General features: G+C 36.1%; 3 protein-coding genes across 3 annotated transcripts; 2 read left to right on the top strand and 1 right to left on the bottom strand.

Moving 5' to 3' along the window:
• Window positions 1-18,634: 18,634 nt before the first annotated feature.
• On the top strand, window positions 18,635-19,322 carry LOC110888432 (the record flags this gene model as incomplete). Its single annotated transcript, XM_022135957.2, has 2 exons — window positions 18,635-18,729; window positions 19,004-19,322. Coding segments are annotated over 2 exons (252 nt in total), but the record flags the coding sequence as incomplete, so codon positions are not given.
• A 7,749-nt stretch (window positions 19,323-27,071) lies between these two features.
• On the bottom strand, window positions 27,072-31,405 carry LOC110890529 (CAAX prenyl protease 2). The gene is made up of 9 exons (XM_022138152.2): window positions 31,087-31,405; window positions 28,925-28,984; window positions 28,612-28,794; window positions 28,411-28,522; window positions 28,125-28,196; window positions 27,863-27,925; window positions 27,571-27,648; window positions 27,324-27,483; window positions 27,072-27,236 (listed from the first exon to the last, which is right to left on the bottom strand). The coding sequence occupies exons 1-8, from the start codon at window positions 31,300-31,302 to the stop codon at window positions 27,359-27,361; spliced, it is 909 nt and encodes a 302-aa protein (XP_021993844.1). The 5' UTR covers window positions 31,303-31,405; the 3' UTR covers window positions 27,072-27,236; window positions 27,324-27,358.
• Window positions 31,406-32,033: 628 nt separating this feature from the next.
• On the top strand, window positions 32,034-34,717 carry LOC110888431 (replication protein A 70 kDa DNA-binding subunit A-like). The gene is made up of 10 exons (XM_022135956.2): window positions 32,034-32,174; window positions 32,260-32,527; window positions 32,611-32,707; window positions 33,010-33,137; window positions 33,235-33,319; window positions 33,421-33,559; window positions 33,644-33,855; window positions 33,961-34,273; window positions 34,377-34,454; window positions 34,550-34,717. The coding sequence occupies exons 1-10, from the start codon at window positions 32,034-32,036 to the stop codon at window positions 34,715-34,717; spliced, it is 1,629 nt and encodes a 542-aa protein (XP_021991648.2).
• Window positions 34,718-72,089: the final 37,372 nt, after the last annotated feature.

Genomic DNA, 72,089 nt, shown 5'->3' with positions numbered 1-72,089 from the left:
AGCTAACCATTAAGAACCGATACCCTTTGCCTTGAATCGACGACCTATTTTGTCACGACCCCCGACCCCATCTGGCCGGAATCGGGCGCCGCGAGCAGCCCAGTGGTACCGGTGATTATTTTGAAAAATATTGCAGCGGAAATTTCATCAGGACCGTGAGTTAGGAAAAATATCAGAGTTTTAAAACACCGGATTTTATTTATTAAATAGATGGGATAAACCCATGTTTTACAAAGGTAGCTTTAATAAAACGATATTTCTTAATTTGATTTAATTAATAAAATAAGCCACTTCTTGAAGTCCTTCAGTGATGGATCCAATCCTTACTCCAATCTACTGTAATTACCTGAAACGCGTTTTAAAAAGGTTTTGTCAATGGGAAATACTGAGTGAGTTCATTCATTTTTACTAAAACGACACATTGTTATAATTTACAGTATTAAGAGCGATTACAATGTTTCTACATGTCAACCAACTACCCACGGTATTTGTCACTCGACTCGTTTCGGTGACTGTGGTCATATCACTGTTGGGTCCGTTCACCCACAAGTGACGTAAATCACTATTAGGTCCGTTCACCTAAAAGTGACGTATCATGATTTAGGTACGCCCACCTAAACTGATAAAACATTAGTAATGTGCACAATACCCCACATACCGGCTGTAATTGAAGACTACAAAGACTTAATCCCTGTAATTATAACTTTGGAAAATAAATTGGAGTATTGTAAAACAGTTGATAAAAAGAGAATGACTCACTTTATAAGCATGCAGGATTGAGTTAACAAACTTCTTGATTCTACTTCTTCCGATAAATATGCACTTTATTATTCTGGATCTTCTGATGATTTAATAGTTTGTTTGATTGTAAGTGTGTAGTTGGGAGTATTCTTGGTAGTTAAACACATTCTTGGTAGTTAAACACATAGGTTAATAGAATGGAATACGTATTTGTGTAAAACCCAAATCAAACCTTAACGGCAGTCACGAGATTCGAACCTTAACGAATTTCACAAAGTATAGTCTTATTCAGACAGTACTTTGGTATCCATTTAATGAACTCACAAAGTATAGTACTTTGGATTCCGTTTAACGAAATTCACAAAGCACAACACTTCGGCATTCGTTAGATGGTTCCTGAATCGATCGAACAGGACATCGTTTTGGTGATTATTGGTTAGAACACCAACGTATAGAGAGAAGAATAGAAGAAATGAACAAAGGAAATGAATTCCTAAGCTTTCTATTTATAGGTAAGAAGTATGTAATTTCTAGGAAGTTTCCTATAGCTTTTCTAGGAAGTTACTTATACATCTTCTAGGAAGCTTCCTATCCACAGATATCTATCTTCTTACACCTTCCTAGCACCTTCCTTTATCTATTATATATATATATATATATATATATATATATATATATATTTATTCAGGTTTTTTAATAAATCTTACTTAGCTGATTAATTAATCTTACTTGGCTTAATTAATCTTGCTTAATCTTAATTAATCCTGCTTAGCTTAATTAATCTTACTTAATCCCGATTAACTTAATTAATCTTGATTAATTAATTATACTTAACTTAATTAATAGATTAATTAATCTACTCAGCTAACCTAGCTGCTAAGTTTATTTAACTATTAAGTTTACTTAGTTGTTAAGTACTCTAGCAGCTCCTTGCTTACGAGTTCTAATTTCTAGATACAATGGAACGCGTATTAGTGTACTAACTCAATTCTACTTTAACGACAATCACGAGATAAAACCCTCACAACGATTTACAAGTGCAATACTTAACAATTTAGTGGATTCACAACGAATGACAGAGTATAGCCCGAGTTCGGACAGCACTCAAACATTCAAGTCGAAATCACGATGAATAACAAAGTATAACTCAATTTGAGCAACACATAAGCAATCGTTGGATAGTTTTAATCGATCGGACGTTGAATCGTAATAGCGATCGAGTTATTACTCTGATTCGCGGCGTCGATTAGTGATCCGTGTGTGTTAATTGTGGTAAACAGAGCTTATCTCAGTGTGTATAACGACTTTGTTCGTCGTTTCAGAGCCAGAAATCAAGTGCCAATGTCTGCTATTTATACACGAAATTTGGACATGCTTACGGACCGTAAGACTATTCCCTTACGGTCCGTAAGGGATACCTATTTACTATAGGGTAGCCACGTTCGGGACTAGCCTAGCTGAGTTGATAATTTCTCCAAATTCGAATTGGACAACACGTGATGTAGATAATCGTTCACTAGGGTTTACCCCCCTGGGTTTTACGGGCCCTGATCCTGATTCCGATTGTTCTGGAAATTTTAGGATTTATGCAGAATTACTTGGGTGTCTCAATTAGGGTTTCCTTATTGGTTAATTATCATACTAAGTATTAATTTTAGTGAGAGTTGTTACATCCTCCCCACCTTAATAGAAATCTCGTCCTCGAGATTTGGACTATGATATTTTCTTGGGGTTATGTTTCTTCTTTTTAATTAAGAGAAACAATGTATCGTGGAATGGAATCAAAAGATATTTTGAGGGGTATGAATTTTAAAAATAAAAATGATTTATAGAAACAATTGGATTCAATATCCGAAATGAACTTACTTTGATCAATTGAGGGAGATTCTGAATTGATAAATATATATTTGTGAATGGAAGTATGGAAAATGATTTGTTAATGATTGTCCGAAAATCAATATCGTTTATTTAAATGGTACTGGACAATAGAATTTAGTGTATCGTAATCTGAGTACATAATTGTACCAAGAATATGAAAAATCAAACGAATGACGTATGAATAGGGTTTATTATTAGCACAGGCTACAAATGTATATGGATACTGCAAGGTATTGTTATGATTTGAAAGAACTTAATAATAAATTTACCGTTTTCGAAATTAACTGAGAGTTTCAAGGAAGCGAATCTAGATATTTCAAAAGATGAGATGTTCAAATGAATGAGATGAAATGATATAGTTTCCAAGGTGATTAGGTTCAAGCCAAAAGTTATATGATCAATAGATATTTAAAATGAATGTGAAGGACTTTTAGAATTAATAAAAATCTTTTGTCAAAAGAAAGCTTACTTTGATTGGTAACTGAGGAAGATTTAGAATTGACAGGTTTAAAATGAAATAAAAGCATGAAAAACGATTTGTCAAATATTGAATTTTGATATGAGAAAATCAATGTGTTGGGATGAGTGAATTTCAAGGATACACGAAAAGATAATAGAGTCAGTGTATTATTGTCTTAATACATAATTGCATTAAAATGATTTTAATCAAAATGTTCGATTAAAGATAGGTGATATTTTAATTTATTAAATATCTTTTCCTTTTATGTTATCATAAAGTAAATTAATAAATTAATATAGATAGTTTTTTAAAATATTACAATCCGTGGTAATTTCGACAAAGTAATGATATATGTTTTATAAATATGTTTATCCAAATATCCTAGAACTCACGATTATTATTTTTAAAATCAAGCATATTTAATTATAAGATTTTATAACAAGATATTTTAAATCATAAGAGTAGAATAATAAATGTTTATTTTAATATCAAACATACTCAAATATTGGCTTGAGTAAATAGCATTTGGTATATTAAAATACATATATTATAAAATAATATTTCTATAAGCATTTGATAGTTATGGAATATAAGATGAACAATTACTTATAAGTATAAAATGTTTTGTCCATGAATACTTAGACAATTATTTATATAATTTTATTCGTCCCTCTAATTCTTGTATTGTTTTATGAAAATATGTCTTTTCTTTACAGTACAAAATATATATTTTTATATATATAAAAATTTACTAAATAAGTATGATGACTTAATTTATTAACTAGTCATTATCATGGTTGGATATTGGTTAGTGCTGCCTTGTTTAAGCATGGGTGATCAGTCCATGCCTAACTAAGGCTAGGCTATCCAATATGTGTTCCTGACAATAACCCTAATACCTAAAATAATATTAATACTACTATTAGTAATATATTATTACCAAAAATAAATAACAATAACTAGTCATAAACATAAACGAGAGTATTCCTTAAACATAATATAAATTCTTCACCTCAATGGTTTAACAAGAATTTTTAAATATAGGAATACTATATTGTAAATAAGGTAATTACTTATTTAAGTTTCCATATATAATCAGTATAATGTTTTTCGATCGAAGATGATAAAGCAATAATTATCATGAAAGGCTCGATTAATGCTGTAAGAACTATTAAGAGATATACTGAAATATAAAATAAATTTGTATATCATTATCTTAGCACATGATTGTGTTAAGATCGCTTGTATAGAATAAATTCAAACGGGTTCAATATAAATAAATAAATAAATAAATAAATAAATAAATCCGAAATTAGCGCAAGCTTCAGATTTTGTGAAAACGTCACCACAAGGTGATCGTGATCAGAGAATTAATTCAGTGAAGTCGAAGGCCAAGAAAGTATGTTATAGTTCAAGAGAATCGAAGTGCTTGTTGGAATTATTTTGAATATGATAGTTGCAATCCATCATATGGGATCTTGAATTGAATACGTACTGCAAGCAAGTTCAATCAGTTGAACTTGGTTTTAAACAAAACGAGTCCAAGAAAGTTTTGACATGGTTACAACGAAAACCATGTATACTCTTCAGAAGAAAATCGATTTTTCCAAGAAATTCATTGGTTCAATATCAAAGAATTATCGTTTTGCAAAAATGCGATTTATAATGCAAAGATCTAGTATAGCAAAATGAAATTTTGAACTTTTGATAAGACAACTAATTGAAATGATGCCCTCCTATGGTCTTCATAACTCAAATGAACCATATGCGCAACAAACAGTGCATGTGTAACGTGTGGATTTACCAAGAAATGAAATGGATCAATAATTGCTATTATGAAAGAAATCTTTATGGTATGATGACCATTAAAAGAAGTAGAAACACGAAAGTCAACTTATTTATAGGCAGAAGTCAGAATTGCAACGAAAGAAATATAAGAACTTTATCTGGAATTTCGTGTGATAACCTTTGTTAAGTGACATTACCAAGGAATGTCGAATGAAATGAAATGAAATAGGGAATTTGCAAAGGTATATGACTTCTTTTGTAGTGCCAATAATTATGACTATAATTAGACTGTGCACCGATGGTTGTGAAATATTGTTCCAACGTACCTCAGCGATATTTTGATCGTTTGTAAGATCATGTGGCAAAGTGCTTCTTTTTTATTAGGAGTTCTTTTACTGACGGAATTAGTATTTGTATCATCGTGCCCAAATTTATATTTTTCAAAGGTCTTGCCTTGGAAGTCGTGTGTGATAAACTTTGACGTCTTGTGGACGTAAAATTTTAATTTTCATGTGTTTTCTTGTGCATTAACACAACTTTATATGCTTCTTACTTGCGTTAATAGTTTATAGTAACGCATTGGATATTCTTATACTTTTGATGGTGTCCTAACTTAATGGGTTTCCAGTATTATTTTGTCGCACGAGTTACGAGACAAATGATCAAACGAAATAATGTTTGATATCGGAAAAGAGATTCCTGATAAAGAAATCTAGACACATATGCTTGTGCTTTATTCCTATTTGGCTTCTGGAATTCCTTATAGATATATATATATCTATATAATCATAGATTTCACATGCTGTAATATACATACCCTCTATAAGGTCAATGTATTTTAGCAGATTCATATTTTCAAAAACAAGTCAGATATCAGGTCATGATATTATTTTAGGGAAATCTTGTCACTTTGTTTGACATACTATATACCCCGTCTTATCCGGTTCGCGCCGGAGAGGTAATCTCAGTATATCCGGACAAGATGGAGAGTCTGCTACTCTATACCCAGTTTTGCCGGAGAAAAATTTCTATTTCCCATAAATAGTATCTTTTCAAGATTTTAAAAGTGCCTCTTTTATTAGGGCTTTTATCCAGAATCAAGGAAATTTATATTTCCGTAACATATCTTATTCTAGACCAAGTAATATCAATAAGCAAGAATTAATAGTAATTTATTGTTTATTTATCATATCTTGCAATATTCTAATTACCATTCTTATGGTATATCAATATTCATTACATTATACTTATATAAGTAGTTTATCTTGAAACTTATGTTAAGGCAAAATTCTTAAGTTCAAGTCTAAATATCATCCTGAGTACTATCAGATAATATTAAGTTCCTAATTCTCCGTTTAAACTTAGGTATTATTACAACACCTATTTGCTTAAACAAGTGGCTTAGCTTATACTAAAGCATCTTTTCTTATGTTCAAGTCTAAATGCTATCAGATGTGCTACAATTAATAGCAATCTCCTAACTCTTTTTTTTTAAGCTTAAGTATTATTATCACAACACTTATAGGCTTAAAGTAGTGGCTCTGATACCACCTTTACTGTCACGACCCCCGACCCCATCTGGCCGGAATCGGGCGCCGCGAGCAGCCCAGTGGTACCGGTGATTATTTTGAAAAATATTGCAGCGGAAATTTCATCAGGACCATGAGTTAGGAAAAATATCAGAGTTTTAAAACACCGGATTTTATTTATTAAATAGATGGGATAAACCCATGTTTTACAAAGGTAGCTTTAATAAAATGATATTTCTTAATTTGATTTAATTAATAAAATAAGCCACTTCTTGAAGTCCTTCAGTGCTGGGTCCAATCCTTACTCCAATCTACTGTAATTACCTGAAACGCGTTTTAAAAAGGTTTTGTCAGCGGGAAATACTGAGTGAGTTCATTCATTTTTACTAAAATGACACATTGTTATAATTTACAGTATTAAGAGCGATTACAATGTTTCTACATGTCAACCAACTACCCACAGTATTTGTCACTCGACTCGTTTCGGTGACTGTGGTCATATCACTGTTGGGTCCGTTCACCCACAAGTGACGTAAATCACTATTAGGTCCGTTCACCTAAAAGTGACGTATCATGATTTAGGTACGCCCACCTAAACTGATAAAACACTAGTAATGTGCACAATACCCCACATACCGGCTGTAATTGAAGACTACAAAGACTTAATCCCTGTAATTATAACTTTGGAAAATAAATTGGAGTATTGTAAAACAGTTGATAAAAAGAGAATGACTCACTTTATAAGCATGCAGGATTGAGTTAACAAACTTCTTGATTCTACTTCTTCCGATAAATATGCACTTTATTATTCTGGATCTTCTGATGATTTAATAGTTTGTTTGATTGTAAGTGTGTAGTTGGGAGTATTCTTGGTAGTTAAATACATTCTTGGTAGTTAAACACATAGGTTAATAGAATGGAGTACGTATTTGTGTAAAACCCAAATCAAACCTTAACGGCAGTCACGAGATTCGAACCTTAACGAATTTCACAAAGTATAGTCTTATTCAGACAGTACTTTGGTATCCATTTAATGAACTCACAAAGTATAGTACTTTGGATTTCGTTTAACGAAATTCACAAAGCACAACACTTCGGCATTCGTTAGATGGTTCCTGAATCGATCGGACAGGACATCGTTTTGGTGATTATTGGTTAGAACACCAACGTATAGAGAGAAGAATAGAAGAAATGAACAAAGGAAATGAATTCCTAAGCTTTCTATTTATAGGTAAGAAGTATGTAATTTCTAGGAAGTTTCCTATAGCTTTTCTAGGAAGTTACTTATACATCTTCTAGGAAGCTTCCTATCCACAGATATCTATCTTCTTACACCTTCCTAGCACCTTCCTTTATCTATTTTATATATATATATTTATTTATTTAGGTTTTTAATAAATCTTACTTAGCTGATTAATTAATCTTACTTGGCTTAATTAATCTTGCTTAATCTTAATTAATCCTGCTTAGCTTAATTAATCTTAATTAATCCCGATTAACTTAATTAATCTTGATTAATTAATTATACTTAACTTAATTAATAGATTAATTAATCTACTCAGCTAACCTAGCTGCTAAGTTTATTTAACTATTAAGTTTACTTGGTTGTTAAGTACTCTAGCAGCTCCTTGCTTACGAGTTCTAATTTCTAGACACAATGGAACGCGTATTAGTGTACTAACTCAATTCAACTTTAACGACAATCACGAGATAAAACCCTCACAACGATTTACAAGTGCAATACTTAACAATTCAGCGGATTCACAACGAATGACAGAGTATAGCCCGAGTTCGGACAGCACTCAAACATTCAAGTCGAAATCACGATGAATAACAAAGTATAACTCAATTTGAGCAACACTTAAGCAATCGTTGGATAGTTTTAATCGATCAGACGTTGAATCATAATAGCGATCGAGTTAATTGTGGTAAACAGAGCATATCTTAGTGTGTATAACGACTTTGTTCGTCGTTTCAGAGCCAGAAATCAAGTGCCAATGTCTTTTATTTATACACGAAATTTGGACATGCTTACGGACCGTAAGACTATTCCCTTACGGTCCGTAAGGGATACCTATTTACTATAGGGTAGCCACGTTTGGGACTAGCCTAGCTGAGTTGATAGTTTCTCAAAATTCGAATTCGACAACACGTTATGTAGATAATCGTTCACTAGGGTTTATCCCCCCTGGGTTTTAGGGCCCTGATCCTGATTCCGATTGTTCTGGAAATTTTAGGATTTATGCAGAATTACTTAGGTGTCTCAATTAGGGTTTGCTTATTGGTTAATTATCATACTAAGTATTAATTTTAGTGAGAGTTGTTACATATTTGATCAGCTACAAGGTGCCAAGTGTCTCTCGAAGATCGATCTACGTTCAGGCTATCATCAATTGCGGATTCAAGAGGAAGACATTCCCAAAACCGCTTTTCGAACCCGATATGGCCATTATGAATTCGTTGTTATGCCTTTTGGTCTAACTAACACACCCGCGGTCTTTATGGATCTGAGGAATCGCGTGTGTAAGCCTTTCTTAGACCGTTCCGTCATCGTGTTCATTGACGATGTCTTGATCTATTCCAAATCGAAGACCGAACACGCACAACATCTACGTTTGGTTCTCGAGTTACTTCAGGGAAACCAACTCTATGCCAAGTTCTCCAAGTGTGAATTCTGGTTAGAGGAGGTTCAGTTTCTGGGTCACATCATGAATAGTCAGGGAATACACGTTGATCCCACGAAGATTGAGGCCGTCAAAGGTTGGATTACGCCTAAGAACCCGCCTGAAGTTCATTCTTTTCTCGGACTAGCGGGCTATTATCGACGGTTTATTGAGGGATTCTCCAAGATCACTGTGCCGCTTACCGTTCTTACTCATAAAGACAAGCCTTTTGTGTGGGGAACCGCACAAGAGTCTGCCTTTCAAACCCTCAAACACATGCTGTGCAACGCTCCGATTCTTACACTGCCCGACGGAAGTGACGACTTCGTTGTCTATTGTGATGCTTCCAACCTTGGCCTTGGTTGTGTTCTTATGCAACGGGACAAGGTTATAGCTTACGCATCTCGCCAGCTCAAGATCCACGAGAAGAACTATATAACCCATGACCTCGAGCTAGGTGCAGTTGTCTTTACATTAAAGATTTGGCGACACTACCTGTATGGTACCAAGTGTACGATCTTCACTGATCACAGGAGTTTACAACATATCTTCAATCAGAAGGAACTTAATATGCGTCAACGCCGATGGGTAGAACTCCTCAACGATTACGACTATGAGATTCGTTATCACCCAGGCAAGGCGAATTTGGTTGCCGATGCGCTCAGCAGAAAGAGTTATGTGCTCAGTATCCGAAACGTTCAAGCCCAGCATAACCTCGAAACCCTCATCCGTGAAGCTCAACATGCTTGCTTTAACGAGCGTACATTGAAGAAAGAGAGGATTCATCACGATGGAGCTCAGTTAGTAAGCAAATCCGATGGGATTTTCTACTATCTGGACCGAATTTGGATCCCTAAGCGGACCGATTTGCGAAAGATTATCATGAATGAAGCCCACAAATCCCGATATTCTATTCATCCCGGCGCTGATAAGATGTACCAGGACCTGCATTATAAGTACTGGTGGTCGGGCATGAAACGGGATATCGCTCTTTACGTTGGAAATTGCTTAACTTGCGCAAGAGTCAAGGCTGAACATCAAAGACCTTCTGGTTTACTCGAACAACCGCCGATACCTATATGGAAGTGGGAGAGTATAGCTATGGATTTCATAACGAAACTCCCGCCCACACCATCAGGTCACGACAGTATTTGGGTTATAGTTGATCGTCTAACAAAATCTGCCCACTTTTTGCCGATACGAGAAGACTATAAGGTGGAACGACTAGCCCAAATCTACACCGACGAGATCATCTGTAATCATGGTACACCTCGTGACATCATCTCAGATCGTGACGCTTGGTTTACTTCGAGATTGTGGGAAACGTTTCAAGCAGCTCTTGGTACGAAGCTTAACCTGAGTACCGCATTCCATCCCCAAACCGACGGACAGACTGAGAGGACGATCCGTACTCTTGAAGACATGCTCCGTGCGTGTGTCATAGATCTTGGTGGTAGTTGGAACAAACACCCGCCGCTAGTCGAATTCTCGTATAATAACAGCTATCATGCCAGCATCCAAATGGCACCATTCGAGGCGTTGTATGGAAGAAGATGTCGATCGCCCATTGTGTGGCACGAGATCGGTCATTCGAAATTAACCGGTCCCGAGATACTACAAGAAACGACTGACAAAATCCTCCAGATTAGAGACAATTTGGTAAAAGCTCGAAGTAGGCAGAAAAGTTACGCCGATAGAAGACGCAAGCCCCTTGAATTTGACGTTGGCGACTACGTACTCCTAAAGGTATCCCCTTGGAAGGGTGTAGTCAGATTCGGCAAGAAAGGGAAACTAGTGCCTCGATATGTGGGACCTTTCAGGATTCTGGAAAGGATCGGAAAAGTCTCCTACAGACTCGAACTACCGGAGGAACTTAGCAACGTCCACCCGACTTTCCACGTCTCTAACCTCCGAAAGTGCCTAGCTGATCATGATCTAATCGTACCGCTCGACGATCTTCAGGTCAACGAAACGTTACACTTCGTGGAAAAGCCTGTTGAAATCATGGATCGCCAAACCAAGCAACTCAGGCGCTCTCGCATCCCTATCGTGAAAGTCCGATGGGAAGGCAAACGAGGCGCGGAGTTCACTTGGGAACTCGAAAGCGACATGAAGGCCAAGTACCCGCAGTTGTTTAAATAGATCTGGAGCATCAAATTGGTAAATCACGGTGATGCGCAGCTCTCAGCCTAATTTCGGGACGAAATTCCCTAAACAAGGGGAGGCTGTAACACCTCGTGTTTTCAAAAGTCAAAGTCAAAGTCTAAGTCAATTTTGACTCCTTTGACTGTTAATGGTCTTTCTTATTTTTGTATTATGTGGAGTAAGTGTTGTCTAAATAAAATGAATCGAATATTTAATTGAACGTGAATCGGTAATCGACCTTAATTGTAGGAAGTAGCAATGCGATAAAGTTAATCAATCGATAATCAAGTTAATCAAATCAATCATCGAACTCGAACCTCGAATTCTGCGAACTTTGGTATTGTTATATGTGTGTGTGTGTGCCTTATGTGTTACCTGTGCATGTTTACTTTATGCTGTTATGGGTGGTAATCAATCAAATCGAATCGAAACTCGAGAAGCAATCGAACTCAATAGAAATCGAAACCGAGATGTGAAACTATAGATGCTTATGTTAGATATAGTAGTTGGGACTGAAAGTAATTTAATTTGGAAAATCTATCGTATTCGCGTCATCGTTCATCGAAATCAAAATATCAAAAATCGTCGTAAAACACTCAAAAAGGGGTTCCTGATCGAACAGGAATCACTGATCGAACAGGCTAGCCGATCGAACATGCTGTTCGATCGAGCAGCCCAACCGATTGGAGACCCTGGCCGATCGGTTACCACTTTCCTCTTTTGGAGCCTATAAATAGGGCTGTCATTGTCTTCTTTTCCACTTTTGGAAAGCTCTGACCGAACCAGCCCTTGTTCTTCACCTTTTCTCAGATTTCTCTCAACTCCGGTAAGTTTTCACTGTAATTCTTGTACGTTTTTTTTTTATCATTACACGATTCTACACCTTTCTACCTTTCAAAACTTGATTTCTAACCGTGAAATTACCAAGATCTAACTGTTCTTGGATGATGTCATCATGGTGTTCTTGAAGAACATCATACTTTGGCCTCATTCAACCATGAATAGCTTATGTCTAACCGATTTCCACATAGACAAACTAAAATCTATCATAGATCTAGACATTTCACGGTGTGAAAGATTGAAAGACGGATTTTCCGACTTTCTTTCAACTCTTTTACACTCAAAGCCTCAAAACCGGTAGAAAACGGAGCTCGAACCAACCCACGAGATTCACCGATTTTCGGGTTAAACATCAAACCGACGTCCCGAGCCGTTCACCGGCCGGACTTGGGTGATTCCTGCCCGGACGGGATAAAGGGATAAGGACTAAGGTTCTATTGTTTAAACTCGTTGTCAAAGAATATCGAAATGACGTAAATTGCCAAAATAGCCAAGTGTTAGACGAAAGGCCGACCAGGTCAGAATGCTGGCCGAACGGTTAGGCTGTTCGAACGAACAGCCCAACCGATCGGACACACTAGCCGATCGACCGGGCCAGCCGATCGGCTAGCATGTGGTCCCACACTTTGACAAGTTCATGAAGTATGGTATTGAACGAGGTACTGTTCGATCGAACAACTGTTTGTCAACATTACTCTTCGGATCATGAGATACTATGCTTCAGCATATAATCGATTCTACAACTCGTTCGTAGTAACGGGTGCCACCCGATAGAGCCTGCTACTCGATCGAGTGACATCCAACTGAAGAACCACTATCGAAGTGTATAACCGATCGGTTAAGCCAGCCGATCGAACGAATCGTTCGATCGATCGACCTGAAAGGTAAGAACACTTCAGTGTTCTTAAATACTACAACGAAAACTTCAAAAGTTCAAACCATCATACACAAACACATCCTTCTCAAAGGAAGAAACAATCCACTTGAACTGTCCAAACCGATCGAGCCTCCCGGCCGATCGAGCAGGCTACCCGAACGGTTAGACCAACCGAACGGATAGGACTGTTCGATCGAACCTACTGTCCGATCGACCAGACCGTTCGACCCAATTACACTTGTTAGCATTTCCGCATTACTCATCGTTATACTATCGAACTATTCAGGCTAACCCTACTCTTAGCGCTCCCTTCAATCCATAATCAATCACTGTGAGTATACTCGATCCCTTTTTGCTTTCAGCACTTTTGCGTGTTACATACGTTACCTATCAAATTCACAATCGAACACGCTATTCAAACTATTAGAACGCTAACCGAATGCATGTATTATGTGACTAAATGAATGCTTGTTGTTATGTTTACACATGGAATCCTGTCTACCTGCCTTAGCAACATAGTACTATAGTTTAGACTCAGCACCCGTTCACACGGGGGTTGTTAAGGACAATTACTTGCATGGATTACGGTGGTAAATATGTATTGCAAACTGTCTCGGATAGTCAACCCGCAGTCGTTGGTATCGATGGACCCATGTCGATAATTAACATGCTTCGTTTTCCTCTGTGTACGTGCTGGTTATGCGTAAACTATTCGAACTCTATATGCTATTATCAAACTTGTATGCTCACCTTTACATTATATGTATTGACTTTATTTTAACGTATGTGACGGGTGTTTAGGATGCTTACTTGCTCTTCCTGCTGTGAAATAGAGGCTAGGAAAGAGTCTAGAAACCAAGACAATTTATATTTATGTACTTAAATCTGAGTTGTCGGAACATGTTTTGTTTGAAGGATATCTATGTTTGTAATAACTAAATTTATCTTATGGGTCACGGTATGGGACGTGATATTTAAACTATTCGGTAATAATAGTTGTTATGGAATTTCTTTGAACAATCTGTTTCGCTCAGTGCCATGCCCCGATGATTCCGCCATCGGTTGAGGTGTGACAGCGGGGCCCATGCCTGATAAGTAGTGGATTCAGTGGTCAAGATACGAACTATAAACTCATCTGACACCGTCCCATAGATCCACTAAAGGATTATGGCATCAATTTTGACCATGAATCAAAGAGTGGACCAGTCTCAGCAGGGGGTCAGTACCGTCAATATGACTCAGCACATCATATCATTTTGCATGAAGCTCGAACAACTTGATCCAAGATAAGTATGACACCTTAGTGCCATCCAAAACTCGGATCTTATGCTGAATGTTGGTTACCGTGTAGACGGGATGAAGAGGCTTCTCTTGTTTTTCATTGCCTTTGTCACCCATAGCGAAGAATAGAAGGCTGGAGAAAAGAAAACGGGATCCAAAAAATAACTGGTTATTGAGGGCGGTGGCCGGAAAAAAAGGGTATAGAGTGTCTGCGCTCTGATACCATGAACTAATTCAAAACTCAAGTTGTAACTATTATTTCACAGTCACATATATACAGCAAGGTCTCAACCAGTTGGGAGACAACGAAAGAAATAAAATATGAAAAAAAAAAATAATTCTCCTAACTATTGATATATACAATAAATATAAATTACTAATTAAAAGGCAAATAATCAGCTATGCAAATAATCGCTACGCTAATATTTTTGAAGGTAATGACTAAAGGAAAAATGTGGCCTAGGTGTTGACTGAACCGCATTAAGGACATGGTAACAGGTCCGTACATTTTGACTGAATACACAGGTAAGGCCTTTGAAATTAGTAACATCAATGGGCATGATACTTCCAGGTGTTGGTTTTATAAAGAAGCCAATGAATGAAGAGGACCTCACTTGTTTGGATCATCCATCACATTGCAATCAGTCGTGAATTGTTTCCGCCAATCAGTGGCGGACCTAGAGAAAATTTCCTGGGGTGCGAAAACTTTTAGAAATTGTTTATCTATCGATATATAATAATTTTTTCAACCCGATTCGGATCCAGTCGGGTTATATATCAATTATATGTGGAATAATATTTAAAATATTTGGGCCGGATTGAATCGGTTGTTGTACACTGGTAGGATCGATTGAATTGTATGACGTCAAAAACAATATTTAAATAAAAATACGTGTATTATATATTTTGTAGTTGGATATATAATATTTAAATTTTGATATCATATTTGATTTCAATAAACTAAAGAAACTACAAAGTTCAAAATAGAATTAATAATATTAAATCATTATCAAAAAAGAAGATATGATATTTACGTATCTGAGATGATAAATATTGGGAGTTAATATTCACACACCCTTTCCGTAGAAAACCATCCATTGAAGCAATCTTTGGATCCTCAAGTTGAAAGCCAGGTTTACAATACATTGCTAACAAGTAGTCAGATTGTAAGGTAATAGGTTGTTAGATTGAAAAGGCCACATCACAGGAGCCGTTTCCTTGATTGCATCTCACCCTTCAGCCTAACAAGTGAAACAACATGTTATATTTCATAGGCAACTATAATTAATGTATGGTAACGTCTTAGATAATAGAGAGTATCATGTTGTTACTACACCAAATATTCAAGCCAACTTGAGCCCGATTGAGCCGGCTTGTTAATTTTTTAAATTTTTTACAAGTATTGATAACATAAAAAAATATAAATACAAAATTTGCATAGACTTATGTATGTTTTTTCTAACATTTTAAAGAAATAAAGGCATATTAAAACTATTATATGTATTATTTTTGTTTTTTTAATAGTTTTATATGTTATTTAATTAATTAAACTTGAAATGTTACAACTTTAACCCTCACATATTTTAATAAATTTAAAATCAAATTATCTATACATACAAAAAGCAACTTGGGTTACGTCAAGAAACTTGGGTTACGTCAAGGCACCATCGCATCGCTTCATTGAAACGCACCGATTCACTCAAAATAGGCATCAATTCATCGAAGGGCACCTGTACATATACAACTCAAAATAGGCACCGATTCAACGAAAGGCACCTATACATATACAACTCAAAATAGGCACCGATTCATCGAAAGGAACCTGTACATATACAAATATCAACTTGACACACATGTACACTAATCCATATCCATGCAACGGTTTGACTTTGGAAAACGACGCACCGGTTCGATCTCAAACAGTTTTTTCCTTCATACAACGGATCGTCCAACCTTATCATCCCCGTATCTCTTTAACACCCGGACAAGCAAAGTGACGTTTAAAAAGTTGGCATTGACCACGTTGCAGTGATAAAAGTTTCAGAAAACGTGGTTTCAAAAACCGATGCATCACTTCGGAGTTCCTTCTTATTTGATTGACTACGCTTTGCAAACCGTAACTCCATTATCCGACCACCTTTGTCGGTGACGGCGATTACTCTCTCACCGAAATGTCACTAGAATCATTGTTAGATTCTGGAGTCCCGAACGTTACGGACGGATTAGATTCCGAATCTCACATACTTCAAGTTATATGTTATGCGATTTGCTTTTTCATTTAGTTTGACTAATTGTTGCTATTTGGATTATTTTATTGGTAAGATTTGCAGTAAAATAAAATGTTAGGGCAGGGGCTTGCAAATAGGCGTATCCTTCTTTAATCTCCTTTTTGATTCGGCATATACACAACCCTTTATTGGAAATATGCTCTAAGCGATTCACATAAGTAATTTTGAATATTTGGCTTTCAGGTTTTTCAAATTAATGGATTGATCTACAGATAATAAGACAACGTTTCATCCTTAATATTGGTATTTGTCACCGATAGTTTTCTGTTTCATCACTGTTTATTAACGTTGTTATAAAGACGTTAAAATGACGAGATTATATATCGATTAGTTTGATTAACAATAGATTTGTAGGATGAACATTAGGAAAAATAAAAAAGAATTTTCGCATCTAATATAGCAATACTAAATACATTTACAGTCAATACCCCGCCGCAACGCGCGGGTTAGCATTAACTGGTTAATATACATAAATTAAATTATTCGAGTTGGTTTACAAACTCACGAGCTGTTCCAGGCCTAGCTTGGGCTTGGCTGGATTACAAATCGAGTCAAGTCGGCTCGTTTACGATCGGGCTGATTTTGAATCGAGTCAACAGCCAAAAAAACTCAACATCTCAAAACCCCCAATGGCCCAATCAATCTGGACAAACTCACCAATTCCGTCGACAATGGAGTCATACTCCGGCTCCGGTGGTGTTCCGTCACCATTAGCCATCGTGACATGCATCGGCATGACTATGTTGTACGTCGCAATCCTCCATCTCCCGCCCCCCTTTCACCTTCGTTTCACTTGTTTTCTGCGCCTTTATTCTTCCTGTAAGTTTGTTTATTCAATTCACTGTTTGTTTATTATCCGTGTCTACATTTTGATTGTTGGATGGTTGGTTGCTGGTTGTTGGAATTGGTAACTAGGGTTTTGTTGTTTGTGATTTGGGGATTTTGTATTTGTGACTAGTTAGTTAATCCCTTTATGTAATATTCAGAGTTAGTTGTTTGATAAGTGATCTTTAAAAAGTTTATATCTTGATTCTGTATCTCACGGGTTGAATAAAGGGAATGTTAAAAAGTTTGTGAATTGATAAGTGTTGTAAGATCCTGCAAAAAGTTTGTATCTTGATGCTATAACTAGGTTAGAATTAGAAACATGGGTGTTATGTTACGTTACGCACGCGGGGTGAATAAAGGAAATGTTAAATAGTTGGTGTTGGAGATTTGGAATTATGAAATAGTGTTATGAGATATGTAATGATAATTATGTATAAGTAAATACTTTAATTAACTAAAATCATTAACTAGGGTTTTGTTATTTATAATTTCGTATTTTAGGTATTCTGCATTCATGACCAATTAGTTGATTTGTTTCTGTATCCAGAGTGCTGTAGTTCTTAGTTAATAGTTTACTTTCTTAAAATAGAATGACTTATTTGAAAGTTAATTCCAGTTCGTTCGAATGAAGAAAGTTAAAGGGTAGGGTTAGTTTATTTAGTATGTTAATGGTAATTGGATGAATGGTTTGTTAAGTTGCAAGTTTATCCAGCTGTTTAAATTCATACGGTTTACGAGTTTGAGTCAAAGAAGTTTGGAAGTCATTGATATGACTAAATTGTTAGGCTCTGTGTGCACGTTTACTGAATGAAAGAAAAGTCTTGATCTTTGTTTTGATCACAAAAATTCGGTTATTTCATTCACAGGCTCCTCTTACGAAAGAGTTAGTATTTAGAGTAACAAGGCTCACACCCTGGGGTTTTTTCGCTCAGCGCCTAGAGTAATTACAAGAAGCCCCAAAAAGGCGCGCTTTTTTGGGATTTTTCTGGGCTTTTTTGACTGAGGCGCGCGCCTCTTGTACCCGAGGCGTTTTTATGCATCTAACTGTTGTACCTTGGGTTTTTTGGCTTGTACATGCAGCTAAAATCATACAAAAACCTTACTTGTAGCTATATTCTCGGTAGGGAAAGCTAAAAACGTATGAGATATATAAAATATATATATAATTAGCTTGCGCCTCGGGTACGAAAAGGTCGGCGCTTTTGTGTTTTACGCTTCGTACCTCGGTTTTAGACCTCGTCGCTTTTGTGCGCCTCTAGCTTTTTAAAACCAAGCTCTCTTTTCATGTTAGGAACAAGTAAGACAACAAGGACTGAGAATACGAATCTCTCCACCGTGACTTGAACATTGGATTCGGTACATGGGAATTTGATCCAACAGAAATTGAAAACCCGTTTCCAGAAAACGAAGGGTATATGGCAGGGTGATGAGGATATTCTTGTGCCCCTGACTGCAACTATATATAGCTCACCATTCCCCATCATTGACCTGTGGAACACGCAAAAATGGTTTCCAAGTCTAACCGTTATCGCTCACAGCCCTAATAATCTTTCCCGCACTCAAGCTGATATTTACAGCTGGCAGAGCCAACAGAAATTGAGAACCCGTTTCCAGAATACGAATCTCTCCACCGTGACTTGAACATTGGATTCGGTACAAAGGAATTTGATCCAACATAAATTGAGGGGTAACGAAGGTTATGTTCATATATGGCAGGGTGATGAGTATATTCTTGTGCCCGTGACACCGCAACGGTATATAGCCCAACAACTTCCATGGATAAACTATCACGAGCTAACGGGTGCGAGCCACATGTTCCCGTATGCTGATGCGAACTGTTAGTTCATAATGTTGTTTTTGGGCTTGATTTCTAGCTTCCTATTGTCTTAAACAAACCATTGTTAAGATAATACAATACTGGTAGTATATTTAGCGTTATGCTTTAGGGTTTGAAGTTGATAGTTAAAACATATGGTAATGCGATCATGTTATTTTATCGTGTTACTTGTGTTTCATTATTTCTTAACTGTGGTTAGTGAGTTAGGAAACATGTCGTCCCATTCCTGTTATTGAACAACTTATATTTAAGTGTATTAAATATGTCATGTCATTCGTGCTATTGAACTCGTCACATTTAATTGTGTTCAATGTTACATGTCATGTGATCCTCTTAGCAAACATGTATGTATTAGTGTTTAAGAAATCGACATGTTAAACTATATGTCTCATCTGGGCAATCCCCGTGTTAACATGGTGTGTTTTACCATATTTGTGGGGATGGGGGTCGCATCTTTCCCACGAATTTGCGGAATGAGGTTGGCAAGCGGTGTTTCGCGTGACCCCGCTCCATGTCAGCACTGTGCAAGGCCTCACCGCAATACACATAGCCTTAGTGAGCATGTTAATGACCTACTTTTATTAAGACCAGATCATTCTTTGTGGACACATCTATCCCCGGAAAGTAACAGAGACATCTCAAATTCATAAACAACTCCAAATTAAAGTCTAAATAACATTTCATAACACAATTCAACAATATCCAACATTTTAAAAATAAACAACAATATCCAAATTAATGTCTAAATATTTTTAGATGATAAAAATGAAGTAAAATACTAACGTCCGAAATTGCATACGGATACCACGTCTTCAATCCATTGTATTGATCAACAAATCACATCATCCATATTTGATCCTGTAATGATAAGTAATAACTAACAAATAAATTTAAATTAATGAAGACAAACGTAAACAAACACATAAATTGTGAACGCAAATGGATAAACACAACAAAAGTCCACGAATAAACGAAACATGTGTTCATGTCTTTCTGTTTAATTGAATGAACAAAAGATTTAAACTTTGTTCATGGAACATGTACAAATGTCCGGTCCAACTGTTCAATGATCTCTTCGTTTACACACCTAAGTGAATTACAATAATGCAAAAAGGCTTAAACTAAACATAATAAGTAGTAAAACATCGCAAATCTCCCCCTTGTTACAAATCTCGAACCACACTTTGATATTTAAACAGTGACATCAAACATAATTCGTAAACCATTAAAATTTGGATTCCATGACATACATTAACACCTAGAAATTAATAATAAACAAATATGAAGAATCATCGTAACGTTTTTACAGGAGACGGTGTAATGTTCTAATCCAAATGGAGAAATGATTGAAGAACTTAGAAATCATGGAGAAAAATATGTGGACTATAATCTAATAGATGATAAGAAGATAATGTTGAAAGAAAAGTAAAATAAAACATGGAATACACACATTATTATTACCTTGTGTATAGAGTGCCAACTGCAGTCACCGATCATGATTCGTCAATCTCTTCTTCGTCATCACTATCATCATCATCATCATGTCTAGATACTTCCCACTGTTGGTGCATGCATCTGTCGACTTCGTCTTGTATCGAGTCTTACATTGAAATGTATAGTTTAGGGCACGTTATACGAGAAAATAGGATAGCATATATGTCTTAGGATGGGATTTCGCTTATAGGGACATAGATGGGGTTTCGCTTATGTGTCAATAGATGGTTTCGCTCATATGGTCATGATAGGGTTTCGCTCATAAGGTCATGTCCTTGGAGCGAAATCCCAAACCCTATATAAAGGGTCTCATAAGCGAAATCATGGATGATAGTCTTGTATACCATACCGAGGTACTGCCGGTGTGAGATTTGAATGTAATTTGTCAGATATCAATACAGAAAGGTGTTAAAAGTGATTTGCTAGCTATTTCTAAATCAGATACTTGTTTTCCGCACCTGTATCTGATCAAAACTCCTCTGAACGACTCGTTCGGGTCGAAACACGATCCTACACCCACCAGCTAAATTGAAAAAAAAAATAGATTTCACGAACTTTTGTTAGCTATATTAATTCAAACAAAATTTAGTTTGCTAGCAAATCACATGCATAATGAAACAAATAGAAAAAGTTTTGTATGTGTAATTTTTATATATCTTTCAAAAATATAATATGGAACGTAGCAAACGTCATTGTATTGTTTAAATTTTTCTTCCATTGTAATGATATTTAAGAAAATTATAAAAAAAATACTGAATTCTTTTATAAAAATTTTCTTCCACTGTAATGATATTTAAGAAAATAATAAGAAAAATACTGAAATCAAAAGCAACGTCCAAGCAAAATCAAATACTTTAATTATTTGTTTTCTAAATTAAGAAAAGTTCACTATTGTTTTTTTAAAGGACGTGAGACTTATGTAGTAAAAATGTTAGAAAACAAAAAGAATAAAGGAGATAAATCTTACATTAGACCATGAATACTTAGATCGGGAATGTGAGAAATTTTAGGCCAATCTTCACCCTTCTTTCTTTCACACCTTTTAGTTAGATGTTTACAACTTGTTATCACAAGTTTGTTTAGATCCTTGAAACTCTGAATCTCATCCGGTAGAGAAAGTAATCCACTACAATATTCAGATTTCAACTTTCTTTCTGATGCTTGGAAGATTACATGGTAAAGAAATTAATTTGTAACAACTTCTCAATTCTAAATCCTCCAGTTATCTGGTAAAGAAATTAATTCCCTACACCAGATGATCTTTAATCTTTGTAAACAAATAAACATATTGGTGTTATCTATTGACATGTTTATATCATCATCATGAAAATACTTCAAAGAATCCATATGCCACAACTCAATAACCCTACTAAGACTAGGGAGTCTCCCAAGTGGTGGAATATGCTCACAGTTATTACACCCAGAGAAAACAATTTCAACCAAATTCCTTAAATTGTCCATCCAACTTGGAGAAATGGTCTTTCCCATGTAATTATTATACATTTTCAGTATCTCTAAAGATGGATTTGGCTCTAATCATGGTTATCAAAAGCGCTCGCCTGGTGCGCCTAGGCGCAATTTTCAGGTGAGGCGCAACCATACCGCCTTGTGCCATTAAAGGCGCGCTTCTGGTAAGCTTCCGGCCAAAAAACGACTTTCCGGTGACTATTCCGGCCGGATTCCTGACCAGTTTCCGGCGAACTTTTGCAAAACCAGTGCCATTTTCCGTCTGGACAGTGGTTGTGAATGGATCATCGGAGAGCAGAAATTTGATGAAGATGAGTAGAAAAATAACGAAAGACAACGTGATTTACAGAAAAGAGGAATATGTGTTTTGAAGAGGAGAGCAGATTTTTGCTTAAAAACTAACCTTAACAGTGTTTTGTTGCAGAAAAAGCTACTGTGTTTTGCAGAAAGGGACTGTGCACACCAGTGATACCAAATAGTTAACAAAATTCATTTTTATTTCAAAATGTTTTAAACTATTATAGCAAGTACAGATAGAATTTCTTTTACAAAGATTATCTTAAAAGGTTTAAATATTTTTTGAAACTAGCTACATAATTTTAATTTTAATATCTAATTATATTAGTTCTATAGATGTATCTAGAGAGTAATATTTATTTAATACACCTACAAGATATATTTATCATCTTTTTCAATACGTAATACATGTTATTTTTTTTTCATTAATGTGCGCTTTTTTTTTCTCGGGCCCTCGCTTTTTTTGCGCTTTGCGCCTAGGCCCCAGGCGAGGCCTATGCGCCTTGAGTGCGCCTAGCTCATTTTATAACTATGGCTCTAATCCCTCAAGAACCTCTTCTTCGATGTATGGAAACATTTCTGGTGTCCTTTCTTCCCAGATGGCACCAAATTCCAACCAGTCCAACACCAAAATTGACAGATTTGTTTTGCATATGAGATTGGCACTCTTGGCCTCACTTAAACCTCCAATATTCTTAAGTCCTTTTATCTCGAACATCCCCTCAAGAAGATTTAAATCCCCCAATTCCCTTATTTTGGCCCCTCTCTCCTTACCAACACGAAACCATGGAAGCATTCGAAGACTAGTTAGTTTCCCGATTCCAAACGGCAAGTGTCAGAGTGAATAACAATCATTGATGTCCAAACGTTGAAGGCTATTCATGTCTTTTAGGCTATTAGGTAAAACTTCTATAGCTGAGAATAATAAGGTCAAGTATTTCAGATATCTGAGCTTGCAAATCGATTCAGGCAACTCACACAATCTCCAACAATAACATAAAATCAACACTTGCAAGCTTTGGAGATACATAATCGACTCAGGTAAAGCTTCTATACCTGAATTTGATAAATTCAAGTATCTCAGATGTTTGAGTTTACAAATTGATTCTGGTAATGTCCGTACGAGCCAAGTGTAATTAATACCCTTACATACATGTGGTTGAAAAGTTGAGTAATGCAACCTTCATCCCCCTCCCCGAACATGAATATTGACTTTAATGATGTTAACTTTCTTAAATCCTCAGATGATAAAATTATTCCGTCCTTGTTACAAGCAGACTCTATAACTAAACAATCATGTCTCATTACATGTCGTGCCATGTCATGCATTTTACATCTATCAATACCATCCGGATATTTGCTACCCTTCTCAACTTGGAAGAGGGATTTCCAGATCAAACAACTAAAAATTTCTTCCCCAATCACATACAAGTCTGTTTCTCCTCTGGGCCGAATGAAACCGTTTGCTACCCACAACAAGATCAGTTCATCTTTTTTTAGTGTATAGCCTTTAGGAAACAAAGAAAAATAAGAAAAACATCTCTTTAAATGTGGAACCAAGTTATCATAACTTAACTTTAAAGCAGGCAAGACATTATTTTCTTGTAAGTTCCATTTGTTATTGTCTTTCACACGTTGCCAGTCGTTGCTACTACTTTTTGACCACATTAAGCTGCCCAAAGTCTTCACTGCCAAAGGCAGTCCTTTACATTTCACAACTATTTCCCTTCCAATAGGCTCTAGCTTATGTACGTCATCCCCCACTCTTCCTTGTGCAAATGCATGCTTCTTGAATAATAACCACGAGTCCTCTTCTGATAAACATCCCAGTTCATGTTGTAACTTGCCAACCTTAGCCATCATTCGACAAGTTTTCTCTGACCGTGTTGTCATCACAACAATACTTCCTTCTGCCCCTCAACTTAATGTTCCACTTAAGGTTTTCCATTTTCCCTCTTCGTTCTCTTCAGCCCAAACATCATCTAGTACGATTAAGAATTTTATTCCCTTTAACTTGTCTTGGAGGTCTTCTTGCAACGTATCCAGCTGTGTAAGTGTACACCCAAATTTATCTATGGACTCGATGATTTTCTTTATAATCTCATTAACTTGGAAGTTTTCAGACACATACACCCAACATTTTAAGTCGAAATATTGATCAACCCTCTTATGGTTATAGACTAACTGAGCTAGAGTAGTCTTTCCCATGCCTCCCATACCCCATATACCATACACCCGAATCTCACCATTCTCATACTTTCCTATATCTTTGTTGCATATCGTTCTAGTTACCATCTCCACCTCTTCATCTCTTCCCAAAATATTTGAAGAATCAAGTATACGCGAGCTAGTTTCCCTATTAGGCATCTCACCTTCAACTCCCAGATCTACATGACTTGTGTCACTAGAGGTCAAGTTTAACTCAAATCTCCTGTCATCCAGTTTTGTTCTTATGGCTTTAACTTTGTGAGCAGCCCTAACACGAAACTTAAATTTGGAGAATGAGGCTCTTACCTTGTATTTGATGCCTATTTTGATTCCTCTTTCGACGTCTATCTCTTTGTGTAGACTTCGTAGAAAAGCTTCAGTTGAGATATCATCCAACACATTTTCTACCTTGAACGACGCAGATCTAAGACGCTGAAGCCATAACTCTACAGCCTTTTCCTTGATGTGTTTCTCTTCTGCATCTTCAAGAACAGCTTGGATCTGCTCGAAATCTTCCTTGAGACACAAAATATCACCTTTGAACCGCCGAAGTAGACCAAACTCTTTGATAAGTTCAGAAGTCAGTCTCCCTATCACATCCTTCACAAGAGCCGAAACAGCTGCATCTCCCATGATTAATACTTCAGAATATTAGAATCAGAGAAGGACTGATCCAAGAAGTGTAAGCTTGAAAACCAAAGCAAGAAAGTGAAGACAATTCAACAGCTGCAGTCCATATAATTGATAGCTTTTTATAAAGACATGCCAACCCACAATTAATTATACACTATTATACTAAAAAAAAAAAAAAAGAGAACTTACAGGTTATTTGTTCCCACTAGCCAATTCTACAGTTGTTAAATCCATTTGCATACCGTTAACTATTTGTTATTATTTTCCTTTGTTTTATTATGCTGCAATTATAGGTGATAGAAAGAATATATTATATCACAAATCAGATAATGGTCCACTTTGCATACCTGATTCCACTATCACATTTTCATTATTATTATACTTTTAACACCTACCACAATCATTAACCCACACCTAATCATAACCCTTGAATCAAGTTTCACGACCGTGATATACATCATGGTATTTCTCTTCACCATCGTGAAACGCCCACTTGCGGCGGTGTTTCACATTCATCACACCCGCGATGGGGGGTTTCGCGGGGGTTGCCCTGATTACCCTTAGAAAAAACCATATACGTATCTTATTAGCCATGATTGCTCTTTACAGAACGTATTTTATAGTAATGTAGATAAATAAAAAAATAAAATTTATGGTATGTTGTGTGTTCAATTAACAATTTGGAAGAAAGAAAACTTATGGTGCTCAATATTTCATTTGTAACCAAATAACTGAATCAAACTGGAGCTGAACTTTGAAATCTACATTCAGTTTTCGATTCGGGTTTGACCCAACCTTGGTCATCTTCTATTTCACGAAATATAATTATGGGGTGTTCATGGTTCGGGTTTGACCCAAACCGCTAACTTTGATTTCAGGGAACACCAAACCAAATCGCCCAGCCCAGCTGAATTGGCAGTTTAACGGTTCTGTTTTGACAATTTAAACCCATTTTTTCTTTTAAAAATCATTAACTTGTATTAAAAACTTTGACATGATAAAAGATGGTTCACGTTTAAAATACATATACTTAACGTAACTCCATAATCGTCATCGTCATCATCATACTCAATAAATCCCACCAATAGCAAAGCTAAGATAAGGTCTGATGAGGGTAAGATGTAGACAACCTTAACTCTACCCGTTAGGAATAGAGAGGCTGCTTCCAGTGAGACCCCCGGCTCGATAGTAGTTTTGCATCAAGCCTTGGACACAAGGCACATAACACTCAGCAATTAAGACAAAGGCCGATTAGTGCATGTACTCCCTTGTCTTTCGGCTATCAACGCCACAACATGATGCATGATTAACCCCTCTTTTAACGTTATTTTTACAAAATTAGTAAAATAACGTTAAAATTAGTGCACTTTTACTTTTGCCCCCCGAGCGCCCACACATATATACATTATATGCGCATACCGCCAGCGGGGCGTTTATATACTTAACGTAACTACGTATTTCAAAAACTAATAAAATACAAATAATAAAGGTTAATCTGCCAATGGTTGCATGCCCCGTTCCAAATTCCAAATCGTTAAACCACCATGGCCGATTCGGTTTCATGGCTGCCGCCTGCCCAGACCGAATCATTAAACCGCCAAACCATCAAAACCGAACTGTGAACCACACCTTTCAGATCTCAACCCAGCCAAACTAGTTGACTTGCTTTGGGTTGGGAATGGCAGCCGGTTTCAATGGTATATTGTTGCCTGAAGTATAATAGGTATTATCTATCCCTTTAGTTAATCCAAAATGCAACTTTGGCAACACAAATAACTAATTAAACGCCACACAATGTAGCATAAGATGACTTGTACTTTGTACAATATAAGTTGTTCATTTTGAAATCGTTGAATTCAGACTAAAATGTCGATACACGCAGATAAACAAATAACTGATCTGCATGGCAAGCAAGAAGATCCTTTCTGGACAAAAAAATCTGACTGAAAACTATCTTGAATCCAATTGAAGGATATAGCCACCTGAGATCATTAACCATGTTAAAACCAGCTGACGAAAACAACATATAAAAAGTTCTAAAAATTGGTTTTGACGTTTATAAGGTTTACATTTGGTGATGGCTAATAAGCAAATTCATAGTCTCTTAAGTCCAATAACAGTAAGTGTGCCAGCATTCGCAATTGTCATTGTACAACGAAGGAGAAGTAAGTGGAAACAAAAGATATACAAAGCTTATCGCCCCTGCTACAAATCCCACGCTCACCAACCCTAAAATTTCCACTCAACAAAAAGTTGTCAATTTTATAAAATATTTAGCCATAAAATAACTGTGTATATGAGTATGCGTTTTGTTACATGTTCGTCGTGAAAAGAAGGCAGGAAGCCCCATGATGTTGCAGAAAATATGTGACACGAGCGGCGCTGCTATATGTCCTGCAATTAATAAGAAAGCTACACGTGAGCTGAAACCGAAAAAACCGACCCATGATGTTCAATTTTGATTTTTTTAATAACCGAAAAATTCTGTTTGGTTTCAGATTTATATAGTAAACCAAACCATCCTGTTTTACTTTTATGTAAATTTTACACGAGACATAATTAACATGTTTCGCCTGGTGAAAATAAAAATAACACAATTATCACCAACCAGTTCGAACAAAGAGAAATGATGCATATGACCCAAATATCACTGTGTACCCAAGCTGAAAACCTGACAAATATTACAAAAATATTTTACGAGTCAGCAATCAACACATGATGTTTTCAACTTTTCATGGCCAATATAATTAAAACCCTGAAAAGCAAGAACTGGCAATTTTGACCCACTTACGTTTGAATGGGTCGATTTGTTTAATGTTTTTATCTCTAACGGGTCAAACTAGTAAATAGCTAAAAGGGGTCGAACATACCTACAACCATGGAAGCTTTCAGCAAGCTGGTATTTTGTTGCATGTGGTACTCCAATAAATGGTTCAAGTGAGCTGCAAATATAAAGTTTACCAAATAATGAAAATTTACTTATAACTAAACAAATATAGAAAATATTTTATCAAAGAAACAGAAATGTTATCTCATAACTGAAAGAAGAAAAAATATTTAAAAAAATTAACCTTTATTAAACAATATAAATAGTAATTACTAGATCCTTTACATGAGTTATGTTTTTTTAAAATGCTAGAAAAATGTAGGACTTACCTAGGCTAAAAAGAACAGGAGAGAGAAGTATTACTGTATATGCTTTAAATCCTCCACATAGAAGTAAAGATATCATACAAGCTCTGAAAACTAACTCTTCCGTAAGGGGAGCCTGTGAATTATTATATAATACAAGAAAATCACTTGGATTTTATAAAAAGTAATTACAACTTTATTAAACAACTGAAATAGCAAACTGACCACAATATACATTCTCCAAACTGAAATATCGTAAACACCTGAAACCATCCAGTTAATAAGGTTTTGAAATGATATATCTATCTGATGGTCCCCATGTTCGGCCCACGAGCTCCAAATTTTGAGGATAAACGAGCCGATATACATTAAAGAAGTCAGGCCAAGAGGAAAAACCACAGCTTCCCACTGTTTCATACATAAAATTCCATTTTCAGCACTCGCTAACCCTTTTTAATCTGCAAATTATGAAAAATGAATAAGTTGATGAAAACCAACAACCACGCGCGTTATCTATACAAACAAATTGAATACTCACCGTGTGGTGTAGACGGATACCATAAGCACTAAGCAAGTAGGACATGTTCCACCTCTTTATCTGAATGGATGTGACATGTCAGCTTCTCAAAAAGGAAAATATAGAATTAAGAACATATTTTATTGCAGGATTTTGCTTGACATGAACCCCAGTTCTAGACTCACACACGCTGCTTGGTAAGGTATTCCAACTCTAGAGTTAGGTACGTCTTATGATGACTTCTTGACAATGAGTTACTTTCTGACAGGTTAATGGGTCTGGCGGGTTGAGTCGAGTAACGTTTCAAATGAAAATCCTATTGTTCAAGTGGGAACAAGATGTAAATTAGTGATTTTGTGTAGTTTGACTTATTGAAGTCAAAGATATGAATTGATGATCAATTGACCAACAACCATGTTGGAAAATTTCCAATTGGGTATGAAATGGTTTAAGAAGCTAAAATACCTTTACTTGGTGAATAGGACCCTGGAAATTGGTGTTAAAAAGTATCAATGGGCCAAACGGGCCGACGTATCAAAACGTGATTTTTAAACATTGAAATATTTGAGATATACAATTTAGGAAGGTGTACCTTAGTTGGAATTAGAAGAACTGGTACTAAAATGGTGAAATGGATGTTTTACACTAATAATCTATATATTTAAACCAATTTTTTTCCCATTCGTGAGACAATGATGGTTTATTTGAAACAAAAAGTTAAGTAAAGTGGTTCAAAAGGTCACTCACTTATTATAACATACGGTTCATAGACACTAATAGTGCACGTGGATGAAGTAACTCGAGGTGAGATTATTTTCAAATCATTTGAATTATATGTTTTTCTTATGCTTATAATATGTTTTTCTTATGTTTTTATTTCATTTTTGAAGGTGTATGGCCTCTTTGTTAGTAAGAAACGGTTTTTTAGGGCTTTTATGACCCAAGGAAACGGTTGTTAACTTGTTATCAACAAAGATGTATAAACAATACATTGGAAGCCTGTTTTTAAGCATGGTTTAAACTTTTTACTTGGATAACGGGTCAAACAAGTACAAGATAAAACTTAACTAAAACAACAAGTGTTAGATGGTAACGGGTCAAACAAATAAAGTACTAAGAGATCAGCTAAAATAAACAGGTCAGGCACGTTAGATGAAAGATCAATCAGAATTCCACCATTATGCTAACTTCCTAAAACTTTCCAAATTAGGATTAACTTCTAAACAAATCATTCTATTTTGAGGATCACTTATCTACCATTTAATATAAGTGAACTATTAAGGACTACATCGCTAGAACAATCCTCAATATTACAGAAACAAATCAACTAACTGGTCATGGATGTAGGTTACCTAAAATACCAAATTATATCATAGTTGTCAATAGCGGTCTCTATAGCGAATAGTGTATAGGTCGAAGGTCGCTACAGGGTATGTAGCCATAAATAGCGGGATTTCAGTTATTTATTTTTTTAATATTAATATAAATATCGATTAAATATTGCTATAAAATAGCTGGATTTTAGATTTTTGTTAAATATTCATGTCAAATAGTGTATATACTAAGGTATTTTGATATAATATACATATAAATAAAACTTTAAATTTTTTTTCTAGTGTATCGCTATTTATAAAATAGTGACCGCTATTTATCTCTATTCGCTATGTAGCAAGTTGTCGCTATTCGCCATTAACAACTATGAAGTATACATAAAAAAAAAACCCTAGTTATTGATTTTGGTTAAATTGAAGTATTAACTTATACGTATTTTGTTTAGCCTCTTGCCCGTTTGGGTCGGGGTTGGTTCTAATGAAGTTTTCTTGTCAAAAAAAAAAAAAAAAAAAAACTTATCTCAAAACATTTTTCACAATTCCCGAATCTTCATTACTAACTATTTAACACTTCCTTTATTCAACCCTTACATGTGCTTTCCAACTTAGTTATAGAATGAAGATATAAACTTTTTAAAGATCACTTCCCTAGTTCCCCTACAACACTCTGAATATTACATTGATTACATGAACAAATTTAACTAACTGGTCATAAATACAAAATACCCAAAACCCCAAATCACAAATAACAAAACCCTAGTAACTAATTCCAACTACAAGCAACCAACCATCCAACAATCAAAATGTAAACACAGAGAATAAACAAACAGTGAACTGAATAAGAAAACTTACAGGAAGAATAAAGGCGCAGACAACAAGTGAAACGACGGTGGAGATACCGGCGCAAATGAACCGTCGGATCATGAAGGTTTTGAAGGATGAAGGGGGCGGGAGACGGAGGATTAATGTGGGAGAGTAGAGGATTGCGACGTACAAGATAGTCATGCCGATACAGGCTACGATTGCTAGCGATGCCGGAACACCACCGGCGCCGGAGTATAACTCCATTGGTGGGTCGATGTGGTTCTCCAGGTTGGGGGTTTTGAAATGGTGTGGACTGTTGACTTCCAAAAGACTAAACCGGCGTCGTTTCCTTCTCGAGTCGAAGTACCTCTACACTTCTACCCAATGCTTTTAAAAAACCCTTTTTAGCTGGGCTCTAAAATGGTTTAATCGGGTTCAACCGGGTTACTAGTAACCCTATTATATTTATCTATACTTTCTATAAAAAAAGAAATCTCAATGACATAAGAAAAGCTGATGTGTGTGCAGAAGAGGGTGTCTAACAAGGCTTTTCTTATCTCATTATTACATCATAAAGCCTAATATTAAAAGACTTTAAAATTCAAAGTTGGTCCACATCAAACCACTGCCTTGTGTATTTCCAAATTTTAAAGGTCTGGCCCATATTCTAAAGGGCAACCACTGCCCATCTACGCGAAAGTAGCAGCTAGTTCCTTTGGCAAATGTATACTTAGCAGCAGCAGATGTTGTTATTTTTCGTAATACTTTTAGATCAGCAGATGTTTAACGCTAATTACCATGAAATTCAAATTTAAATATGCATGGGAATAAGTAATTAGCAATTAATGCATGTCACTCACATTCAAACTCCTGTCAATCATCCTTCTTATATAAGGCTTTTCTTCTCATTTCCCTCTTCATGTTTCATCACGTTTTCATCTTCTCTAATTTTGAAATTTGAAATTTAATCACAACTCGATTTCTGAATTAGAAGCATGTCAATATCAGTTGACAGTAATAATCTTAGTTTTGTTAACGATTTGAATCCTGCTAAGGATATGTGGAACATGAAGGCGAGAATTATACGAAAATGGAATCAGGGTTACAAAATGGAGATCATCTTCATTGATGAAAAGGTAATTTATATCTCTGTTTTTCCGTTTTATTTTAGAAAATGCAGTGTTGTATGCTAAGAACATAATTTCTTTAAATGTTCTTCAGGGTGCTAAGATTCAAGGAGGTATTAAGAGTCACCTGATACCTGTTTTTGATGGACAGCTGCAAGAAAATGCTGTTGTGATTCTTTCGAAGTTTGGTGTTGGTGAGAATAAAGATTTATATAAAGTAGTAGTGCAGCCTTATAAAATCAACTTTTATAGATGCACAACTGTTACTCGTGTGAGAGATTGGCAAGGTGTTGAGTATGGTTTCAATTTCAAAGCTTATGAAGATATTCTTCAAGGAGAGGCGTTAAACGCTTTGAGTGTTGGTAATGTATATTTTTGTAATCATGTCTTGCTTGTATAATATTAGAGAGTTTTACTTATATTCTTGTATAATGTGATCATGTAGATGTTGCTGGATTTGTGATTTCTTGTGGAGATCTTGAAATCTTTGATCGACCTCCAAAGGAGACTAAGAAGATGAATTTCGATATTGAAGATTTGGAGTAAGTTGTTGTTTATATGTTCAGTCATGTAGTGATCATAAAATGTATTTAATGATGTTAATAAATAAAATGAAGAATGTTTGTATTTAATGTGGGATCATGTAATAGTAATAAATGAGGTTTATATTGTTTGTATGTAATGCTGAATCATGGTAATAAATGTGGTCTACAGTTTATTCTTAGTGAATATAGTACTGAAATTGAAACCATTTGCTACTTTAATAAATGTTATAGTTTTCCTGATTTATTTTTTGTTTTTATTCATTCAATGTTGTTTTGATATGAATATTCTTTTCATGTAGTGGTAAGGTTTTACGGTGTACTGTGTGGAATGGTTATGCTCTGCAGATTAAGGACTTTATTTCTAAAATCCCACCTCATGAGCATGTGATGGTTGTTATACAGCATGGAAAGTGTAAGGAATGGAAAGGTATTTTTGTTACTTTCTGCAAATCATAACTATACTGTTTATTTCTGGCAATATAAAGACATGTATACATTAAATATCTATATACTTTTCCGTGTAGGTGAATATACTGTTCAAAGTGACAAGTTTGCAACACGAATTTTTCTGAATCAAGAAATTGATGAAGTTGATGAGCTAAGGAGGAGGTAATTCTTAATATAATTTCTATTATATATAGATGGAAAAGTCAAATACTTGGTTTCATGTCATTTATATACTAATTTTAATCATTTGTGGTATTCAAAAGGCATATATTGAAGTTTGGACAAGGGAGTAGTTCTACTTCTCAGACGATACTATCGTCTCAGAGTATTTTTCCATTACATAAAGAATTTGTAACTGAAGGTGTGAAGAAACATGTTGATGAGATTAGCGAGATAGAAGAGGTTTCACTTCTTTGTATATAGTTTGGTTATTTGTTTTGTTTGTCACCTGCGTGTTTTTACAGGAAATGTGTTGTGCTTTTACAGGAAATGTCTTGTGTTGTGGTTGCGACAATTAAGATTGTGCAAGAAGAGTATGGTTGGTTTTATGCTGCCTGTCGTAAGTGTTTTAAGAAGGTGATGGGTAAAAGTGAATACTTGCAGAATGTTGAGAATGTTTCAGATGATATTCTTCGATTGCCTGCGACTTCTTTGGTTTGTATCAGATGTCATACTGAATGTACATCGATCACCACAAAGTAAGCAATGATGATTATTTAGAGTTATATTTATATAAGTAACATTCTAAGACTCATATTTGAATATAGTTTTGCAGTTTACTTAGTTAGTTGTGTATATTTCAGGTTCAAGGTGCAAGTGCGGGTGCAGGATGAGAGTGGTAGTGTTTCTTTTGTTATGTTTGATAGAGATGTTCAGAAGCTTCTTGGATTAGCGGCGAGTGACATAAGAGAGAGGCAGGTTAAGGCCAATGATACTGGATTCCCTCATGAGATATTTCGATTGGTTGATAAGAAGGCTGCTTTTAAGATTGATGTTTCAGAGTTCAATCTTAAAAATGACTATCGTGTTTATACTGTGCAAAAAACAACTGAGGATCCAGTAATAATTGCTGAGTTGGTTGGTAGAGATGGTAATGGTGATGAAAATACTGATGAGGTAGCATATAAAATTACTCTTTCAATCTATTCATTTTTCTTTTGAGTTTTAAACACTGGATTGTGTACTTTTTTATATGATATCATATATTATGATCCTTTAGGTTACTCAAGAGGTAGTTGACGTTAAAGACGTTAACCTTTCAGACTCTTCTCAGGTGTCTGCTGAACGAACTTCAAGGGTGAGTATTTATTTTTAAAGTATGTTTAGTACGTTTAAAAAGAGTTCATTATTTTATTAAATGAGATCAATAGTTGTTTTGTGATCTGTTGGAAGGATGATGTCTCTGTTACGGCCGACTCTTCAGTCGTTGAAGTTGAAAAGGATTCTGGATCAAGTCCCAATGGAAAGCGGATGGCTCAAGATGCTAATGTTGCCAACGTTGGTGAGCTATCCACTAATGTGAGAAGAACCCGGAAGAAGCTGACTAAGGTTAACAATTAGATTCTTATGAAAAAACAATTGTTATGAGAGATAAGTAGAAACCACTTATTTTTGAAGAATCCTTGTGGTTTTTATTTATGTCTGTTAACTGTTGTTTTAACAAACTGTGGTTAAAAGTTTTGTTTGTAATGGCTACAATGATGAATATGTTATGTAATGTCTATTGGTTGAATATCAAGTAAGGTTAACCTTTATTATACATGTTTGGTGATATTGATGGACTGTATAAGTAGTAGGGTTGTATATTATTGTAAGATTGATGAATGGAAATTTAATCAATTGTTTAGTCGGAAAATTGTTGGGGTATGAGATACATTAACATCTGTTAGAGGCTAAGCACTGTTATAGTGTGCTAACATCTGTTAACCCCTAAGCAATGTTAAAGATCTGTTAAAGGTTAAGCATTGTTATAGGGTGCTTCAACAGACTATATGAGCTGTTGATCATCATCCGTTAAACATTTTATATTATAAATCTTTTGTTCAATTGTGTAATATCTGTTGGTGCATAGCAGAACTTAGGTTCATCATACATTTTGCTTCATCAGCAGAGGTTATAGCGTGATATAACGTGCTAACATCTGTTAACCCTTAAGAATTGTTAAAGATCTTTCAAAGGCTAAGCACTGTTATAGCGTGCTTCAACAGACCTTATGAGCTGTTGAATTGTCTAATATCTGTTGGTGCACAACAGAACTTAGGTTCATTATACATTTTGCTTCATCAGCAGAGCTTCTCTTTAGCAGACTTTTGCTTCAGCAGTCTTTGTGTTAACAGACCTTTCGGTTCATCAATAGAGTTTGTTTGCCTCATGTGTTGAGGTTGTTTCGTTTAAGTAACAGACTTTTCTTTTAACAGTGGTTGTCTTCAACAGATGTTTTGGTTTGCAAAGTTTAGCGAAACAGATGTTGAGTTTGTCCCTTTGGTAGGAGCAGTTTTTAAAACACTGTTATTTGTAATTCCAATTTGTATACTCTTTTATTAATTTTGAGTTTTATATTTCTTTTTGTTGAGTGACTGGGAAATGTAACGGAAAATAGTAATGTTTAGATGCAAAATATAGTAATTTTTACTTAAAAAATATAAAAAGGTAAAACCACAGTTTTGAAAGTATATACAAAGACTACATAACTTCATTCCTAAGTTAGTTTCCAAACAAGAAATTTGTTCATCAAACATGTCAACTAAAACATAAATTATACAAGGCTGAAAAGGTGTTCAAAGATCATGTCAACAAATTTCAAAGTGTATTTTATCTCCTCTTACACTTTTTTCTTCGACTATCTCAAACCTCAGTTTTTCCCCACAGATATTCCCGTTTCATCCATGATACGCTGCCAGTCTGTATGCATCACTAGATGGTTGTTGTCGTCAGGTGTTCTAGGATCTCTCCTAACAACCAGCTGTACTAAAAACTTCACATGACCAAATGACAGCACAACTTTACGGTAATCATTTAGCTGGTGTTCTCGAACAAAGTTCCTCGGAATTGCCTGTAAAGGAAAATTTTTTCTTTAGTTATTCATTCAAAATAGCATATTCTTTAAGTAATAACAGATGGATCCAAGATTATAAGTAAAATCAAGTATATTAAAAGTGGATATGTAAATACCAAGCTGTGTGTCTGTAAAACATGGTATTCAAGCTGTGTGATTGGTACGGCTGCGGTGATGTTTTGTCTCTCCGTGAAGTGCAATCCGTCTTTGTTAAAAACCTTCACAGTAAAGTTAAAGTCGTCTTCAGGAGTACTTCCCATCCATTGAAACAGCAGTTGGCAGCTTTCCTCAATATCATTTTCGAAGCAATAAGTTGTCCATCCTGGTCCCATAAAACCAGCGGCTAATCCCTTTTTGTTTTCAGGAGAGAAAACATAATGGACATCAACTTTACTACTCTTATTTGGTCCATGTACTTTGGCAACCAAGTTATCAATTTTTAATCTCCTTTGCGACAACAGCTTCAGCAAATCGTGTGGTAAATGCTATAATTTTCATAAATTTTAAAAATCTCATATTAGATTTTATATAGGATACAAAATATAAATTAGAAGTTTTGGTAACAGTTCAAAAGATACACTGGCAATATATAAAAATAAGTAGGAATTTTTAACCTGCTTGCAGTATGTTTCTTCTTCAGCCTGTATCAAGCATCCATGAACATAATCTCTGTTAGATCCATCTTTTCTAATCTCCAATCCCTCATTGTTCAAAACATTTAGCTCAAATTTTGCTTGCTTCAATTTTTTTAAACACAGCTTGTCTATGTTGTTATTTCTATAAGTTTCAACGAACCGAGTTCATTCTGGCCCGTTTATCCTCTTACTTTTATGACTGATGCTCTGTACTGCAATCTTATACATAAAACCTGTATAATCAACCAACTTTATCACTTCACACTTTCTTGGTAATTGGTTAGTCATTATCTTTGGAAGTATCTATGTGTCACAGCCCCCGATCCATATCTCCCGGGAACGGGCGGCCGTGAGCCAGTTTCGGTGGTATCACATTTATTTATCTAATTTGGCAGCGGAAATTTTCATCAGGATCGTAGTTAGGAAATATTTTAATCAGAGTAAACCACCATGTTTTATAACATTAAACATATGGGTAAAACCCAAGTTTTCAATACACACGTTTCATAGGAATAAATCCTATTTATTTGAATAAAAACATCCATTTTATTATTAGGTAACTTTATTGCCACTTTTCCATGCCTCCAGTGCTGTCCAGCTGGCTTCTATTTGGCTTTCACATTTTGTTACCTGAAACGCGTTTTAAAAACATTTTGTCAGTGGGAAATACTGGTGAGTGATTCCCAGTTTAATCAAGTTTAAGTAAAAACCAATTTGCAGTATTGAGGGCACATCCGCAATTACATTTGTATCCAAGACATCACAATTAACATCAGTGGTACGGTCATACTCAACTTATGGGATGTTACCACGCCAGTAACCAATTTTGTATACAAAACCCCAACATACCCACTATAATTGTATTCTTTACAAATACTCAATAACTGCTTTGTATATATTTAATTAAGTGAGGTTTTGTAAAAACAGTAAACAAAAAGGTTTACAAAAAGTGAATCAACTCACATTGCTGTTTTAGGTTTTTCGTAAGGGTTTCCTGGAGATAATCTATAAATTACACAAATGCACGTGTGTTAGTATAATAACCCATTTTAACATTAGTAATACCCTCCCCGAGACGGCATTCCAACGACTACGTCGGGCAGAACCACGACAGCCGTTACGGAACCCTAGATCAATCGGGCAGCGTATCTAATACGTCTCCAGGGGTTACAATACTTACATCGTAGCAGAACCTCGCTATTTTAGGGGGTATAATGCCCGGGTATAGTAACGCCACTACAGAAATTAAGAAAGAAAGAAAGGAAATGAACGACGGAAACTGAAAGCCCGTTGCCTTCTTATATAGGGCTGTAATCACGTCTCCACGCGGCCCGCGTAAAGAACAGGCCAACCCTTACGCGGCCCGCGTCAACCTGGGTCAACGGCGTAGCTTGGTCCGGTCACCATATAGGCTCGACACGCATCGGACACGTGGCCGCACCGGGCTATGCCACAATTCTAGACACTCGCGGCCCGCTTTAACTTAACCAAACTTGTACGCGGCCCGCATGAACTTATGATTTAAGAGAAGTCTGGTTACATCCTTGCGCGGCCCGCGTTATATTGAGGTGAGGTCCCATGCGGCCCGCCTCAACTTAATTTTTATTGTTTTTAATTTACTTTATATATATATAATCTATTTTGGGCTCGGTTTTCACATACGGGGTGCATATAAAGACATATTGATATATTTAAAGATATATTAGGGTGTCGGAAATATTATGAGGATGTCGGTTTTACCGAGGGTTGTTATATCCTCCCCACCTTGTTTTAGAGCTCGTCCTCGAGATCTACTGGAACAAGTGTGGATATTTCTTTTGCATTTCTGATTCAAGTTCCCATGTGTATTCAGGTCCTCTTTTAGAGCCCCACTTTACTTTGACCAGAACTAATCTCTTATGCTTGAGATTCTTAATTTTTCTATCTTCAATCTGTAGAGGCTTCTCTACAAATTTGAGTTGTTCATTAACCTCTATATCCTTGAGAGGTACTACGAGTGATTCATCAGCTAAACACTTTTTGAGATTAGATACATGAAACACATCATGTATTCCTGCCATTTCCTCTGGCAGTTGTAGCTGATAGGCTACCGGTCCTACTCTTTCAAGAATTTTGAAAGGTCCAATATACCTGGGACTTAGCTTTCCTCTTTTGATGAATCTTACCACTCCTTTCCAGGGAGAGACTTTCAATAATACTTTATCTCCTACTTGAAATTCTAATGGTTTGCGTCTGTTATCGGCATAACTCTTTTGTCGATCACGTGCTGTTTTCAGTCGTTCCTTGACTTGAATAATTTTATCAGTTGTTTCCTGTACTATCTCGGGTCCAGATAATTGTTTTTCCCCAATTTCTGCCCAACAGACTGGGGTTCTGCACTTTCGTCCATAAAGTGCTTCGAATGGTGCAGCATTGATACTTGTGTGATAACTGTTATTATAAGAAAATTCTATTAAAGGTAAGTGTTCGTCCCAGTTACCTCCAAAATCAATTACACAAGCTCTAAGCATGTCCTCCATTGTCTGAATTGTCCTTTCGCTTTGTCCGTCCGTTTGAGGATGATAAGCTGTGCTTAGATTTAACCTGGTTCCCATTGCTTTTTGGAAACTTGACCAAAAATGAGAAGTAAAACGGCTATCTCTATCGGAAACAATTGATAAAGGAATGCCATGTAAAGAAACGATTTCATTTACATATAATTTGGCTAATTGTTCCATACTAAAGGTTTCCTTCATTGATAAGAAATGAGCTGACTTGGTTAACCTATCTACAATCACCCAGATTGTATCATTACCTTTCCTTGTTTTAGGTAATTTGGTAACAAAATCCATTGTTATCAATTCCCATTTCCAAACTGGTATTTCTAATTGTTGTAACAAACCTGAGGGTTTCTGATGTTCAGCTTTAACTTGTGAGCAAGTTAAACATTTAGAAACATAAGCTGCTACATCCTTTTTCATTCCTATCCACCAGAAATTTTTCCTTAAATCCTGGTACATTTTATCACTTCCTGGATGCATCGTATATTTAGACTTATGGGCTTCTTCTAATATACGGTGACGTAAATTTCCTAATTTAGGTATCCACATTCTCTTTTTATGGAACCTCCAAATTCCATCTGTTCCTTGTTCTAATTCCTTAATCATTCCCTTTAATTTTTCAGTATCCTCCTTGATTACTGATTCTTGTGCTTTTCTAATCTGATTGTTTAAATCTACTTGTAGATTTAATTTAAGAGAATGTACCCTTTTTGGCTTTTCGTGATACTTTCGACTTAAAGCATCAGCCACCACATTGGCTTTTCCTGCATGATACTGGATATCACAATCATAATCACTAAGCAACTCCATCCAACGTCTCTGTCTCATATTCAATTCTTTTTGCCCGAAGACATATCTTAAACTCTTATGATTCGTGAATATGGTAAACTTACTACCATATAGATAATGTCTCCAAATCTTAAGGGCAAAAATTATGGCTCCTAATTCCAAATCATGGGTCGAATAATTTTCTTCATGACTCTTAAGCTGTCTAGATGCATAAGCTATAACCTTTTGACGTTGCATTAATACGCATCCATAACCTAACTTAGAAGCATCACAAAAGACTACAAAGTCTTCAGTTCCTTCTGGTAACGCTAGTATCGGTGTATGGGTTAATCTTTGCTTAAGAATTCTAAAGGCTTCTTCTTGTTTTGGTCCCCATTCAAACTTAACAGATTTACAGGTTAACTTAGTTAAAGGGATGGCTATTCTAGAAAAATCTCGGATAAATCTTCTATAATAACCGGCCAATCCTAAGAAACTTCTAACTTCAGTTGGTGACTCTGGGGTTTTCCATTTGGTAATTGCCTCGATCTTTGTTGGATCTACATGAATTCCTTCATGGTTAACTAAATGTCCGAGGAATTGTACTTGTTCTAACCAAAACTCACACTTTGAAAACTTAGCATAAAGCTTCTCTTTTCTCAATAAACTTAAAAGTAAGTGCAAGTGCTTTGCATGCTCATCTTTACTTTTAGAGTAAATTAGAATATCATCTATGAAGACAATTATGAATTTATCCAAATATGGCTTACATATTCGGTTCATCATGTCCATAAATGCGGCTGGGGCATTGGTTAAACCAAATGGCATGACAGTAAATTCATAATGACCATACCTTGTTCTGAATGCGGTTTTAGGAATATCCTCTTCTTGTACCTTTAATTGATGATATCCTGATCTTAAATCGATCTTAGAGAAAAATCGAGCTCCTTGAAGTTGATCAAACAAATCATCGATCCTCGGTAATGGGTACCGATTCTTAATCGTGACTTTGTTCAATTCACGGTAGTCAATGCACATACGCATTGATCCGTCCTTCTTTTTAACAAATAAAATCGGTGCTCCCCATGGCGATGAGCTTGGCTGTATAAATCCTTTCTCCAACAATTCGTCTAATTGTTTCTTCAGTTCTTGCATTTCAGCGGGTGCCAAACGGTAAGGTGCTTTGGCAATCGGTGCTGTCCCTGGTAATAGGTGAATTCTGAATTTAACTTCCCTGTCTGGTGGTAGTCCTGGCAATTCTTCTGGAAAGACATCTGAAAATTGGGACACTACTGGAATGTCTTTTAACTCTTTTCCTTTAGTGTTAGTGATTATAGAAATAAAATACACTATAGATCCTTTCCTTATATAACTTGCAGTTTTCATCACAGAGATGAATTTAGTGGATCTAGATGGCTTATCTCCTTTAATTGTGATCTTTTCACCTCTTGGTGATTTTATCTGTATTGACTTTTGATCACATAAGATATTTGCTTTATTGGCTATTAACCAATCCATTCCTAATACGACATCAAATCCTACCAGATTCATTGGGTAAAGGTTTGCAATAAACTTTTGATTAAAAATTTCTATTCTTGCTCCCTGCAAGATTTCAGAAATTCTAACGGTTTCTCCATTTGCGGTTTCTACTAGACATTCTTGTGGTAGTTTAGTTAATGATTGATTTAGGAGTTTGCAAAATGAAGTATTAATAAAACTTTGGTTGGCACCAGAGTCAAATAATACTTTAGCAAAAATATCATTAACTAAAAACGTACCAGCAATGACGTCCGGAATTAGTCTAGCTTCGTCTGCAGTTAGCACGAATGCTCTAGCATTTTTAGGATTTTTGTTGGTTGCAGCTGGAGCCAATTTCGGACAGTTTGTCCTAATGTGACCTTTTTCTCCACAATTGAAACACATTCCATTACTGGATTTCTTCTTGCAATTCTCTTCCTTGTGTCCTGGGGCCTTGCAAAAATTACAGTAAGTAGAGCATCTTCCAGAATGCTTCTTTCTGCAGGCTTTGCAGTATGGTGCAGAGGTAGAACCTACATTCCTACGATTGAAATTCCCAGAACGGAATTCTTGAGTAAGCCTTTGGGTTAGGTTTCTCCTCTGGTCTTCTTCTCTAGTACGGATTAACTCATCTGTCAAGGTATTGGCTAGTTCTACAGCTTCCTCTATGGTTTGGGGTCTAGCTGCCTTGACTACATATCTAATCTCTCCAATTAATCCCCAGATATAACGGGAGATTAATACCGGTTCAGGTGATGCAAGGGTAGGTACTATTCTAGCATATTCAAAGAATGTGGTAGTGTAACCCTTACTGTCTACCCCGGTCATTCTAAGATTTAGAAACTTATTTGCTATCTGTTCCTTTTCATTGGGAGGGCAGAATTTCCTTTCTACCATATTTTTAAATTCCTCCCATTCCATGTTATAAATCCTATCACTTCCTCTTGACTGGAGGATAGTGTTCCACCATTCTAAGGCTGCGTTTTTAAACAGATTTGAAGCAAACATTATCTTATCTTCTTCAGCACATTTGCTTATTTTTAAAACAGCCTCAGTTTTCTCTATCCAGCGTAGAGCTGCAATGGGTCCTTCATTGCCCGAGAATTCTATTGGTTTACAGGACCAGAATTCCTTGTAAGAACAACCATATGGCATGGTTCTTCTTCTTTTGGGAATGGGAGCTTGAAGTACGGGTCCATTGTTCACGCTGTTTTCCAGTTCACTTGGTCGTTTACTGTTATGCTTACTTTTATTATTCGCTTCTTGAACCGTTTGAATAATAAATAGCATTGCATCTATAATTCCTTGTGCCACTATATGTTGAACGGCACTATTATCCATTTGGTTCCCATTGTTATTGTTGTCCGGATTCTCATTAACCACGTTAATGTTACTCTGGTTATCGTTATTCAGATTATCCTGATTTTCCTCGTCGGCCATCTGAATTTTAAACAATTTACCAAATATTAATATCACAATTAATATTTGAATATAGCCAATCACATGTCACGCACTTTTAACCAAAAGCGTCGAGCATTGCGACTTTTACTCTATTTATATAGTATGCATCATTACACACTAGCACTGAAATTTAAATTACAATACTGACTGAAATGTAAAGCTACAATACTAATAGTAGGCTTCCATAGTTTTTTTTTCTAACACATACACACATATATTTTATTTTATTATTATTATTACTACTACCGTTTCTGCCATCACCTTCACTGATATGGATTCATCCAAAAATCCATATTACGCTCATCGTATTTCCATACGAGGCGTTCTCCCACCTGTCGCTTTCGATCACTGCTTTCTAAAATTTCCTCCCCAAAAGTCCTAAGTTCTTGGACATTTTCTGCACTCATTGGAGGTGCAGGTTCTAAGACTGGGTTTGGAAACTGGGGTACGGGTTCCTGATACGGAGGCATAGGGGCTTGGTATGGGTATGGATTCTCTAAAATTTCCCTAACATACGCATCACTAGTGTTGTAGGGATCTTGAGGATCTAACCCTGGATAAGCTCCTAAGTTGGGCATTGGCACATTTTCCTGTATTGGGTTTTGTTGCACGTAGTCCCTAACATCCTCCCACCAGGGTCGTAATTGTTTGGGTCTAGAGGATCAGGTGCAGGTACCCTAGGTATCTCCTCCGGATTGTAATCAGGCATTTCTATCTGGTTTTCTACTTCCATGGGTTGGTCAGGATTTTGTGGTTGGGGTGCTAGCATTTGTTCCAGGTTTGGGTCAGCAGCAGTGGTTGCTAAAATATGGATATTAGCGATACCCCTATTGAGCATATCCTGATTATAAGCATCAGTTTCTCTTTTTGCTGCGGCTAACACTCGCTGTTCCTGCAACTTTTTCATTCTTTTCCTACGCTCGTGCGCTCCCCTACTGAACCATCCCCTCTTTTTATGAGGAAATGGCTCTTCAGACTGAGCCTTAAACACAAAGATTCCTTCTTCTGTGTCAGCAGAATACCCCGATAGGGCAGGCTGAGAAGAGGATGTGCCTTCGCTCCTAGGCGAACCAAACAGTTGACGATAGGCGTCAGAAGGTCCTTGGTCGCTCATACTGTAAACTAACAAATAGTCAGATAACACATAGCAAGAAATACAATTATACACGTATTTCCATAATTTATTTCCTAACACTTTGAATTTTGATGTCAGCAAAACACTTCTGTGGCTGAATCAGTGGCATAGCTCTGATACCACCTTCTGTCACAGCCCCCGATCCATATCTCCCGGGAACGGGCGACCGTGAGCCAGTTTCGGTGGTATCACATTTATTTATCTAATTTGGCAGCGGAAATTTTCATCAGGACCGTAGTTAGGAAATATTTTAATCAGAGTAAACCACCATGTTTTATAACATTAAACATATGGGTAAAACCCAAGTTTTCAATACACACGTTTCATAGGAATAAATCCTATTTATTTGAATAAAAACATCCATTTTATTATTAGGTAACTTTATTGCCACTTTTCCAAGCCTCCAGTGCTGTCCAGCTGGCTTCTATTTGGCTTTCACATTTTGTTACCTGAAACGCGTTTTAAAAACATTTTTGTTAGTGCAATATCTGTCTATCGCCTCCGTCAATCTATTCCGTAGCAGAAATCAAAGAAACCGAAGAGTTTTAAGCTTTTAGGTTACAACTAGTTAAAAAGGGCAAGGTGGCAAACTTGTAAATAAGGAGAAATCCTTATATTCCTTGTGCCTATAAATAGCTTATTTAGTTGTAAAGGTTAAGACTTTTGGAAGACTTGGAGCTTATTTGGAGAATTAGAGATCTAGTTGTAGAGAGAGAAAGTCTAGAGAGAGAAAGTCTCTCCAAGTGATTCACGGCATTGTACACGACGTCATCTATATAGAATCACGTTTTCTCGTACGTTATTGTGTCACACCCCAACCGATGGCGGAAACATCGAGATGAGACGTACAAACTGTTCAAAGACATCATAACACTAATTGTGACAATAATTAAAGTTTTATTCATTGATAACCAATAGTTTCATACAATACATGGAAATGAAAAATACATAACATAGATTGAAATTTAAATGTTTGATGGGTTTCTAAGCCATCCTAGCCATATTCTTGTTTTCTTGAATCGTCAACCTGCAGTATGCATTTAAAATACAATCAATAAATAATTGCTGGCGAGTATACAGGTTTGTACATAGCATAATAGAGTTAAATAGTTTATCAAATCTAATCCATGTGAACAACTGATATCAAATTAACTGTTATACTCGTAACGATGAAATCCACATGTCCAAACCATAGTTTAACGCAATTAACATAGCCTAACCCTCGAAAGGGTGGTGATAGAGTTAAAAGACCTAGCAATACCCATAATATACGGGAGGGGCGTTACAACCTACAGCGCTTAAAATAGAAAGGTCCAAAATACGAAATGTTACAGTCTCCCCTACTTTAGGAGATTTCGTCCTCGAAATCTTAAGAAGAAGACTGAATAACGCTCAAATATAAAGTTTCGTTGAAAACAAAAAAAAGAGTTGGCAACTATCTCTGAGGTAAGGAAATCACCCCTAGCTCATTGGTGGAGTTGAAAATTGAGCGAAGCTAATTGTCAAGGTAAGGAAATCACTCCTATCTTGATGATATTAGCATAAAATTCAGAACAAACCACATGACACACTTAGTTAACAAGATTAACGTATCACTGGCATGTGAATAAGCAGGTCAACCCATCGTGTACCGCAATTTAAAGACTTAACATGACCACTAGAATACAGGCGGGCGCTACTCCTATAGCACTACGCATAGTGCTATACATGTTAAGGTGTGGGTTAAAAGACAAGTTCATCACATAAGAATCACCCAGTAATCACGAATCCAGTGTAACATATTAGTATGCATGTATCAAATTAAAATGAAAAACACACAAATGTAAACACAAGAAAATTAAGATAGCATAAAAAAGAGATTTAACGTAAAACATAGTGTTTTGATATAGGAAATGCATACTACACCCAAAAGTGTAAAAATAGAAAATGGGTCAAGTATACTCACAGTCATAAATGTATAACATTAGCATAACATGAATAACATGAGTCAAATAGATTCACAAAATTGTGGATAGATAGTGCAAAAATGATTAACATAGTGTTTTTGATATAGGAAATGCATACTACACCCAAAAGTGTAAAATGGAAAATGGGTCAAGTATACTCACCTTAGAGTGCGTTGCGTATTTCTTGGAATAAGATTACGAATAATAGATTTCCCCAAGAGGATGTGCACAAGAGAATTACCCTATTAAGTTTGAAAGGGTTTGTTAATTATTTGGGAATTTATAGGTTACCAGATAACAAGGCAAAGAACATTAACATTTCTAAGTTATGTAAATCATATGCCTTATATTTTCTATGTAATAATATGTGACGAATAAATAGGTAAAATAAAGATTAATTCTACCAAATATCACAAATAGAATTACCAAAGTAAGAATATGTATAAAATTACAAAAATAAATAATCCAACATTAATCAATAATTCTATAAATAATAAACTTATTTATAAAATTCTAGTTATATAAAATAAATAAACCTGAAAAACAAATTAAATAATAATTCTGATTTAATTTTATTAAGAATTCTAAAATATATAATTATAAAATTCTGAATTAAATAAACAATAATTCTGATTATTAAAATAATTCTGATTATTTATATAAACTAAATAAATCTGATTTTTTAATAAATCTGATTTTATAAACTGAAATAATTAAATATAATTCTGAAATATATATATCTGAAAATAAATAATAGAAATAAAATTCTGAAAAATAATTATTTCAGATTTAAATAAATCTGTTTTATATTAATAATAATTATATCAATATATCTGTTTAATAAAAATATTAAATATAATTATATAAATAAATCTGATTTTATAAATAATAATAATAATCATCTGTTTTATTATAATGATAATAATAATAATTGTAATAATAATAATAATAATATTAATAATAATAATAATATATATACAGTAACGAGAATGATCGGAAAAACGAAAACGAGTCGGATACGTTACCGGACGACGACGAAGGTGGTGGCCGGAGATGGTGAAGACGATGGCAGGTGGTTCCGGCGATCCTCGGTTTCCCGGCGAAGACTCGTATCGGGTTTTGGTTCCGGTTTAGTTTTTTTGATTTCGGGAGCGAGAAAGGAACGAGAAAGATGAAGTTTGGATTGGGTTTTATAATGGACTGAGGGTGTTCGGTTACAGAAACAGAAGAGTCGTCGGTTTCCGGTAATAACTTGAAGGGACGAAGAAGACGAACCAGCTTTTGGCGGTTAATGTTTAAATTCGCGTAATTAATGCGTGTTTAAATACAAATCATGATCAAGTTGTTAACATGTTGAGTCACAGACCAGTTGGTTTGTGCGCGTGTTGTCTGAGTCGTTGGTCATGGGTTCGAGTCCCGGGTCACGCATAATTCCCCCTTTTTTTGTTAATTACTAAACCAACTAACTGGGTTAGCCACTAACTGAGTTTTCTAACTCAGTTAGTGCTGCCCTTTAATAAAACTAACCAGGTTAGGTTATTTAACCGGGTTTTCACTAACGGGGTTAGATTTGCTAACGGAATTGCTTAAAAATCAATAACATTTAGAAAATAATTATTTATTTAATTATTTTATTTATCTAAAATATTAATAAAATAATATAAAAACCATTTTAACCCAAATTTCAATATTTTTACCGAATTAACGTATAAATTCCCAATTTTCGTACGGTTTAGGGTAATCTCTTGGCAACGATGAATTTAAGAGCCGAAATTAAGATGGAATTTCTCTGTTTTTACGTGTTTAACATAGTTTCAACGATACATAGCATTCAAACACAAATATGGATAAAATCATGCATTTTCATTATGATTTCAAGTCTCGAGTACAATTTGGAATTTGAAACAAATACCACGAAGGTACAACTTACAAAAATAGAAAGTACAAGTAGACTTGCCAAAAATGGAAAGATTGAAAATACGAGATGTCACAGTCTCCCCTACTTTAGGAGATTTCGTCCTCGAAATCTAAGAGGAAAACTTTTGAAAAGATGACATCTAATGATTCAAAAAGAGGAAAATAAATGAGACTTTGATCATAATGTTTTTGTTTAGGAAAATTGGTTTCATGTATGCATCACATAGCACATTGTTTTTCACATGAATTGCCAAATAGTTTCACATAGAATAGCATAGTATTGCACATAGAATAACATAGTGTTACACATAGAATATCATGTATAATGAAAGCAAGATAAATTTAGTTTGTTCACGAAGGAGTAATTATTAATTGTTTTAGATTGCGATAATAACGTGCTTCGTGTTCCCAAACTTGAAATTAAGATGGAATTTCTCTGTTTTTACGTGTTTAACATAGTTTCAACGATACATAGCATTCAAACACAAATATGGATAAAATCATGCATTTTCATTATGATTTCAAGTCTCGAGTACAATTTGGAATTTGAAACAAATACCACGAAGGTACAACTTACAAAAATAGAAAGTACAAGTAGACTTGCCAAAAATGGAAAGATTGAAAATACGAGATGTCACATATTGAGTGTTCGATCACATACGTTCACGGATTCCGCACGTCGAACGTACATTACGCAATCGAACGGTATCGAAACCGGTCCTAACAAGTGGTATCAGACAATAATGGCTAATTCCTTTCGAACGATCCACAAATTGCCAAATAAGCGATCGAGAGAATGTTCGTTCGAGCGAACCAGAGTATGATCTTTCGAGCGGTTTCAAAATTGTCCGTTCGAGCGGTCCTAGGTATGTCCGTTCGAGCGGTTCAAGTACTGTCACAAAAGCGATCCAACTTTCGTTTGTTGGAGCGAACCTGACTTGTTCGTATGAGCGGTCCAAGTATGATCGTTCGAGCGGTTCAACACTGTTGTCCGTTCGAGCGATCTAGAGAGTCAAATTGTCCGAAAAGCGGTCCTAATGTGATCGTATAAGCGGTTCAAGTATGTTAGGTCCAGAAAAGTGATCCTACGTCCGAAAAAGCGATCGACCGATTTTAACCTGTTTTAACCATTTTTAACCCGTATTTTCACCTGAATTTTTCTAGGGTTTGTTAAAAGTGTGTTTTACACGTTATATTCAAATTTTAGACAATTTTGACCGTTGGAACCACCGAAAACCGAAAAAATATGAGAGAAAGTGAGTAGAAAAGAGAGATTTCTGCAGATCTATGCTGTCGTAGTATGAACTCCTCGTCCTGAGCTCTGATACCACTTTGTTGGACCGTTCTATGACCCGAAAAGTCAGTCGAAGTAGTTCATCTTCACATACGAAGGCGGAATCAACGTAAGTAAAGTAACAACAGCTAATCCTTTCAATTCCTTGTGTTTGTATTGCTTTCTGATAAAATTTCAGCAGAGTTTCGGCACCTCAGCACACACATCCACCGTTACACATTATGAACCGTTCAACCTATTTATAGACAACCTGGGTCGCTTATGTGACAGATCAATAAGCGATCCAGCACCAGTGTCACATAAGCGATCCACACACATTCCCTAAAAGCGGTTCTAAACTTATCCTAATGACACAAAAGCGGTTCATAAAACATACATGACTAATAAGCGATCCTAAGTCTATATTACTCAATATTTACACTTTGAACCCCTTTAGACCAATCTTGACTTCAGACTTTCTTGTAGACGCAGTCAACAGACATTCCGTGCATCAACAATTTTGTCAGTGGGAAATACTGGTGAGTGATTCCCAGTTTAATCAAGTTTAAGTAAAAACCAATTTGCAGTATTGAGGGCACATCCGCAATTACATTTGTATCCAAGACATCACAATTAACATCAGTGGTACGATCATACTCAACTTATGGGATGTTACCACGCCAGTAACCAATTTTGTATACAAAACCCCAACATACCCACTATAATTGTATTCTTTACAAATACTCAATAACTGCTTTGTATATATTTAATTAAGTGAGGTTTTGTAAAAACAGTAAACAAAAAGGTTTACAAAAAGTGAATCAACTCACATTGCTGTTTTAGGTTTTTCGTAAGGGTTTCCTGGAGATAATCTATAAATTACACAAATGCACGTGTGTTAGTATAATAACCCATTTTAACATTAGTAATACCCTCCCCGAGACGGCATTCCAACGACTACGTCGGGCAGAACCACGACAGCCGTTACGGAACCCTAGATCAATCGGGCAGCGTATCTAATACGTCTCCAGGGGTTACAATACTTACATCGTAGCAGAACCTCGCTATTTTAGGGGGTATAATGCCCGGGTATAGTAACGCCACTACAGAAATTAAGAAAGAAAGAAAGGAAATGAACGACGGAAACTGAAAGCCCGTTGCCTTCTTATATAGGGCTGTAATCACGTCTCCACGCGGCCCGCGTAAAGAACAGGCCAACCCTTACGCGGCCCGCGTCAACCTGGGTCAACGGCGTAGCTTGGTCCGGTCACCATATAGGCTCGACACGCATCGGACACGTGGCCGCACCGGGCTATGCCACAATTCTGGACACTCGCGGCCCGCTTTAACTTAACCAAACTTGTACGCGGCCCGCATGAACTTATGATTTAAGAGAAGTCTGGTTACATCCTTGCGCGGCCCGCGTTATATTGAGGTGAGGTCCCATGCGGCCCGCCTCAACTTAATTTTTATTGTTTTTAATTTACTTTATATATATAATCTATTTTGGGCTCGGTTTTCACATACGGGGTGCATATAAAGACATATTGATATATTTAAAGATATATTAGGGTGTCGGAAATATTATGAGGATGTCGGTTTTACCGAGGGTTGTTATATCCTCCCCACCTTGTTTTAGAGCTCGTCCTCGAGATCTACTGGAACAAGTGTGGATATTTCTTTTGCATTTCTGATTCAAGTTCCCATGTGTATTCAGGTCCTCTTTTAGAGCCCCACTTTACTTTGACCAGAACTAATCTCTTATGCTTGAGATTCTTAATTTTTCTATCTTCAATCTGTAGAGGCTTCTCTACAAATTTGAGTTGTTCATTAACCTCTATATCCTTGAGAGGTACTACGAGTGATTCATCAGCTAAACACTTTTTGAGATTAGATACATGAAACACATCATGTATTCCTGCCATTTCCTCTGGCAGTTGTAGCTGATAGGCTACCGGTCCTACTCTTTCAAGAATTTTGAAAGGTCCAATATACCTGGGACTTAGCTTTCCTCTTTTGATGAATCTTACCACTCCTTTCCAGGGAGAGACTTTCAATAATACTTTATCTCCTACTTGAAATTCTAATGGTTTGCGTCTGTTATCGGCATAACTCTTTTGTCGATCACGTGCTGTTTTCAGTCGTTCCTTGACTTGAATAATTTTATCAGTTGTTTCCTGTACTATCTCGGGTCCAGATAATTGTTTTTCCCCAATTTCTGCCCAACAGACTGGGGTTCTGCACTTTCGTCCATAAAGTGCTTCGAATGGTGCAGCATTGATACTTGTGTGATAACTGTTATTATAAGAAAATTCTATTAAAGGTAAGTGTTCGTCCCAGTTACCTCCAAAATCAATTACACAAGCTCTAAGCATGTCCTCCATTGTCTGAATTGTCCTTTCGCTTTGTCCGTCCGTTTGAGGATGATAAGCTGTGCTTAGATTTAACCTGGTTCCCATTGCTTTTTGGAAACTTGACCAAAAATGAGAAGTAAAACGGCTATCTCTATCGGAAACAATTGATAAAGGAATGCCATGTAAAGAAACGATTTCATTTACATATAATTTGGCTAATTGTTCCATACTAAAGGTTTCCTTCATTGATAAGAAATGAGCTGACTTGGTTAACCTATCTACAATCACCCAGATTGTATCATTACCTTTCCTTGTTTTAGGTAATTTGGTAACAAAATCCATTGTTATCAATTCCCATTTCCAAACTGGTATTTCTAATTGTTGTAACAAACCTGAGGGTTTCTGATGTTCAGCTTTAACTTGTGAGCAAGTTAAACATTTAGAAACATAAGCTGCTACATCCTTTTTCATTCCTATCCACCAGAAATTTTTCCTTAAATCCTGGTACATTTTATCACTTCCTGGATGCATCGTATATTTAGACTTATGGGCTTCTTCTAATATACGGTGACGTAAATTTCCTAATTTAGGTATCCACATTCTCTTTTTATGGAACCTCCAAATTCCATCTGTTCCTTGTTCTAACTCCTTAATCATTCCCTTTAATTTTTCAGTATCCTCCTTGATTACTGATTCTTGTGCTTTTCTAATCTGATTGTTTAAATCTACTTGTAGATTTAATTTAAGAGAATGTACCCTTTTTGGCTTTTCGTGATACTTTCGACTTAAAGCATCAGCCACCACATTGGCTTTTCCTGCATGATACTGGATATCACAATCATAATCACTAAGCAACTCCATCCAACGTCTCTGTCTCATATTCAATTCTTTTTGCCCGAAGACATATCTTAAACTCTTATGATCCGTGAATATGGTAAACTTACTACCATATAGATAATGTCTCCAAATCTTAAGGGCAAAAATTATGGCTCCTAATTCCAAATCATGGGTCGAATAATTTTCTTCATGACTCTTAAGCTGTCTAGATGCATAAGCTATAACCTTTTGACGTTGCATTAATACGCATCCATAACCTAACTTAGAAGCATCACAAAAGACTACAAAGTCTTCAGTTCCTTCTGGTAACGCTAGTATCGGTGTATGGGTTAATCTTTGCTTAAGAATTCTAAAGGCTTCTTCTTGTTTTGGTCCCCATTCAAACTTAACAGATTTACAGGTTAACTTAGTTAAAGGGATGGCTATTCTAGAAAAATCTCGGATAAATCTTCTATAATAACCGGCCAATCCTAAGAAACTTCTAACTTCAGTTGGTGACTCTGGGGTTTTCCATTTGGTAATTGCCTCGATCTTTGTTGGATCTACATGAATTCCTTCATGGTTAACTAAATGTCCGAGGAATTGTACTTGTTCTAACCAAAACTCACACTTTGAAAACTTAGCATAAAGCTTCTCTTTTCTCAATAAACTTAAAAGTAAGTGCAAGTGCTTTGCATGCTCATCTTTACTTTTAGAGTAAATTAGAATATCATCTATGAAGACAATTATGAATTTATCCAAATATGGCTTACATATTCGGTTCATCATGTCCATAAATGCGGCTGGGGCATTGGTTAAACCAAATGGCATGACAGTAAATTCATAATGACCATACCTTGTTCTGAATGCGGTTTTAGGAATATCCTCTTCTTGTACCTTTAATTGATGATATCCTGATCTTAAATCGATCTTAGAGAAAAATCGAGCTCCTTGAAGTTGATCAAACAAATCATCGATCCTCGGTAATGGGTACCGATTCTTAATCGTGACTTTGTTCAATTCACGGTAGTCAATGCACATACGCATTGATCCGTCCTTCTTTTTAACAAATAAAATCGGTGCTCCCCATGGCGATGAGCTTGGCTGTATAAATCCTTTCTCCAACAATTCGTCTAATTGTTTCTTCAGTTCTTGCATTTCAGCGGGTGCCAAACGGTAAGGTGCTTTGGCAATCGGTGCTGTCCCTGGTAATAGGTGAATTCTGAATTTAACTTCCCTGTCTGGTGGTAGTCCTGGCAATTCTTCTGGAAAGACATCTGAAAATTGGGACACTACTGGAATGTCTTTTAACTCTTTTCCTTTAGTGTTAGTGATTATAGAAATAAAATACACTATAGATCCTTTCCTTATATAACTTGCAGTTTTCATCACAGAGATGAATTTAGTGGATCTAGATGGCTTATCTCCTTTAATTGTGATCTTTTCACCTCTTGGTGATTTTATCTGTATTGACTTTTGATCACATAAGATATTTGCTTTATTGGCTATTAACCAATCCATTCCTAATACGACATCAAATCCTACCAGATTCATTGGGTAAAGGTTTGCAATAAACTTTTGATTAAAAATTTCTATTCTTGCTCCCTGCAAGATTTCAGAAATTCTAACGGTTTCTCCATTTGCGGTTTCTACTAGACATTCTTGTGGTAGTTTAGTTAATGATTGATTTAGGAGTTTGCAAAATGAAGTATTAATAAAACTTTGGTTGGCACCAGAGTCAAATAATACTTTAGCAAAAATATCATTAACTAAAAACGTACCAGCAATGACGTCCGGAATTAGTCTAGCTTCGTCTGCAGTTAGCACGAATGCTCTAGCATTTTTAGGATTTTTGTTGGTTGCAGCTGGAGCCAATTTCGGACAGTTTGTCCTAATGTGACCTTTTTCTCCACAATTGAAACACATTCCATTACTGGATTTCTTCTTGCAATTCTCTTCCTTGTGTCCTGGGGCCTTGCAAAAATTACAGTAAGTAGAGCATCTTCCAGAATGCTTCTTTCTGCAGGCTTTGCAGTATGGTGCAGAGGTAGAACCTACATTCCTACGATTGAAATTCCCAGAACGGAATTCTTGAGTAAGCCTTTGGGTTAGGTTTCTCCTCTGGTCTTCTTCTCTAGTACGGATTAACTCATCTGTCAAGGTATTGGCTAGTTCTACAGCTTCCTCTATGGTTTGGGGTCTAGCTGCCTTGACTACATATCTAATCTCTCCAATTAATCCCCAGATATAACGGGAGATTAATACCGGTTCAGGTGATGCAAGGGTAGGTACTATTCTAGCATATTCAAAGAATGTGGTAGTGTAACCCTTACTGTCTACCCCGGTCATTCTAAGATTTAGAAACTTATTTGCTATCTGTTCCTTTTCATTGGGAGGGCAGAATTTCCTTTCTACTATATTTTTAAATTCCTCCCATTCCATGTTATAAATCCTATCACTTCCTCTTGACTGGAGGATAGTGTTCCACCATTCTAAGGCTGCGTTTTTAAACAGATTTGAAGCAAACATTATCTTATCTTCTTCAGCACATTTGCTTATTTTTAAAACAGCCTCAGTTTTCTCTATCCAGCGTAGAGCTGCAATGGGTCCTTCATTGCCCGAGAATTCTATTGGTTTACAAGACCAGAATTCCTTGTAAGAACAACCATATGGCATGGTTCTTCTTCTTTTGGGAATGGGCGCTTGAAGTACGGGTCCATTGTTCACGCTGTTTTCCAGTTCACTTGGTCGTTTACTGCTATGCTTACTTTTATTATTCGCTTCTTGAACCGTTTGAATAATAAATAGCATTGCATCTATAATTCCTTGTGCCACTATATGTTGAACGGCACTATTATCCATTTGGTTTCCATTGTTATTGTTGTCCGGATTCTCATTAACCACGTTAATGTTACTCTGGTTATCGTTATTCAGATTATCCTGATTTTCCTCGTCGGCCATCTGAATTTTAAACAATTTACCAAATATTAATATCACAATTAATATTTGAATATAGCCAATCACATGTCACGCACTTTTAACCAAAAGCGTCGAGCATTGCGACTTTTACTCTATTTATATAGTATGCATCATTACACACTAGCACTGAAATTTAAATTACAATACTGACTGAAATGTAAAGCTACAATACTAATAGTAGGCTTCCATAGTTTTTTTTTTCTAACACATACACACATATATTTTATTTTATTATTATTATTACTACTACCGTTTCTGCCATCACCTTCACTGATATGGATTCATCCAAAAATCAATATTACGCTCATCGTATTTCCATACGAGGCGTTCTCCCATCTGTCGCTTTCGATCACTGCTTTCTAAAATTTCCTCCCCAAAAGTCCTAAGTTCTTGGACATTTTCTGCACTCATTGGAGGTGCAGGTTCTAGGACTGGGTTTGGAAACTGGGGTACGGGTTCCTGATACGGAGGCATAGGGGCTTGGTATGGGTATGGATTCTCTAAAATTTCCCTAACATATGCATCACTAGTGTTGTAGGGATCTTGAGGATCTAACCCTGGATAAGCTCCTAAGTTGGGCATTGGCACATTTTCCTGTATTGGGTTTTGTTGCACGTAGTCCCTAACATCCTCCCACCAGGGTCGTAATTGTTTGGGTCTAGAGGATCAGGTGCAGGTACCCTAGGTATCTCCTCCGGATTGTAATCAGGCATTTCTATCTGGTTTTCTACTTCCATGGGTTGGTTAGGATTTTGTGGTTGGGGTGCTAGCATTTGTTCCAGGTTTGGGTCAGCAGCAGTGGTTGCTAAAATATGGATATTAGCGATACCCCTATTGAGCATATCCTGATTATAAGCATCAGTTTCTCTTTTTGCTGCGGCTAACACTCGCTGTTCCTGCAACTTTTTCATTCTTTTCCTACGCTCGTGCGCTCCCCTACTGAACCATCCCCTCTTTTTCTGAGGAAATGGCTCTTCAGACTGAGCCTTAAACACAAAGATTCCTTCTTCTGTGTCAGCAGAATACCCCGATAGGGCAGGCTGAGAAGAGGATGTGCCTTCGCTCCTAGGCGAACCAGACAGTTGACGATAGGCGTCAGAAGGTCCTTGGTCGCTCATACTGTAAACTAACAAATAGTCAGATAACACATAGCAAGAAATACAATTATACACGTATTTCCATAATTTATTTCCTAACACTTTGAATTTTGATGTCAGCAAAACACTTCTGTGGCTGAATCAGTGGCATAGCTCTGATACCACCTTCTGTCACAGCCCCCGATCCATATCTCCCGGGAACGGGCGACCGTGAGCCAGTTTCGGTGGTATCACATTTATTTATCTAATTTGGCAGCGGAAATTTTCATCAGGACCGTAGTTAGGAAATATTTTAATCAGAGTAAACCACCATGTTTTATAACATTAAACATATGGGTAAAACCCAAGTTTTCAATACACACGTTTCATAGGAATAAATCCTATTTATTTGAATAAAAACATCCATTTTATTATTAGGTAACTTTATTGCCACTTTTCCAAGCCTCCAGTGCTGTCCAGCTGGCTTCTATTTGGCTTTCACATTTTGTTACCTGAAACGCGTTTTAAAAACATTTTGTCAGTGGGAAATACTGGTGAGTGATTCCCAGTTTAATCAAGTTTAAGTAAAAACCAATTTGCAGTATTGAGGGCACATCCGCAATTACATTTGTATCCAAGACATCACAATTAACATCAGTGGTACGGTCATACTCAACTTATGGGATGTTACCACGCCAGTAACCAATTTTGTATACAAAACCCCAACATACCCACTATAATTGTATTCTTTACAAATACTCAATAACTGCTTTGTATATATTTAATTAAGTGAGGTTTTGTAAAAACAGTAAACAAAAAGGTTTACAAAAAGTGAATCAACTCACATTGCTGTTTTAGGTTTTTCGTAAGGGTTTCCTGGAGATAATCTATAAATTACACAAATGCACGTGTGTTAGTATAATAACCCATTTTAACATTAGTAATACCCTCCCCGAGACGGCATTCCAACGACTACGTCGGGCAGAACCACGACAGCCGTTACGGAACCCTAGATCAATCGGGCAGCGTATCTAATACGTCTCCAGGGGTTACAATACTTACATCGTAGCAGAACCTCGCTATTTTAGGGGGTATAATGCCCGGGTATAGTAACGCCACTACAGAAATTAAGAAAGAAAGAAAGGAAATGAACGACGGAAACTGAAAGCCCGTTGCCTTCTTATATAGGGCTGTAATCACGTCTCCACGCGGCCCGCGTAAAGAACAGGCCAACCCTTACGCGGCCCGCGTCAACCTGGGTCAACGGCGTAGCTTGGTCCGGTCACCATATAGGCTCGACACGCATCGGACACGTGGCCGCACCGGGCTATGCCACAATTCTGGACACTCGCGGCCCGCTTTAACTTAACCAAACTTGTACGCGGCCCGCATGAACTTATGATTTAAGAGAAGTCTGGTTACATCCTTGCGCGGCCCGCGTTATATTGAGGTGAGGTCCCATGCGGCCCGCCTCAACTTAATTTTTATTGTTTTTAATTTACTTTATATATATATAATCTATTTTGGGCTCGGTTTTCACATACGGGGTGCATATAAAGACATATTGATATATTTAAAGATATATTAGGGTGTCGGAAATATTATGAGGATGTCGGTTTTACCGAGGGTTGTTATACTATGTATATAAAATACACAATATTTAATATATCTTTAATTATATAAATACAGTTTTTAGCATACAATTGTGATTTGAGCTAATTTGTTCTAAGAATATAGCTTACCAATCCCTCATTTAGGTCTGCCAATTGAGAGACGTTGATAATTATCATAAACTCCATCTGAAAGTAAAAAATACAATAACTGTTAAATACTATAGGAAAATTGGTTTTTAATAAACCAACCTTTGTCCTGTTGGTAAATAATAATCTTACCTACGTAATTGGTATACAATAATCCTACCTATCAACATGTTGGTACTCAATGAACTTCCATTAATTTTTTTTAACTGAAGTTAATTTTTAAGTTTTATTTATTACACAAAAAGTCCCTGTAGTTGTAATTTACTAGTTTTAACTATTTTATAAAACAAAAAAACCTCAAGGGACTGTAATTTACTAGTTTTAAAATAGTTAAAACTAGTAAATTACAACTACAGGGACTGTTTGTGTAATAAATAAAACTTAAAAACTAACTTCTGTTAATAAAAATTAACGGAAGTTCATTGAGTACCAACATGTTGATAGGTAGGATTATTGTATACCAATTACGTAAGTAAGATTATTATTTACCAACGGGACAAAGGTTGGTTTATTAAAAACCAATTTTCCAATACTATAATATAAAATCAATTGTATCTGAAAAACATTCTATTTAAGGTATAAAAAATATCCAACACTCTGTAGGACCAAACTTATATGTTGTGTATTTCAATATGGTCCCTACAACCAACAATATGAATCTAACACTGTGTACTTAAATGGAATGAATCAAAATGTAACTAAACATGTTGATATAAATCTTATTATAAAATAAAGAAAATAAGTTCATATAAGTTTATCTATTTTAACATCAGTAGATTATGATTTTGATGTTTATATAATTTGAAATGAGGAAACTGAAAGGAACATGTTAAAGCATACCTATAAAATACACAAGAGAACAAAAAAAAAATACCTGATCTAAAACTTCAAACTTCTGATCGTCAGGTCCGAGGAATAAGAAACTGTAGAGTTTTTTTGCCGGAGTAGAAGAGGTGGGATTGTATTGGGATTGTTGAAAATAAGATATTTATCTGCTAACTTGTAATTGTTTATTTATTTAGCTTATAATAATCTTTAATATCGGGATTTAAAAACTATTTTTAATTATATAAATATAAATATATTAAATTAATAGATAACTTTTTCGTATTTACCAATATAAATTTATATTCAAATAGTGGTTATTGCTGTCTAAAAATTGTGATGTTTTAATGTAAAGGGGGTAAAGTATAAGTTTTACAAAATTTAATTTCAACCAACCAGTGTAAATGTAACATCTGTATTAACTCCATTTAATATACTTTTCAACTCCATTATTGAATATAAGCTTCAGAAAAGATATTCGGAAGTTTTCTCAAATAACTTTGTTATCAAAATCGGTAAGGTTCTATTCCATATTATAGATTACACGTTATAAAATCAAGTATTGTTTTCTTGAATTTATTGTTTGTATTATATATGTTAGATTAATCATTATTTGATGTTATGAGTATGTGTTTGTCACTAACGGCGTTTCATATTCTCTCTTGAAGCAAATAATAGTTTCTGTAATCAGGTGTATTTTTATTGATTAAGCACTGCATTAACTTAAATGAAGTTACTGATAGCATTCTCTGTCCCAATTTGTGCATGCATCTTCGTGATGTTGTCTTCTACATTACGATTGATAAATCAACTATATAATTTTTGGTTAATGCTCATTTGCTTAATTGTTGTGAGAGATGATGTTTTTTGTTTTGTGCTTTGTTTTTATAATACCTTAAGTGTGTGAATATACCACTTGATTTTTATAATAACTTGTAAGTTTAAATTGTTTATTTGCAGATATGAATCTATCCAATCAAACACCATCCTTTTTACAATTCCTTAATGAAGATGATATTATATTTTTGTTATGTTTTTTTAACTTCCTTGCTACTATTAGGATTCTACATTAATTTTTGATGTAAGATGTTTGTTAACTACTGTTGCAGAATATACCACTTGATTTTCAGACTCTGTTGTGGGGCAAGGAGGTCCCGTATGGGCGACTCGTAGAGTTACTTGATGGTGACAAATCATGGTTAGTACGAGTAAAGAAGAGAGATGATCATTGTATATTTATAAATGGATGGACAAAGTTTGTTAGAGATTGTTGTTTGAAAACGAAAGATGCTGTATTGGTGAAAGCTATTGGACATTTGTCGTTCATTGTCTCATGTTTTAAAGAAAAAGTGTACGAGAACTCTTACATTTAAGCAAATATTAGCCCTGAAGTTGGAATGATTGTAAATAACGATATATTATTTCGTTACTTACTCTAAATATTTTATGCTATCTCAACAGCTTGCTAACATCTATTTACCCTTTTAACATCTGTTTCCTTATAATCTTAAAATCTGTTGACTAACCTTTTTAACTTCTGTTAACCTCGGTTGACTAACATCTGATATTTAAGATCTGTCCACGTTGCAACATCTGCTGGACATAATGGATGACAGTTGTTATGAAACCTCTGTTGGATAGCAACAGAGGTATGTAATAGTTTATAGCCAAACAGTGGTTAGGTTGTGTGTAAATACTGTAACTACTGTTGACTAAACCTGTTGAGTAATTCTCATTTTAACTTTTGTTGACTAATCCGTTGTAACTTCTGTTGCTCAATAGTTCATATCAAATTTGCAAGTCTGCGTTAAATATTCCTTTGCTTATTATATAGCTAATTGCTGACAAATTTTGGAAACAATTCTATGGTAAAAATTACGAGTATGGGATGGCAACTATCTATGTTGGCAAAAGGTTTTGGAATGTGATGATGAAAGGATGGACTGATGGATGCGGATTTACTAATGGATGGTCAAAGTTGATTGAAGAAGTTCCCATACCAGTTGAATCTTGGTTGGTTTTCACCATGATTGCATCTAAAACATTTGAGCTTTCCGTTTTTCATTCCGAGACTGGAACTGAGGTTTCTTTCAAGAAGGCTGATGTAGTTGTTTTGGATGATTCAGTTTATGGAGATGATGGATTTGATTTATTGGTTGCGGTATAAAATTTTGATAATATAATACATTGTTTGATAACATGACGGTGATAAGTGACTTTTATTATATTATGCTAATAACTTTTGAAATCTCATTTTGTAGGCTAAACACAAACAGCTTCTGGATTCCGGGGAAGTTGCTTTGGATGATGAGGATGCTGGAGCTTTGGTTGGTAATCCTAAGCAGCTTACGAGTTTTGAGGAAATTTTTAATGTATATATACATATGTAATATTTTTATATTATTATGATTTAAAATATGGTTTCTTATATATGACTCTTCTTATAAATATAGTTTGCTGATGATAGGCTATTTGATTCAAAGATTGCGTGTCTGGTTGATGAGTCAGATGTTAAAAATTCAGTAAATCTATAATTTTCTATGCATATATTTTATTGTATTATAAGTATAAGAAGATTTTTTTTTTAAATTTTGTTGTAGCCTGAAGATCATTCTGTAAAAATAGCTGATGATGTTAACGATCGTCAACTACAGTCTAAAGATTTTCCTGTTCGTGACATTTCTGCTTCTTCAAGTGTTATATCTAATGTAAGTGTTTATTAGTTTTATACTGTCTATTTTATTATTGTCTCAATATATTGATATTCTTCTGTATGATTGAGTCTTAAACTTCAAAGCTTAGCTGAGAAGATAGTTTGTGTTGATAAAGAAAGTTATAAAATTTAAAGAATTTAGAGTTGTTACATTCTAAATTAATTTACTTAGGTGGAAAAGATGCGCAAACTTCGTGGCAAGACAATTGTAGAGGATAATAAAGCTGTTGATAGACCGTGTAAAGTTCGAAAGATTCGTTTAGTATCATCCACTTCAGAATCAGTCTTACACTTCACCACACATGCTGAAGACAGACTTGTAAGCTTTTGCAGTCATTGTTTTGTTTCGTTGTTTCAATAACTTCAGTTATATATCAATATTTATAAAATTCATGGTTCAATTTTATGTTTTTTAGCAACTGCCATCAGATGTATCTTCTGCGTTGGATCTGCATACTGATAATCCTAAGCCTATCAAGATCCAGAATCTTAAATGTGAAGTCCAGGAACTGTTTACAACATCTCAAAAAACCAATACTGGATTTAACTATGTTGTTGTTGGATGGTCTTCTTATCTGAGATCTTGCAATATTGTTTTTGGTGATGAACTTTCGTTAAAGTTTCACAAGTCTACTCAATTGCTGAAGTTAAAAAAAGTTGTGCATATCGTGACAAAGATAAAGTCCTCTTAGTTTCATGTCATGATTGTTTGTGGTTGTACATTTGGTTCGTTGCTGGTACTAATTTTGCTTCTTAGACATGTTCTATATGTAGTTATGTCTATAAACAAGTTTCACTGTCAATGGGTGGGTGCTACTTTTTTTGTGGATAGTACAATGGAAATATTCATATGTATGTTATATATTAACTGATGATGCATGTCTATAGTTGTCTTTTACCTATAATAGATGTCTTTTAGCTATAATAGATAACACGTTTTGGTACAATATCTACACATATGTATATGTTCTATCAATATCTGTTTACTAACTTTTGTAGTTTCTGTTGACTGACCTTTTTAACGTGGCTTGACTAACATCTGATAGTTACTATCTATCCATCTGGCAAGCTCTGTTGGAGATAATGGATGACAGTTCTTATTAAATTCTGTTGGAAAGCAACAGAAGTTTTTAAAAGTTAGTAGATAACAGTAGTTTGCTATCAACATAATGGAATTGCTGTTGAATAAATCTATTGACCATTAGCGTATATCAATTTTATAAGTCTGCACTAATTATTTTTTACTCTCTGTTGAATTCTAAATGAGATGTTGACCAAAAGTTTAACAGATGTTTACCAAAAGTCAAACAATTGTTGACCAAAAATCAAACAGATGTTGACCAACAGATAAACAGATGTTGACCAAAAGTGAAACAGATTTTGAACCACTAAGAATCATAGTTTTGCCAACAGTGGTTTGACTTTTGTCAAACAGAGTTTTTGAAAACAGTGGTTTCACTTTAAGCAATCATCAATGGAATTGGTCAACTTTATTTGTAAAAATTGCTTTTAAGTTTATTTGAATTTAAATTACAAGTACCGTATATTTCTCATTCTTATTACAAGAATTGTATTCGATCTAAAGTTAATAAAATATATTATCTCAGATGGTTTTGAAAACAGTGGTTTCATCTAAGCTATCCATCTGGTAAGCTCTGTTGGAGATAATGGATAACATTTTTTAGAAAAGTCTGTTGGAAAGCAGCTGAAGTTTTTAACAGTTAATAGACAACAGTAGTTTGCTATCAACATAATGGAATTGCTGTTGAATAAACCTATTGACCATTAGTGTATATCAATTTTATAAGCCTGCACTAATTATTTTTTTACTCTCTGTTGAATTCTAAATGAGATGTTGACCAAAAGTTTAACAGACGTTTACCAAAAGTCAAACAGTTGTTGATCAAAAATCAAACAGATGTTGACCAACAGATAAACAGATGTTGACCAAAAGTGAAACAAATTTTGAACCACTAAGAATCATAGTTTTGACAACACTGGTTTGACTTTGGTCAAACAGAGTTTTTGAAAACAGTGGTTTCACTTTAAGCAATCATCAGTGGAATTGGTCAACTTTATTTGTAAAAATTGGTTTTAACTTTATTTGAATTTAAATTACAAGTACCGTATATTTCTCATTCTTATTGCAAGAATTGTATTCGATCTAAAGTTAATAAAATATAGTATCTCAGATGGTTTTGAAAACAGTGGTTTTACTTTACGCTATCCATCTGGTAAGCTCTGTTGGAGATAACGGATAACATTTTTTAGGAAAGTCTGTTGGAAAGCAACTGAAGTTTTTAACAGTTAATAGACAACAGTAGTTTGCTATCAACATAATTGAATTGCTATTGAATAAACCTATTGACCATTAGTGTATATCTCTTTTATAAGTCTACACTAATTATTTTTTTTTTACTATCTGTCAATATGGGCTATGCATGGTTTTCTAAGAAACGACCCGTGTTTGCACACGGGTCTTACCGCTAGTACTATATAATAAAAGAAACCTAATTTTGGACACGTGTCATTCATTGAAGATGTCTACATTTGTAATTTCCTACCTTTTCATACTTAATATTATTATTTACCAAATTAACACTTGTTTATTTATGTTGATGCACGAATGTCTAAAGCCTACGTCTTAGTCTTAGTCAAGCTTGTATAGGGTCTAGGGGTCAAATATGTAAGTTTTGTATAGTGTAGGGGTCGTTTTGTAAAGTTTATGTTTTATAGTGCTAATTCCGCTCGAAATGACATTGTGTCATCTGGAGCGAAATCACATGTTGGTGATTCCGCCCGAAATCACACGATGTTATTAGGAGCGGAATTAGACCCCTGTGTATAGTCATGTTTGTTTTCTCATTTGGTACCGAATGTCGAAAGTGTAGCCGAACTGCTGCCGAATTTTTCTGAGAAGAATTAATGAGAAAACATGTTTAAAGTGACCTGCTTTCTATTTCTACTCCATTCTCTTTGATTTAAGCTGTTTGTGTGTTTCCGCCGCATAAACAGTGGTGTTCCTGCTCTGATTGACTCATTCGATCGTCAATAACGATCCTACAATTGGTATCAGAGCCAGTTATGAGCTAGAATACCAGAATCAAAGCTTTTTTACTACATTTTTTGAGTTTCTGGACATTGCCACGGACAAAATGGACTGAACTTTTGACATATTGTGTAAAATTGACATCAGCACAAAATACGGCTTAAAACTGGTTAAAAATGGCATAAAACTTGATTATGCTCGAACGTTGCTTTTTGAGATTCTGCTCGAGAAGTTGAAGCGGAATCAGTGATTCCGCTCGTGTATTCTGATTTCGCTCGAGGTTCATCACTGATTTCGCTCCAAGGGTAATTCCGCCTGAATTACCTATTGATTTCGCTCCAAAATATTCAGTTCTGATTTCGCTCGAGTGTTAATCTCTGATTTCTCTCGAAACTTAAAATTGTAATTCCACCTGAAAATTCATTTTAAGTGTAAAATCATGGTTTGAGAGTTTAAGTCCGTTTCGTTCGTGATATCGTGTTGGGAATTCAGTCTGTGTAGAAAGTTTTTCGGTAAAAGTAACCTGTTTTTCAAAAAGTTAAAAATTTTTCAGTAATTGTCACCTAAGATGGAAAATCAAGATTTTTATAACCTTTTCGCGGGTAGTGGCATGACGGCAACACAAAGTCCGGCAAGCATAGTTCAAAATGTCAACATGGAAAATGAGCTAGGAACAATGCAAAAACCGCCAAAACTTATGAACTTGGATGAGTATGCAGGATGGTCGGGTCGTTTCAAGAATTGGGTACAAGCCAACCATTTTGAGTGTTGGATGAAGATAGAGAAAAAATATGTTCCACCTGTTGATGGATTGGGCTTAGAGAAAGGCATTGGGAGTTTGACTGAAACCGAACATAATGATTTTAAGGCTGAGAAGAAGATGGTCAGTATTCTCCAACAGGCCATAAAAGAAGACATTCTTGTGCTGTTACAACATGATGACAACTCGCAGTCGATGTGGCAAGCATTAAAGTTGAAGTTCCAAGGCAGCGTCTCTATGATCAAAAGCAAGAAAGCCCTGATCAAGAAAAAGTTTGACATCTTCACCGGGATGAAGGGTAAAACAACGAAGCAGTTGATTGAACGTTATTGCCATCTTGTGGTAGAGATGAAAAGATTGGAGATTACAAAGACAAACGAGGAATGGATCGACAAGTTATCCGATGCATTACCTTATGATGAATGGGGTACATACTTAATGATGTTGAAGAATAACTCGGATTTCGTGAATTTGAATCTCAGCTCATTTATCGAGAAGATAGAGGCTCATGAGTTGGAGTTGTTGAAGATAAAGAAGATGAATTCAGCAAATGTGCAACAAGACGTATCACTTTACTACATAGGAAGCACTCCTGTTGCAACAAATCAAAGTCCAAAGATACAAACGGGTTTTAGTGCTGATACAAATTCAAGTGCTTCTACAAACACTCCACAATCAAATAAGCCCTCACCGTTTGTGAACTATGATCCAAACTTTAAAGCTCAGGAGCAGACATCGCCTTAAAGTTCTACAAGTTCCAATAATCAGGCTTATGTTTCTGTGGTGCAATGCAACATCGCGGTGAATATTAAGAATGGAAATGAAATTACTGAAACAGCCGCGCAACAACACATTGCTTTACTTGCTTCCGTTTTAGAGGCGTATGAAGGTTTAGTGGCGGGTAGGATCGGTAATCCTGATATGACAAAAGAGGATTACGACCAGATCGACCCTGAAGAGCTTGAGTTGATTGATATAAAATGGTGCATGGCAAGTTTGGTTAGAGGGGCACAACGCTTTATGGAGATCACAGGCAGAAACAGTCTCTCAAGTCTTGATCAGAAGTTAGGTTTCGACAAATCAAAAGTTACCTGCTTCAAGTGTAAAGAACGTGGTCATTTCAAGAGAGAATGCCCGAACCGAGAAGTGAATAACCATCAAAACCCGTTCACAAACGATTATTACAGGCAGGCGATCTATCATCGACCTAACCAACAACCTGCTGTTCAGAGACCGCAAATTGAGAATAAACCGGAGAAGGCACTTATCGTGAATCAAGATGATGAAATAGTAGCCGAAGGTTTTACCTGGGATAAATATATCCCTGGAAGCGATGGGCAGGCCATGATGGCAGAAATAATTGAAGTACCGGAGATGGTGACTGAGCCAGAAATGATCATTGAAGATGTTCCAGTGGTTGTTGAAGATGTTCCTGTTGATAATGTGGTTGAAATTGAAGAAATCGCTGCAGAAGTTTACTATTACCAGTCAGAACAGGAGGTATTGGCAAGTTCTATGAAATCAATAATGCCTCCTAAAGTTTTTGAATCTTTTGCAGGTTATTTCGAAGAACCGACGACTGGATCGTGTCCAAGATACGAAGAAAAGAAAGAAGTTGTCGAGGAAATGATAGACGTGGCAAAAGAGTTGACTGGAGAGACATTGAAAGATATTGCTGACAAAGCTCTCATGGGAAAGCTAAAAGAGGTAGACACAGAACTCGAGAAGTCAGAGTCTGTCAGTACCGTGTCAGTCAAACAGGAGTCAGATCAGGCATCTGGAGTTAAGGAGGTCAAAGTGTCTGAGTCTGAGTTGAAAAATGTCGGTAAACAAGATGTGAAAATTGTTTGTGATGAACAGGTTGTTGAGAAAGTCGTTTCAATCTCTGAAACACCATGCCAAAAGTGTTCACAACTGTGCATGGAGTGTCTTGAGAAAGACACTAAGTTTCAGGAATTGAAACATCATGCAGATATGCTAAAATTTGACCTTGGACAAGTCAAAGAGGCTTATGATACTCTTGCCAGGTCAATTAAAATGATCCAAAAAGAGAGTGTTGAAAATGACAAAGCAACAAAACTGGTAAAAGCCACACTGTTTGATAAACAAGTTGAGGTTAATTTTCATCTAGACACGATCGCTTCATTAAAGAAAGAGCTTGAATTAGCTAAAATTGAAAATGATCGAATTGATAAAAAATTGATGAGTTATGTAGCTTCATCTTATGTTCTTGAACAAATTGTTCCACAGCAGCCACATGCTGCACCAGTCTTTAACAGCGTTCCACCCCCAATGTGGAATCATTATACACAGAAATATCCAGATGGGGTGGAAGCTGCTTTGAATCTTAAGTTGAGATCGATTGAGGATGATTTGCCTAAGAGCATTGATGTTACATTCTCTGCATCCGACACCAACAACGAATCACAGGTCATCAAAACCGCTGTCGATCAGGTGTTAGATGAGGAGAGTGATAACTCTGAGAAGTCTCAATCTGAGAAAGCTATTACTGAGTCTGAAGATGAGGGTAATTTCTTGGACCGTTTCATACCGAAATCAGACAAGAGTGCGAATGATGATCCGATTATGGTGGTCTACACTATGATTGGAACTGACAAACTCTACTCTGATTTCGAGCATCCTCTTCAGAACATGAAGATTGAGAATGTTGAGAAAGTCTTCAAGTTGGTTGAAATGAACATTGATGAGGTTAACAACATTCTTTTCAAAACCTAAAAAATCTTTTGTTACATCACGTCCTACCAGCTCGGGAAAGAAAGAGTGGGAAGGTAAGGGTAATAACAAGAAAAACAATTTTAAAAACAAAGGGATCGGTTTTGAGAAAAAGATGGCTAAGCAGGTGGTTAAGCCAAAAGAGAAAATGAATGATATCTTTGTTGCTGGACCGAGTGTAGATGATGAAAAGGACTATATTTTTAGTCAAAAAGCCATGGACGATTTCAATGCAGCGAAAAAGTTGAAAGAGGAGACAATCAAGTCAACTTTTGTCGAATATGACAAAAGAGTCTGTTATCGCTGTAATGAAATCGGGCACATGGCAAAACAGTGCAAGAAAGTGTTTGAAAAACTTGTTTTCGTAAAACCAACTGTTCAAAAACCTCGACCAAAGTCACCGATTGATACAAAAGGTAAAAAACCAATGGTTTCCCCGATTCGCATTTTAAAAAGAGGTGAATCTTTAAAGTCGGAGGATAAGCTGAAATCGACCTTCGAGGTTGGCGAATCTTCCAAGTCTCACAAGACTTCAAAAATTTATCAGAAAACAAAAATTTTTGATAACCAATCATGGGTTGCGAAGTCGAAACCATCAGTTGAGGTGAAAAAGATGTAAAATGCTTTAAAAAATGAAACAAAAGATTTGAAAGATGATGTTGTCGAGTTTGAATCTGAACTTGATAAATTTCTTGCTGAGTTTCCCCCGATTAACAACAAAGTAAAACCAGTTGTGAAAAATGATGTTCCAAATGTCACATTTAACTTTCCTAAAATTGATGAGAAGTGTGATGTAGTGTTTGGCAGTGTTTCTGAAGTTAAGAAATCATGGGCGTCATTGTTTGAATGAGTTGACTTGATGTTTGCAGGGGCTGCCCAGGTCTATCCTTTCGAAGTGGATCATGGACAGTGGTGCATCGAGACATATGACCGGGATGCTAGCTCTTCTTTATGACGTCAAATCAATAAATGGAAGCTATGTAGGATTTGCTGGAAATCAAGGCGGGAGAATTGTTGGACAGGGAACATTGACGAATGGTGTCATCTCATTCGAGAAAGTGAACTATATCATAGAGTTGGGAAACAATTTACTTAGCATTTCACAAATATGTGATAAATCTTTCAGTGTACACTTCACAAAGAACGAGTGTGTGGTTTTAAAACCGGGGTTTAAAATCCTTGATGAGATGGTGTTGTTGCGCGCTCCAAGGGAGAACGACTTGTATATCCTAGATATGAGTGTCTCAACGCCAACAACTCATCAAAAACAATGTTTTGTGTCAAAATCAAAAGCAATGGAAAAGGATTCAATAATGTGGCATCGTAAGATGGGCCACATTCATGTTCGTAAAATGAATTTTCTAGTGCACAATGATTTGGTAGAAGGTGTAAACTTAAAGAGTTTTCAATTGAATGATGATTGTGTAGCTTGTAAAAAAGGGAAGCAGACTCGGAAGTCACACCCACCAAAGATACTTAATTCGATCAGATTACTGCTTTAGAGATTACACATGGATCTCTTCGGGCCGGTCAATGTAAAGAGCATCAGTGGAGATTTGTATTGCTTGGTAGTGACTGATGACTTTACAAAATTCTCGTGGGTCGTGTGGTTGGAAAGAAAGGATCAGACTTTTGAGTCGTTGATGGTATTGTTCAAGAAGATGGAAACGGTGTATAAGCTGCCGATCCGAAGAATTCGTAGTGACAACGGAACGGAATTCAAAAACAATAAAATGTTCGAGTTTTGCAATGAAAAGGGAATTCTTCATGTATTCAGTGCGCCATACACACCACAACAGAACGGCGTTGCTGAAAGAAAGAATCGGACCCTAATAGAGACAGCTCGTACAATGTTAACCGATTCCAAACTACCGATCTTCTTCTGGAGCGAAGCAGTGGCTGCAGCGTGTTATACTTTGAATCGCGTACTCACCGTCAAAAAGTACAAAAAACATGCTTTGAATTGCTGCACCGATACAAGCCGAATCTTGAGTTTCTGGAGCCTTTTGGGTCTCCGTGTACGTTTATTGATCAGAATGGAAAATTTGGCGCTAAATCAAATGAGGGTTTCTTTGTAGGTTACGCAAGCCCGTTGAAGAGGGTGTTCGTACCGTGCCTGGGGAAAGTGATACAAGTTCAACATGTGGATTGTCAGAAGCACACTCCATCACCACAACTTCCCGGACAAAGATTCCTGTTCGATTATGACAAGCTCTGGGAGTCGTTTCAACTACCGGTTCAGCCGAGTGACCTTTGATGAGGAACCAAATGTTACTTCGACGGAGGCTGAGGATCAAACCGTTGATCTTGATATATCGAACTTGCAATCGGAAGTGATTGTGCCTGACACCATTATGTCTCGGACTTTGTCTTACCATCCGTTAGAGCAAATAATTGGTGACCTACAAAGTGGTGTCAAAACCAGAGACCAAATCAACCGAGCCCTTACATGTTTTTATTCTTCTGTTGCACATTTGCAAGAAGAATTCTCATTAAAGTGTTTTATTTCACAGATCGAGCCCAGAACTTATAAAGAGGCATTGACTGAGGATAGCTGGGTGAATGCGATGCAGGAAGAGCTGCAACAATTTGAAAAGTTGGGTGTTTGGAGACTAGTTGATCTGCCACAGAATCAAAAGTTAATCAAAACAAAAAGGGTATTCAAGTGCAAAAGGGATGATAGAGGTGTCGTGGTGAGGAACAAAGCACGATTGGTGGTACAAGGCTTTAGTCAGCAAGAAGGCATCGACTATGATGAAGTTTACGCGCCTGTTGCTAGACTCGAGGCGATTCGGATCTTCCTGGCATTTGCATCATGGAAAGACTTTAAAGTGTACCAGCTGGACGTCAAATCTGCCTTCCTTTACGGCAAAATCAAAGAAGAAGTGTTTGTGGGGCAACCTCCGGGGTTCACTGATCCACTGCACAGAAACAAGGTCTATCTGCTGGACAAAGCGCTTTACGAACTTCACCAGGCCCCGAGAGCCTGGTACGAGACGCTTTCCCAATATCCGTTGGCTAACGGGTTCACCAGAGGGACAGTTGATAGTACTTTGTTCACAAAGGAAGTGGCAGGCCATTTGTTGATCGTGCAGATTAACGTTGACGATATCATTTTCGGTTCCACTAACGACGAGCTGTGTAAAGAGTTTGAGAAGGTCATGAAGAAAAAGTTTGAGATGAGTTCGATGGGGGAGATGAAGTTCTTCCTTGGGCTGCAGGTGGAGCAGATGCCCGATGGAATCTTCATTCATCAAACGAAATACGTGAAGGACGTGCTTGAAAAGTTTGATATGACTGAATGCAATCCTGCAGCAACCCCCCTTGCACAGAATCACGAGATTTGTCCTGATGAAAGTGGAGTGAAAGTGGACGAGACACTGTACCGGTCAATCATTGGATCTTTGATGTATCTCACTGCTTCTCGACTAGACATCATGTACCCGACATGTCTCTGTGCCAGATATCAGTCGAGCTCGAAGCAGTCACACCTGACCATTGTCAAACGTATCTTACGGTATTTGAAAGGCTGCCCAAGCATCGGCTTGTGGTATCCTCGCTCGGGTGACTTCTCCCTATCAGGTTTCGCTGATTCTGATTTTGGAAGCTGCAAGCAGAA

The sequence above is a fragment of the Helianthus annuus genome, chromosome 11, assembly GCF_002127325.2.
Source record: "Helianthus annuus cultivar XRQ/B chromosome 11, HanXRQr2.0-SUNRISE, whole genome shotgun sequence".
NCBI lineage: Eukaryota > Viridiplantae > Streptophyta > Magnoliopsida > Asterales > Asteraceae > Helianthus > Helianthus annuus.
Note: the sequence above shows the minus strand (reverse complement) of the source record. Positions and strands in the feature narration are given on the sequence as shown.

Coding starts and splice junctions, on each gene's coding strand:
- LOC110890529 (XM_022138152.2), bottom strand. CDS start 31,302: ATGGAGTTATACTCCGGCGCCGGTGGTGTTCCGGCATCGCTAGCAATC. Junction 28,795..28,924: donor GTATCCGTCTACACCACACG/GTGAGTATTCAA, acceptor TGTATGAAACAG/TGGGAAGCTGTGGTTTTTCC. Junction 27,926..28,124: donor GAAAGCTTCCATGGTTGTAG/GTATGTTCGACC, acceptor AATATTTGTCAG/GTTTTCAGCTTGGGTACACA.
- LOC110888431 (XM_022135956.2), top strand. CDS start 32,034: ATGTCAATATCAGTTGACAGTAATAATCTTAGTTTTGTTAACGATTTG. Junction 33,320..33,420: donor GTTGATGAGCTAAGGAGGAG/GTAATTCTTAAT, acceptor GGTATTCAAAAG/GCATATATTGAAGTTTGGAC. Junction 34,274..34,376: donor GTGATGAAAATACTGATGAG/GTAGCATATAAA, acceptor ATGATCCTTTAG/GTTACTCAAGAGGTAGTTGA.